Consider the following 72,089-nt stretch of genomic DNA (forward strand, 5'->3'; position numbering starts at 1 on the left):
TATCTCACAGGAGAAACGCTTCGAACACACCGACTGAGTTATGCATCACTGCTGCATAACATTTTGCGCAGCTAGGCAACTATACTGATGCTGGTATCTTTTGCAGATGGTCGCATGCGGTTGGACACATGGAGAGACTCATTTTCGCAGTATCCTCAAAACCGTGTCTTTTTGACACAACTGCTGACAGCTTACAGGGACATAAACACTAAAAATGCTGCTTGGAGACAAGTGTCCACGATAGTAGGATTGCCAGGTCAGTTTCGTAGTGAGCTTGTGCTAGATGTGGCTAGCTAACCTTGCTTGCTAACCTAGCCAATGAGGTGTGTGTGTGTGTGTGTGTGTGTGTGTGTGTGTGTGAAAGAAATAGTCATATAAATTATGCTAGTTCCTACCCCTGATAACTTTACCAAATAATCATGTTTGGAAGAGTGTGAGTGTGTATGTCAGATAAATAGAAATGGTAGATACTACTGTACCCCTGATAATTTGGTCAGATAACCGTGTGTGTGTGTACAGTAGGTGACATGTCTATGATAGCTATCTAATAACTATAGTTATGCTAGGTAATGGTTTGGCTTATCATGTTCATGTCTATGTAGAAGAAGACTGTAGGAGGAAGTGGAGAGGACTCAGGGACAGGTATCAGAGAGACAGAAGGGCAGAGAAAGAGAAGAAGAGGTCTGGGTCAGCAGCTTCAGGCCAGCAGCCTTGGCGCTTCTGCCACATTCTTTCTTTTCTGGATCCATTTATTGTGCTTATGGCAACGAGTGGCAATTTTACAGCCAGACCCTCTACTACGTCATCCACAAGTGTTGTCGCCACCGGTGCGTCAAGACCCTCGACGTCATCTACAAGTGCGACCATCGCCTCCACCGGTGCAGCAAGACCCTCTACAACGTCTACGTCATCCACGAGTATGACCACCACCGGTGCAGCCATGGAAGACAGGGCGGCAGCGATAAAGACGATAAAATGGAGGAAGCACCTCTGGATCTCGGACCACCTGAGATTATTATGAACCCCACAGAAGTGACCACTGAGGACTTCGTTGAATAGGATGTGGCCGTGGAGACAAACGAGGAGAGAAACACAGAGAGAGAAACGTCGTCACACCAGGTGTCATCGGAGGTCCCAGCCCCCAGAGCCACTCAACTCATTTCAGCAGAGGCTCCTCCAAGCCGTCGAGAGGGATGCAGCCCAACCTGATGCTCACAGGAAGGAGGATGAAGAGACCCTCTTTGCCATGAGCCTGGTGCCAACCCTGAAGAAGCTGCCTCAGCAAAGAAAAGCAGCAGTCAAGGTTAAAATGTATCAGCTGCTTTTCGAAGCCGAGTTCAATGGTACGTTTTTTTTTCTTCTCCACATCACAGGTAGTGACATAAGTGTTGCGACAGTGAAGTAAAGTAGGTAATTCTTTACAGTATACTCATGTAGGCTAATTGGTATTTCAGATCAAAGTATTAATGAGGCAAATGTACAGCTGTTGTTTCTAGGTTAGAAAATATCCCAAAACAACAGTTTACTGTCTAAATATTTTCCTGTCATATTCATCTTTATCTCTGAAATACAAATTCCATGAGTAAACAGCGAGTAATACCAACTTTACCGCACTGTTCCCAGGTAAGAAGTTTTAGGTTGTAGTTATTATAGGAATTATAGGACTACTTCTCTCTATACGATTTGTATTTCATATACCTTTGACTATTGGATATTCTTATAGGCACTTTAGTATTGCCAGTGTAACAGTATAGCTTCCGTCCCTCTCCTCGCTCCTACCTGGGCTTGAACCAGGAACACATCAACAACAGCCACCCTCGAAGTAGTGTTACCCATGCAGAGCAAGGGGAACAACCACTCCAAAGTCTCAGAGCGAGTGACGTTTGAAACGCTATTAGCGCGCACCCGCTAACTAGCTAGCCATTTCACATCGGTTACACCAGCCTAATCTCGGGAGTTGACAGGCTTGAAGTCATAAACAGCGCAATGCATTGCGAAAGCTGCTGGCAAAACGCAGTAAAGTGCTGTTTGAATGAATGCTTACGAGCCTGCTGGTGCCTACCACCGCTCAGTCAGACTGCTCTATCAAATCATAGACGTAATTATAATATAATAAACACACAGAAATACAAGCCTTAGGTCATTAATATGGTCGAATCCGGAAACTATCATCTCGAAAACAAAACTTTTTTTTCTTTCAGTGAAATACGGAACCGGTCCGTATTTTATCTAACGGGTGTCATCCCTAAGTCTAAATATTCCTGTTACATTGCACAACCTTCAATGGTATGTCATAATTACGTAAACGTCTGGCAAATTAGTTCGCAACGAGCCAGGCAATGAACGCAAGAGCAGTGACACAATTTCATGTTAGCAGGCAATAGTAACTAAATATGCAGATTTAAAAATATATACTTATGTATTAATTTTAAACAAAGGCATTGATGTTTATGGTTAGGTACATTGGTGCAACAACAGTGCTTTTTTCGCAAATGCGCTTGTTAAGTCACCCGTTTGTCGAAGTAGGCTGTGATTCGATGAGAAATTAACAGGCACCGCATCAATTATATGCAACGCAGGACACGTTAGATAAACTAGTAATATCATCAACCATGTGTAGTTAACTAGTGATTATGTTAAGATTGATAGTTTTTTATAAGATAAGTTTAATGGTAGCTAGCAACTTACCTTGGCTTCTTGCTGCCCTCGCGTAACAGGTAGTCAGCCTGCCATGCAGGCTCCTCGTGGAGTGCAATGTAAGGCAGGTGGTTAGAGCGTTGGACTAGTAACCAAAAGGTTGCACAAACGAATCCCCCCTGAACAAGGCAGTTAACCCCCGTTCCTAGGCCGTCATTGAAAATAAGAATGTGTTTTTAATCTGACTTGCCTAGTTAAATAAAGGTGTAAAAAAAAAAATGCAGGTGGTGGAATCTCCAGGGTGCCATCCTGAAGTGCCTGGCCAAAGGCAGAGTCCCGGAGGGTCCTGCCATCACTTCCCTTGCCGTAAGCACCAACATCGACAACAGGGGAACAGTAAATGGCATCTACTACAGCCAAGAGTACAACTGAATATGTACCCTTGTAGTTGTAGAATTGCGAACATGAGCACGGTGGAGCCTGAATTACTACATGTTTCCCGTCAATGGAGCCAAGACAGTTGGGGAAATTCCACCTCTCCAGCAACTCAGCAGCAATGGCCCTCCAGTCTTCCTCCTTGGCGACAGGCATGTATTCACCAACCAGACAGTCCCAAATGGCTTGTGCCACAGAGGGGACCATGCCTGCCACCGTGGACCGTCCAACTCGGAAGCTGAATCGGATGGTCCTGTAGGAGTCCACTGTCGCCAAGAATCTGAAATATAATTCCAAATAATGATCAATATTGTGTGTAACTTGAATTCCATCCACATATTCTATCTACCTCATTACTGTTTATTATGCTCTACTAATTATATTGTAATACTCATCAACCATCATTAACAATACCTTGAAACAGTACAATTCAGTCTATGACTATATCATTAAACTGTAGCCCAGGCCAACTCTACTCTTAGAAAGAATGGTACTATCTACTTAAAAGGGTTCTCCGGCTTTCACCATAGGAGATCCCTTTTTGGTTCCAAGTAGAACCCTATTGGGTTCCATGTATAACATTTTCCCCAAAGGGTTATACCTGGAACCAAAAATGGTTATCCTATGGGGAAAGCAGAAGGACACTTTTGGAACCTTTTTCTCTAAGAGTGTATGTGAGTCCAATAAGAATATAATGAATGACTGTAACTGTCTTGAACAACAATGGGTCCTGGAGAAGACTAGCGTACCTTCATCAGAGCAGAAGGCACCCGAATTTTCTTTTCATTTGGTAACATTGCATAATTAAAAAAGGATTATAAACCAACTTTGGGAAAAGTTATAGTCCTAATGAACATTCTGTAGAAGTACATCTGATGTCAAATAGGGACTATTACCACTAGAGAGCCCTTTAGCTAGCTAGGTTGCACATAAAAACAATGTATCAAATATCAATCAATTATGGTATCAAAGGCTTTAAAAATGTACTAGAATGTAGTTTACCGGAGACAAATCGCCAGGCGTTCAACTGGGCTGATGGACTCCCGGTAGTTGGTACCAGCCGGGTGATCCTGGCTCCAACCATCTGGAGCAGGTGATCGAACTGGCTTCGGTCCAGACGAAAGTAACTTCGGAATTCCTCTCCAAACAGTCGAAGCTCTCGAATGAGACGGTGGAACTCCCCTGCCTGCTTTCGGGACTTTAACCATCTCTTGACCCACACAGACCTGCGCTTTCGGTGGGGCTGGTCCCGGCCCAACAGCGCGATCAAGACCACCTTCCTCAACGTTGGTCTCATTGTTGAAAGAGCCGACTCTGCTATCTTAACTATTTATTATGCATTTCGCTCCAAAGCTGCATTTTGGAGGGAAATTATATTATATGCTCTCACAATTTGTGGATATCATCGAATAAATAATATACTTGGCAAATAAATGAATAAAACATTTAAAGAAATTCTCCAGTCAAACTGTTTTTATTATGTAATCCCACATATTTTTTTACTGGATATGTGTGTAACAAAAATTCAACGTTCACATTTTGCTACTACCTGTCAAGTCTACGCATACAATTTGATGCATACGTTCGATAAATCGAACGATGAATCGAATGTATGCGCCACACAGAATGCAATTGCAGCGTTCCATTGGAAATGAATGTACTTCTGGTGTATCGAAACGCAATGACACAGTCGGTGTGTTCGAAGCGAAAGATTCCTGAGCATGGAAACAGAGCCCCTTTGTCTCTACGTGTAGGCCATCTATCTGACGCTGTCTGGTCCAAATGAGTATGGTAGCATTGAATGCAAGGAAAGCCAGCGAGCATTTTGCCTCACTTGATTCAAAAAAAAGTATAAAAAGATATGCATTGATCTGAAACTGGCGAACCAAAAAAAAGTGTCAAGGGAAGCCAGCTTGGATTTTGAACCCATTGAGGGCATAAATAATTGCCAGAAAAAACTTGAATTGTTGCATCTCATTGTATATTGTTTTTGGTTTTTTTGGTGGCTAAAATTGGCCCTTTCCTAAATTAGCCATGGATGGAGATAGGGATTTTGACTTTTTACTTAATTCTCAGTACTGGACAATGATTATAACGGCGATTCTGATCCAATGATTAATTCGTACATTGTTGTGCCCCTGGCCTGAGGACGGAAATTCAATATGTAGCTAGATGTAGAAGGTTAATGTTAACTAGCTAACGTTGCCCGTGAATGAAAGTTAGGCTAGTGAGTAAGCATTTTAGCCATGTAGCTTTGGACAACAAAAAATAAAAGCATGTACTGTATGACAGTGACAGACCGTTTCGTCAACATGAAAGAGAGGAGGATGGCATTGGCGTTTCTCTACAAGTAGGGTGAGTCAAACATGTTTTTCTACTTACAGGAACACGCAAGCACACACCAGTGGCGACCTGTCATTCAGGGCAGGTGGGACAGAGCCCCACATTTTTGGCAAAAAAATGGTTTGCATGTTATTTTGGTATTAATACGTGTCACATATCAGTTTGCAAACAATGTAAAAAATATATATATATTGAGTTAATATAGCTGCATACAAACATGGTCTCTTTTTTGTTTTCTTGAGTAAGGCAGCTCCAAAATGCAGGTGTTTCAGCCTAGCTCAGTGCTTTCTTTGGTGGTGGTAGTGGTGGGGCAAGCCAACAGAAAATAAGGAACGTTGCTCTGTGATTGGCTCAGTTTTCTGTCACTGATGGGAACTTTACGTCACCACCAAGTCTAAGGGTAGACCGCGAAGATTCTTGCCTCTTTGGTGCTGCCATAGAGTTACATTAGAAGTGCCCATCAAAGAAGGCTCAAGGTCATTGGCCACAGATAAAATGACGTCAAATCACGTTATATGTACAGTAGCTTTGATTGGACTGACATACTTTCAAAATCTTAGCTAGTAGTCATCGTCATGAATCAAGTCAACAATCTACTGGCAAATCCTTGTTAATGCTTGTTATATGAAGAGAAAAAACAAAAGACAAATTATAGATAAAACGTATCGGTGCTCATCGGCCATTGGACATAAACATTACACAAGTTGGAAATCGCAAATTCAGCAATGAGTGGTTTGGAAGCATTGCAAACCAAACATTAGCCTGCTATTCAGTTGAGTGGCTGTGGCTGTGTGGTCCCAAGTCTAAAATTAAGGGTCTCTTTTCCTAGTTTAAAATTATAAACATTCAACATTGGCCATGCTGTCAGTGAAGCATAATTTGTGCCATGCTCAAAAACAACTGTTTTTAAAGACAACTGGGAACTCTGGAAAAATGAGCTACGACTGGGAAAATACATTTTGAACTTTCATCTACCTCGAAATTGTAAATCAGAAGCTCGGGTCTCTTCCTAGAGCTACGACCTGAAGATCACTGATGTCATCATGATTAGTTCCCACACTAAGACGTTTCTGTAATTTCAACAGTAAAATACTGTAGGATGCACCCAGCGACCCACACAGTATGTTATGTGTTAGGCTATTAGTTGGTTGTGTTGTACTTACCAGTACCCAGTGTTCGCGGGGTCCGACATGCCAATCAACCTGCTATCTGCCAATCACGGGAATGCCTGGAATGTTCTGATGCCGGGCATCCTGGTGGTTGGCGGAGTGGTGTGGAGGGGGTTTGGGCAGGGGGATGGAGCACTGCAGGGGGATGGAGCACTGCAGTTGGCTTTGTGCCTCACGGATGATGCTCTGGCCTGTTTGATATTGAGCCCAGAGACGGAAAAGCCTGCATGGGTGGCTGAAATGACTGAACTCATTCGTGCTGTGTCGCTACAGGCGACACAAAACACATGCCCTGGTCCCAGGGTCCACCTGCGCCGGGATTGCCCCATGTCCCCCAGAGCTCAGGGAAACGGCTCGGGGTCCGCATAGACCGGGTAGTGCGGACCCCCCTGGCTTTCGCTTTCTTTCCCAGCCACCATTATCTTCAGGAGGAGCCCACCAGCACAGACGGGGAAGCAAGGCTCCACTTCCCCCAGAAGCAGACGAGGGCAAGCTGATGGAGCCTGTTGTTGTGGTGGGCCGGACCTGTGTTGGCGTTTTTTGTCATGTTACTGTGGAGGGGGTGCCCTGCTCTGCCCTGGTGGATACTGGGTCCACAGTAACCCTGGTGAGGCCAGATATTATGCCAGGTTGGACTCCGTGTGAGCCCACAACAGTGCAGCTCTGCACAGTCACAGGTGAGCTGGCACCCATGAAAGGGAAGGGAATAATGACTCTGACTGTAGGGGGCAGGTCTGTGCGTCATCCTGTGTGGGTGGCAGCTGTGCAGGACCCTTGTATCCTGGGGTTGGACTTCCTTAGGGGCACACTGAGCTTCCAGGGAGGGCCGGCAGTCACCATGGCCCCCCCTAATGTCACATTCACTCAACCCAACAAACCCTTTACTCCAACAGTTAAAGCAGCAGAGACTCATGGCTGCCCCCCCTCCCCCACATCTGTGTGTGACTTTTCCCCAGCCCCCCTGTCACCTACGGCTGTGTGTTACATTCCACCAGCTACCCCCACGACACAGCCCTCCGTGAGCCCGGGCCGCACCCCCCCAGCCCAGCTACCCCAGATGGGAGAAGAGAGGACACTGTCTGCAGTGAGGGAGATATGGGGGCGGAACTATGTTGGTCCCCGAGCAGCAGGAACGGTTGTGGCAGTTGCTGTTTGAATTCAGAGATAGCTTTGTGAGGAAGAGGTGGGTCAGACTCATCTGGTGCAGCATGAGAACGACACAGGTGATGCTCGACCCATCAAGATGTGTCCCCGCCATATCCCACTGGCACGCCAGGAGGCAGCAGACAAGGCTGTGTTGGAGATGCAACGGGCAGACTTCATCGAGCCCTCAGACAGCCCCTTGGCGGTGCCAGTCGTCATGGTTCCTAAGAAGGAGGGCAAGCTGAGGTTCTGTGCGGACTACAGGCGGCTGAATGAGGTAACCAGGAAGGACTCATACCCCATACCACGTATCGATGAGTCGCTGGACCTGGTTAGGGGGTCCTCCTGGTTCTCCTCACTAGACCTCCGCAGTGGCTACTGGCAGGTCCCCCTCTCCCCAGAGGCCAGAGCCAAAACTGCATTCTCCACTAACCGAGGGCACTGGCAGTTCAAGGTCCTGTACTTCGGCCTGTGCAACACTCCAGCTACTCTTGAGCGTTTGATGGACAGGATGCTGGATGGCATCCCCTGACAGCAGTGTCTGGTATACCTCCATGACCTCCTGACCCATGGCAGCTCCTTCCAGTCAGCTCTGGTGGCGCTACGGCGTGTGCTGGAGCGGGTGGTTGCCGCAGGTCTGAAGCTCCAACCCGAGAAGTGCCACTTCATGAGAAGAGAGGTGTCCTTCTTGGGCCACCGAGTGGGGAAGGAGGGTATCAGCACCATGGAGGACAAGGTGGGGGGGCTGTCCGAGACTGGCCCACCCCCACCGACCAGTGTCAGCTGAAGTGCTTCCTGGGCCTGGCCTCGTACTACAGGAGGTTTGTACGGGGCTTCTCAAGCGTCGCTGCTCCCCTGAACCGTCTGCTGCCGAAGGACAAGGACTTCACTTGGACAGTGGGGTGTGAGGAGGCCTTCAACACCCTCAAAAGTGCACTGATCAAGGTCCCCGTGCTCGCCCCCCCCTGACCTCACCTTGCCCTTTATCCTGGACACCGACTTGAGCAATGTGGGCATGGGTGGGGTGCAGGCCCAGGTGGGGCCAGAGGGGGGGAGAGTGGTGGCGTACTTCAGCAAAACATTTGACAAACATGAGCATGGCTACCGTGTCACCCGGCAGGAGCTCTTGGCTGTTGTGGCTTCCATCAAACACTTCAAGTACTACCTGGGTTTGCCTGCCCTTTACTGTAAGGACTGACCACTCTGCTCTCCAGTGGCTCATGTCTTTCAGAGGGGCAGGTTGGAGGAGCTTCAGCCGTATGACTTCACAGTGGTGCACAGGGCAGGGGCACGCCACTCCAACGCTGATGCCATGTCCCGTCGGCCCTGTACTGCAGATGGCTGCCGCCACTGTGAGTGGAGAGAGGGACGTGAGAGAGAGAGAGAGAGAGAGAGAGAGAGAGAGAGAGAGAGAGAGAGAGAGAGAGAGAGAGAGAGAGAGAGAGAGAGAGAGAGAGAGAGAGAGAGAGAGAGAGAGAGAGAGAGAGAGAGAGAGAGAGAGAGAGAGAGAGAGAGAGAGAGAGAGAGAGAGAGAGAGAGAGAGAGAGAGAGAGAGAGAGAGAGAGAGAGAGAGGGACGTGAGAGAGAGAGAGAGAGAGAGAGAGGGACGTGAGAGAGAGAGGGACGTGAGAGAGAGAGAGAGAGCGCTGTGTGCAGAGGAGGGGGTCTGTGCCACAGTGTGTCGTGCAAGCGGGCCTGTCTGCTGTGAGCTGCAGACTGTCGACGTGGCTGAATGGGGGCAGCAGCAGGGACGGGACACAGACCTACAGCCAGTGCTACAGTGGGTAGAGGCGCAGGTGAGGCCACCGTGGGAAGAGGTGACAGCGCTCTCACTCGCGACCAAAGGGTTGTGGTCAAAGTTTGAGAGACTGCGGTTGGCTGATGGCGTGCTACAGCGGGCATGGAAGGAGTCAGCTACGGGAGAGGAGAGGTGGCAGGTGGTGGTCCCAAAAGCATTGCGGGAGGCTGTGCTCCAGAGTACTCATTGGGGGGTGGGGACTGGACACTTTGGGGTCACAAAAACCCTCCACCGCCTCCGTCAGGGCTTTTACTGGGGGCAGCACAAGAGGGATGTGGAGGACTTTTGCTGCCGCTGTGACAACTGCACAGTGAGAAAGGGCCCCCCAGGCCGCGCTCATGCTCAGCTCCAACAGTTCCCAGTGGGGGCTCCCATGGAGAGGGTGGGAGTGGATGTAGTTGGGCCGTTCCCCACCACAGACAGTGGAAACCACTGGGTGCTCACGGCCATGGACTATTTCACAAAATGGCCCGAGGCCTATGCTCTGCCTGACCAGGAGGCAGAGACCATCGTCGACGCCCTGACAGCGGGGATGTTCAGCATGTTTGGAGCTGCGGAGTCCATCCACAGCGACCAAGGCAGAAACTTTGAGTCCCATGTGTTCGCCATCATGTGTGAGAGGCTGGGTATGCACAAGACCCGCACTACTCCTCTCCATCCTCAAAGTGATGGCCTTGTGGAGCGCTTCAACAAAACGCTTGGACAGCAGCTGGCCATCGTCTCTGCCAAACACCAGAGTGACTGGAACAAGCACCTGCCTATGGTCCTCATGGCATGCCGCTCCACTGTCCAAGACTCCACCTCCTGCACGCCTGCCCTCCTCATGCTGGGGAGAGAGATCCGCACCCCTGCGCAGATGGTGTGTGGTCGGCCCCTGGATAGCCCTCATGTTACCCCGGGGCCGGAGTATGCCCGGAGACTCCAGGACCACCTAGAGACAGCCCACACCTCCACCAGAGAGCAGGTGTGAGGCAGAAGAGGAACTATGACGTGCACACCCGGGGAAGGCACTTTGTGGCTGGGGAGCTGGTCTGGGTCTACAGCCCCCTAAGGAAAAAAGTCAGATGCCCCAAGTTGGACAGTCACTGGGTGGGACCCTGCAGCATCCTGGAGAGGTTGTTTGCCGGGTGCAGCTTCCTCCCAGGGGGAGAAAGGTGGCACTGCACCGGGACAGGTTAGCCCCATACAGAGGGGCCTCTTCCGCCCAAACCCCAGGGACCCCCACAATTCCCCTCTCTGACAATGACATTCTCCAGGCACCCACCCTCAGGTGCTGCAGACAAGGCTCCAGACAGCCCACTCCCCCTGCCTAGGTCCCAGAGGGGCAGCCTCCTGCCACGGATGGAGCCCCGTTTCACATCTGGACACTCTGCGACCTTCACGGCCACGCAGGCAAAAGAGACCTCAGGGTCGCTTCAGAGACTTTGTTTGTTCCCTCGAGGATGAGGGACTTTGTGGTGGGGGGGGGGGGGCTGTGTAGCGACCCACACAGACAGCTGTGTGTTATGTGTTAGGCTATTAGTTGGTTGTACTTACCAGTACCCAGTGTTCGTGGGGTTCGAAATGCCAATCAACCTGCTATCTGCCAATCACGGGAATGCCTGGAATGTTCTGATGCCGGGCATCCTGGTGGTTGGCGGAATGGCATGGAGGGGGGTTGGGCAGGGGGATGAAGCATTGGAAGTTAAGACCAGGTTTAGCCATTGTTCTCTCTCTTATGTCTGGACTTCACAAGAGGTCACGGTTGTGGGCTACGGCCAAATAGTAGCCTGTGTGAAGTTGGGTTAATAAACTGTAAATTCGTAAACTCAACCCTCTGTCTGGACAATTGTTCCTTTATGATCTAGTCAGGTCATTACAGTATAATACCACGAATGTGTTTTACAGCCTTCATGCTGTAGATTGCACTGCATTATGGGTAAAATGCGGGAAAATACTGTTATCTAATTCGAAAGCCTCCAGTAAAAATTACTCTAACATTGCTTTACAGTAATATTTGTATTTATTTTTATTTCACCTTTATTTAACCAGGTAGGCAAGCTGAGAACAAGTTCTCATTTACAATTGTGACCTGACCAAGATAAAGCAAAGCAGTTCGACACATACAACAACACAGAGTTACACATGGAGTAAAACAAACATACACTCAATAATACAGTAGAAAAATAAGTCTATATACAATGTGAGCAAATGAGGTGACATAAGGGAGGTAAAGGCAAAAAAGGCCATGGTGGCAAAGTAAATACAATATAGCAAGTAAAACACTGGAATGGTAGATTTGCAGTGGAAGAAAGTGCAAAGTAGAAATAGAAATAATGGGGTGCAAAGGAGCAAAATAAATAAATACAGTAGGGGAAGAGGTTGTATGGGCTAAATTATAGATGGGCTATGTACAGGTGCAGTGATCTGTGAGCTGCTCTGACGGCTGGTTCTTAAAGCTAGTGAGGGAGATAAGTGTTTCCAGTTTCAGAGATTTGTGTAGTTCGTTCCAGTCATTGGCAGCAGAGAACTGGAAGGAGAGACAGCCAAAGGAGGAATTGGCTTTGGGGGTGACCAGAGAGATATATCTGCTGGAGCGCGTGCTACAGGTGGGTGCTGCTATGGTGACCAGTGAGCGGAGATAAGGGGGGACTTTACCTAGCAGGGTCTTGTAGATGACCTGGAGCCAGTGGGTTTGGCGACGAGTTTGCTAGCTAGCTAACGTTAGCTCAAGTTGACAAAAGCCATTTCGGTCTGCTCTAAATTGCTCGTAAATATCTAGCTGTGCGACCTAGAAAAACATCACCCAGAGAATATTGTGATTATAAACTGTATCGCAGCCTCTGAGTGCCATATAGAATACACTGAACGCAGATTCGTGACCGTTATGTTTCCACCATTACTACAGAGAAAAGGGCTTGTTTCTAGCAGTTCAAAAGATGACCCATATTGTTGGGATTGACGGACCACATTTTACACATAAACCGCGTTGTGGGCCGTACTCGAGAGCCGCTAAAGCTGATGCAAATGACCAGTGCACCATATTGTATAGAGGTGCCTGCCGACCTAAAGTGCAGTGCCACTGGTCAGCTGTAGCCTAACACAGTGTCGGCGATGGAAACTAGTAAATGGTGAATTTTCCCCTCCTAGGATTATACAGTATTTCAAGTAATTTTGGTAGCCATCTAGATGTCACCGTGATATATTCTACTCAATGGGGAGAGCATAAATGGCGAAAACACTGGGTGTCACAACCTTTAGCTGTCACAACCCTGTGTGATTCGGTTCACTTGACTCATCTGCGCGACATAAATCATATTTTTGTGGGCCAGGATTGTCAATATTGCCTCTCCGACTAACCATTTGTTTAATTAAATGTTTTTTCCATAATGTAACATTATTATCTAAACCTATTCACTTTACCAGTAATTTGCAATAATTTGGTGGTACAGCTAGAAAGGAAAATGTGAGTCTGGTAAAATAATCTGTGATATTGTGTAGGCTATAGCAATGTTGTATTAGTTTGCAAGGGTTTTGAAGTATCTAGCTGTCGTATTTGTATTTGTTCAATGCCTCAATTGATTTAATAAACTATATTGGATACAGTGGTGTAAAGTACTTAAGTAAAAATACAACTTAAGTAGTTTTTTGTGGTATCTGTACTTTACTATTTATATTTTGACAACTTTGACTTCTACTTCACTACATTCCAAATGAAAATGTACTTTTTTACTCCATACATTTGCCCTGACACCCAAAAGTACATGTTACATTTTCAATGCATAGCAGGACAGGAAAATGGTCAAAATCACATACTTATCAAGAGAACATCTCTGCTCATCCCTACTGCCTCTGATCTGGCACATTCATTAAACACGCATGCTTAATTTGTAAATGATGTGCCCCTGGCTATCTGTAAAAATATATATATAAAAATTGTGTTGTTTGGTTTGCTTAATATAAGCAATTTGAAATGATTTATACTTTTACTTTTGATACTTAAGTACATTTTAGCAATTACATTTACTTTTGAGACTTAAGTATATTTAAAACAAAATACTTTTAGACTTTTACTCAAGTAGTATTTTACTGGGTGACTTTAACTTGAGTTAAGGTATCTTTACTTTTACTCAAGTATGAAAATTGGATACCTTTTCCACCACTGATTGGATATATGCTGTATGTTCAATCAACTCAAGATGATGAATCCTGAAGATGGAACAAAGTACATGACAATGTTGTCCAGAGGAAGCCAGCTTTTTGTTCTCAATCCCTACCTTGCCCCATTCTTCCAAGAGCTCACTGAGTTTGAATGAAGACCTCGAGTGAGGTAAGTACACATACACACGACTCCAGCTTGATATGTCCCACAGTGTAACAGCCCTGGTGCTCTCTGTCTCTGTCTATTCTTTCTTTTTCTATGCTTGTCCTAGAGGTGAGAAGAGATAACAAATCAGAATTGAGGAGGTTTGTTAAAGAGCCCCATCAGGAACAACTTATGCTGCGCTGACTTCTCTCTCCTGGATGATCTCTGGCCCAAACTGTCCTGTTGTGTGTTTCACCTCCTCTGGACCCACTTAACCCAAACAGAGTTGCCCCTGATCATAGAGCGTGCTGCATCACAGCCTGGTATGGCAACTCCACCACCGCAGACAGCAAGGCGCTTCAGAGGGTGATGCACGCAGCTGAACGCACCATTGGGTCCAGGGTCCACACTGCCTGCCATCCGGGACACCTACAATACCAGGTGGTCCCAACACCCCCTTCAATGGCTGTTTAGCCCCAATGGACATTAATTTATTCATCACTGCTACAGTTATTATGTATATAGTACTATTTCTATTTTTCATAGTTTTATTTCACTTAGTTATGCATGTTGGAGTTCTGAATTGGAAGATCTAGGATTGTACCCAATCCCAATTTTAACTCTGTCTCCCTCTCTCTCTTTGTCTCTCTCTCCCCCCCACAGACCATAGGCACACAATATAGTTTTTACATTAGTGTTGTAATAATTCTCTTATTTGGTTACATAGAAGTAACAAGAAGTTAACACATATGTCAATTCTGTTAATTCATTTTTTAATGTTACCAATTTGAATAAATGTATTTTATGTACAAATGTATTTTTATTTCATTTAGATTTCAGGTAGAATTTCACTGTAAATTTACAGCATTATCCTGGCACCAGAGTTGCCAGCTTAATACTGTAATTTTGCTTTACAATACTATTTTCCTTACTTAAAACATTACAGCAAGGATGCTGTAGTATGTCTTTACAGTAAGGAAAATAGTACTGTAAAACATATTACAGCATCTCTTCTGTAAAGCAAAATTATAGTATTAAGCTGCACTGTGGTGCCATGTAATGCTGTAAATGTACAGGGAAAAGTTTTGAAAGCACTTTGATGACAAAATTTGCCCACGAAGGACCGCCATGCCACCTTCCTGTTCAAGTGAGCACAGCACATCAAATTGAGTCCAAAAATGTATTGTATGCATACATTATGTAATATGCCAGGGAGATATGTATACTGTAACAAAGATAGTAATACTAAGTGTATGTTGTGTAGTAAGCTGTTAGTGGCCCATGTGCCTCGTGCTAATAATTTGGTCTATTTTCCCCTCTTAATTTCACCTACTGTTCTGACTTGGTGGTGCATATGTAGCCTACAACCTTTTTTTGAGAAATGTAATCATTGAATATTGGAAGAGCTTTCATTGTCTGCTTATGTCCATCCTAGCTCACACATTGTCTTAATCAAAATTACGGGTTGCCTCTTATCCGCTTATCGTCCCCTTATGCCATTGTTTGTACATCTCAATTGTCAGTAGAAACCACATTTGTTTAAGCAAGTCAGCCATATCAGCTATGTTTTTTTTTAAAGGCTGTAAATGAGGCTGAATGAACTGTTTCGCTGCCAGACAAGGCTCCGCTGATAGCCAGGTGTAGCAGTGGTATAGTGCAATTAATGTATTGTTTAGTGTTGCGTAGTGGCTTTGCTAGCATGCATCCCACATATATATATATTTTTTTCCCCACCAAGATTTACATGCTAAAATCGCCGCTGACACACACACGCATAAATCAGAACCGTGGACAGCCACGTCATATTTAGCTTGCGTTGATTGGACTAAATAGTTTTTGGTATATTTTAGCTGTCACTGTATTAGACTAAGCAGAAGTGATTTGTTGAAGTTGAAATGGTCCTGGAAATAGTGGAGGCAGATCCTGTTTTCTTTGCGACTTGCGGTATCTCCCTGTGGTTCTAAATCAATAGTTGTATAGTGGTCCGAAAATGTCAAACAATAACTTGCTTGAACGTGCTGTAGGTCATGTAACTATCTGTTACTGTACCTGCAATATGCTTTGTGGACTTCACTATCTGGTTTTGTGATAAAACAAAGATGTTTTTAATTTATTCTGCCACTGTGTCTTCTTATTGTCTCGGCCTTTAGGTCTATATATCATTGTCGCAAGGCATATTTATTAATAGGTAATAGAGCAAACAACGCAATTATCACAACACAGGTTGTAATATTTACATTTACATTTACATTTAAGTCATTTAGCAGACGCTCTTATCCAGAGCGACTTACAAATTGGCTTTTATTTTATTTTTTGAGGGGAGGGGGGGCTTGGCTTTCCCAGTGATTTTATCCACGCACTTCTACTGCTTTGAAGTAGCCTACCTTATCCATTTGATCTCTGATTTATTGAATGAGGAAATCATTTTATAAAGACAAGTATTTAGCTGTAATGTTGAAAAATCCAAGCCTGCACACCAAGGAGCTCTCCAGATGGAGGGTTGACAACACGCATAGCCGCGGGAATTAGGGTTGACCCCCTGAAAAATCTGGAGAGAAAAAATATATAGTACCAGTCAAAAGTTTGGACACTTAAATCATTCAATGGTTTTTCTTTTTACTATTTTCTACATTGTAGAATTTTGAACGTTTATTCAAGTGCAGTCGCAAAAACCATCAAACGCTATGATGAAACTGGCTGTCATGAGGACCGGCACAGGAAAGGAAGACCCAGAGTTACCTCTGCAGCAGAGGATAAATTCATTAGTTACCAGCACCTCAGATTGCAGCCCAAATAAATGTTTCACAGAGTTCAAGTAACAGACACATCTCAACATCAACTGTTCAGAGACAGTGTGAATGGTCGAATTGCTGTAAAGAAAACACTACTCAAGGACACCAATAACAAGGGACTTGCTTGGGCCAAGAAGCACAAGCAATGGACATTAGACCGGTGGTAATTTGTCCTTTGGTCTGGAGTCCAAATTTGAGATTTTTGGTTACAACCGCCATGTCTCTGTGTGGTGTGGGTGAACGGATGATCTCCGCATTTGTATTTCCCACCGTGAAGCATGGAGGAGGAGGTGTTATGGTGTGGGGGTGCTTTGCTGGTGACACTGTCTGTGATTTATTTAGGGTTCAAGGCACACTTAACCAGCGATATGCCATCCCATCTGGTTTGCGCTTAGTGGGACTATAATTTGTTTTTCAACAGGACAATGACCCAACACACCTCCAGGCTGTGTAAGGGCTATTTTACCAAGAAGGAGAGTGATGGAGTGCTGCATCAGATGACCTGGCCTCCACAATCCCCCGACCTCAACCCAATTGAGATGGTTTGGGATGAGTCGGACTGCAGAGTGAAGGAAAAGCAGCCAACAAGTGCTCAGCATATGTGGGAACTCCTTCAAGACTGTTGGAAAAGCAGTCCAGGTGAAGCTGGTTGAGAGAATGCCAAGCGTGTGCAAAGCTGTCATCAAGGCAAAGGGTGGCTATTTAAAGAATCTCAAATAAAAAATATATTTTGATTTATTTAACACTTTTTTGGTTACTACATGAATGTGCAAAGCTGTCATCAAGGAAAAGGGTGGCTACTTTCAAGAATCTGTTTAACACTTGGTTACTTTGGTTACTACATGATTCCATACCTGTTATTTCATAATTGATGTCTTCACTATTATTCTACAATGTAGAAAATAGTAAAAATAAAGAAAAACCCTTGAATGAGTAGGTGTTCTAAAACGTTTGACCGGTAGTGTAGATGTCTTCAGTCCAGGCAAGTTTTCTTTCTGCAAATTGCACCACCCCTAAACTACTTTCCGTGGCTATGACAACATGTGACTTAGAGTGCAGTTCTTTGCAGGGACTAAGTGCCTTGATCAAAGGGTCAACGGCAGGAGGTGGTAGGTCTACATGTGATCAGACCCAGCAGCTTTCCAGTGTCAATAATGCTTACTTTTTCATGTAGGCTATGATAATAGTAATGACAATTTTGTTAAAAGTCATGGAAAATATGTATGAATCATTTACAGTGAATAATCAGAGGTAGCGTAATGTCATTTGTGAATTTCGGTGAACATAGTCTATTGAACCGACTTGGAAAAAGACAGCTCCTGCGCTTCTTTCATCTAAAGTCAAGCACTGGTAATCAACCTTAAATAAGTTCGTTTTTGTTTTCAAGCTAAGGTAATGTCCTTTGCGTTTTCTCACCCCACCAAAACAAAGGATATTTCAAGAAAGGGTGAAAACCCACATAAGCCATGAACAGTAATTCAAAGGGAGTTTAAACGCATGGCAAGAAGCGTTTCTTATTTTTTCATGTTATTTCTGGAGCAGACACTGAATTAGGCAAATCAATAACTGGATTGAGCCTACAATTTCCCTTGTTCCCTTAACGTTGCAGCCCTTATTATGCATACAAAGATTTACCGTATTTCCCTTTATTTATTTGGAGTCCATTTATTTGGAGTCCATAGGATATTTTTGTGCGCAAATAAGATTGTGCCCATCATTTTGGAGTTCGTGTTAATTAAACATGAAACGAATGAATATTGTTAATGAGTGTAATAATACAGGATACTTGAACTATTTTAAGATGGGCAATTGTTGAGTGTGCTTTTTGTAAATTGTCATCGAATAAAAATGTCAATATGAAAATGTAATAAAATATTTGAAAGAGAAGCATGATAAAATTAGAATATAATGTATTACTTTTTTTCTGTTTAAAAGCCTGGATGAACGAGGTGAGATTTGATTGGCATGTATTCCCTCCCGTGGCAGAAATTAAACCTCACAATTATCCAACACACGTCACTAGTTGCGACCATTAATGGGAATCCTATGAGTCCTATCTGATAGCTGGAACATGCGATTTTCCATGTCCAAATGACAGACATTTTTGTAAATAATAGGTCACAATGTTCACATTTTATTCTCTTGAAATGACTTCATAATTATTATTTTTTATATATTCGCGATTTACTTTCGAACGACGAGTCCATGTCATCTTTGGAGTACATGAAAAAGGAATGCTTCGCATCTGGGACCCTGTCCTCGGCTTCTCTGAAAGGAACATTTACCAAAATTCAGAAAAGCAGACGTAAACGAAGAGTCGCACCAAAGACACAGGAAGAGACAGACAGCGGCTGCAATATTTGCAGGTGTGTATGTCAAGTGTGTGTATTGTTTTATACATGTTAATAGCCTACAAACCGAACACCTTAGTTTACTTTTGTAGTCTTATCCTATAAAGTGCTACGTTATTTTAGCCTTTTCGCAGAAAGATAGCCTATTTGATAGAGTAGGTGGACCAATTTATTAGCCTACACTCTTTGAAAGAAAGGTTCTGGATAGAACCAAAAAGGAAATTGATTCCATATAGAACCCTATATGGAGCCCAAAGGTTCTATGTGGAACCCATTTTGGTTCAGTGAAGAATCCATGGGGTTCTGATCAAATAACCCTACAAATGTCATATACACTGAGTATACCAAATATTAGCAACGCCTTCCTAATACTGATTTGCACTGGGTGTCATTTGGGTGGTGGACCATTCTTGATACATCTGGAATATTATTGAGTGTGAAAAACCCAGCAGCATTGCAGTTCTTGACACAAACCGCGGTGCCAGGCATCTACTAATGTACCCCATTCAAATCTTTTGTTTTGCCCATTCACACTCTGAATGGCACACATATACAATCCATGTCTTAATTGTGTGAAGGTTAAAGAAGGATTTCTGTCTACTCTACTTTATCTACACTGATTGAAGTGGATTTAACAAGTGACATCAATAAGGAATCATAGACTGACCAGGTGAAAGCTATGTCATGTAACGAGCATATGTTCTTAATGTTTTGTATACTCAGTGTATGAAGCAAGCAATAGAACCCTTTTTGGTTCTGTCCAGAAACTTTTTTTCTAAGTGTAATCAAACATTTACATCCTACACATATCTATTAATTCACCAATAAATAGCAACTCAGCCTTGATTCCAAGGTTTTTATATGATAATGGTATAATTTTATATCTATTTTATATCTATTTTTATTATTTGTATTATTTAATCAGATCCTTATTTCTGTATATATATATATATATATATATATATATATATATATATATATATATATATTGCAGTTTCTCTCTCTCTCTGTGTCTCGGCAGTAACCGCACTGTTCGTCGCATCTTGACTGCTTGTCTGCTCTCGTTTCTGGCTTTGCTCGGCTCAGTCTCCGTCGACCTCAGCTCCAACTTGGACCTGCTGCGCGCCACAGAGGCCGCTGTCACTGAGCTGACTTCATGCAGGACTACTGCTATTCTCCAACTCATAGGGGACCTCCAAAACAGGAGAAGTCTATGCAGAAAGTACAGGAGTAACGAGACACACCAAGAAAAGTGTACAAGTCCACTGACTAGCATTTTACCAGTGATTATTAGACTTTGCACTGATATGGAGGGCCACAGAAACAGTCAGGGTCACCCATGCAGCGAGGAGTTGGTGGAGTTCTGCCAGAAACTTAGGGAAGATTTGACAGAATTTCTGAACACAACATGGGGAGTTGAGGACAACAATGACATGTCCGTGTTCTCCTTGACCATTGTCAGACTCCTGGACATTTGGGGGGACATGGAACAGGACATTAGTCAGGTCAAGCAGTTTTCAGACTGGAAAGATGTCCTCTCACTGAGACTGATGGTCACATTCCTGGAACTCAACCACCAGTTCAGGGAACTCCCTTCCGTAGGAACCCAAGCTGACTTTCACAAGAAGTGGATCCACGCACTCAGCCGTCTAACCTTTGCCCAGCTCTTGTCAGAAACGCTAGAGGACTGCTGGGTGGAGAACGTTCACCTTAAGCTCAACCTGACCAACAGCCTCAAAGTCGACCCATACATCTTTGACTCCACCCCCTGGCAGATCCCAGCAGTTGGCACGGTGGGAACAGTGGGCATCCTCACAGGTTCTCAGACTGGCATCCAGGCTCTGAGGGATACCCAGGCGTGCCTGCTGACTGGGGCGTTGCCAGCTCTGAAGCTCCGATCCAGGGCCATGTTCTCAGGGCTCAGCATGCGGATCTCCCTGTTGACATTGGCCTGCCTGATCTATCCGCTGGTGCTGGTGTCCTTCAAGCAGATGACAGAGTGGATCCAGAACTATGCATGCAACCTGCAGGAGAGGACCGAGGACCTGAAGCGCCAGAGACAGCTGGCCGAGGACCTCCTGCACCAGATGCTGCCCAAGACCGTAGCCAAGCAGCTGAGACAGCAGAAGCACGTGGAGGCGGAGAGCTATGAGAAGGTGGGTTTGATTGATCTGAGCAGATTTGGGATTTCAGTTCCATCATGTCGATCAATTCCATTTCTTGCTGCGTCTTCATTTCCATATCCCATGGTCATCACTATCTGGTTATGCTGGAGAGTTAGGAATTCAAAATTAGCCACAACCCTTCAGTGAATCCCTCTCAACATTATAAAGAACCATTTGGAAGAGAAAAGGGTTATTTGTGTAGAGCAAATAACCTCTCAAGAATCCTGTTTTCTTTATAGCATATTCTAACCACAACTTTAAAGTTAAAGGAACTCTTTAAAATGTCTATAACCAACTTAAATATCAGCAAGATTATACACTTTCTCTGTGACATTGGCACAAGGTGTATTTTCATGCCGCCCCCCTCTTCCTCATCACTTTTAGCATTGAAACAAATTAGTGTGAGGGCCTTGTAAAGGACCGTATTGGTGCAGTACTTTGGCAAGATCACCAAACCAACGCGCTGAATGATCCCTGCATTTGGTTTCTTTGTTCTTATTGTTCCTGTAATTACCTATAATTACGGTGTTCCATATTCATTAGGAGATAAAACGGGTTACGCAGGTGCAAATTGCATCCAGCTCATTGAGGTGCTTGAAGCAGCTGGGCCAAAAGCACTCTGCTCAGGGCTATTAGCTACCAAAGGGGATGTGGTCCGTTTTTACACAGGCTTCTTTGAGTTCCAGCAATGGAACATTCTGAAAATGGAACACAATATTAGCACAAGAGTATAATCTGCATACATTTGTGTATCAACATCATGACACACATGGGGAAGGTCATACTGTCTTAGGTCATATAAGCTAAACAGTGAAGGCCATAAGACAGATTCCTGGGGAACCCTCACTGTGCTTAACAAAGACACTATAAGCATACAATATGACTGTGCAGTACTCTTAGAAATGACACGCCATTGGTTTGCTCATGTTTACCGTGGATCACTGTCTCTTTTGTAAAATACTGTAGATTGAAATCACAATGGCGTCAACTAATGGAGTCATGCAGCTATTATTTTAGAGGGGACACAAAGTACGTGTTGATGGAGGGGGGGTTATCGGAAGTCCTAGAATTTCAAAATATTTTAAACACCTGAAACAGATTTTCTTGAAATCTAGAGTCATAATCATAATGCCTAATTCTATGTAAAAAATGTGTATTTTTTTTACATAAGTTATCTAAGCATACCTCTTTAACAGTTCAATTAATTATGCACAAAATGTGCGCCGAATACAACAGGTGTAGTAGACCTGACAGTGAAATTCTTACTTACAAGCCCTTAACCAACAGTGCATTTTTTAAAGTAAAAAAGAAGTATTAGGTAACAATAGATAAGTAAAGAAATATATATTTTAGTTTTTAAATGTAAAAAATAACAGTAGCAAGGCTATATACAGGTGGTACCGCTACAGAGTCAATGTGCGGGTGCACCAGTTAGTCGGGCTATTTGAGGTAATATGTAAATGTAGGATTAGTTAAAGTGACTATGTATAGATGATAAACAGAGAGTATTAGCAGCGTAAAAGAGGGGTTGGCGGGGGGCTGGAGGGGTTTGGGCGGGACACAATGTATGGTCCGGTTAGCCATTTGATTAGCTGTTTTGGTCCTAGACTTGACGCCCCGGTACTGCTTGCCATGCGGTAGCAGAGACAACAGTCTATGACTGGGGTGGCTGGAGTCTTTGACAATTTTTAGGGCCTTCCTCTGACACCGCCTGGTATAGAAGTCCTTGATGGCAGGCAGCTTAGCCCCAGTGATGTACTGGGCCGTACACACTACCCTCTGTAGTGCCTTGCAGTCGGAGGCTGAGCAGTTGCCGTACCAGGCAGTGATGCAACCAGTCAGGATGCTCTCGATTTTGCAGCTGTAGAACCTTTTAAGGAGCTGAGGACCCATGCCAAATCTTTTTAGTTTCCTGAGTGGGAATAGGCTTTTTCGTGCTGTCTTCACGACTGTCTTGGTGTGTTTGGACCATTCTAGTTTGTTGGTGATGTGGACACCGAGGAACTTGAAGCTCTCAACCTGCTCCACTACAGCCCCATTGATGAGAATGGGGGCATGGTCCTCCTTTTTCTGTAGTCCACAATTATCTCCTTTGTCTTGATTACGTTGAGGGATAGGTTGTTATTCTGGCACCACCTGGCCAGGTCTCTGACCTCCTCCCTACATTAATTCCATAAGAACTTTTACACCTTATGAGTTTAGTACAACTGCCGCACTGGTATATAGTATTCTAACAAAATAATTAAAGCAATTTCAGTCATTTCTAAAGTATAACAACCTTGCCAGCAAGCATGCCAGCTAAGATACACTACATGACCAAAAGTATGTGGACACCTGCTCGTCGAACATGTCATTCCAAAATCATGGGCATTAAAATGGAGTTGGTCCCACATTTGCTGCTATAGCAGCCTCCACTCTTCTGGGAAGGCTTTCCACTAGATGTTGGAACATTGCTGCAGAGACTTGTTTCCATTCAGCCACAAGAGCATTCGTGAGGTCGGGCACTGGATGTTGGGCGATTAGGCCTGGCTCGCAGTCAGCGTTCCAATTCATCCCAAAGGTGTTCGATGGGGTTGAACTCAGGGCTCTGTGCAGGCCAGTCAAGTTCTTTCACACCAATCTCAACAAACCATTTCTGCATGGACCTTGCTTTGTGCACAGGGGCATTGTCATTCTGAAACAGGAAAGGGCCTTCCCCAAACTGTTGCCACAAAGTTGGAAGCACAGAATCGTCTAGAATGTTATTGTATGCTGTAGCATTAAGACTTCCCTTCACTGGAACTAAGGGGCCTAAACCATAAAAACAGCCCAAATCATTATTCCTCCTCCACCAAACGTTAGAGTTGGCACTATGCATTGGGGCAGGTAAAGTTTTCCTGGCATCCGCCAAACCCGGGTTCGTCCATCAGACTGCCAGATGGCGAAGCGTGATTCATCACACCACTGCTCCAGAGTCCAATGGTGGCGAGCTTCACACCACTCCAGCCGACGCCTGGCATTGCGCATGGTGATCTTAGGCTTGTGTGCGGCTGCTCAGCCATGGAAACCAATTTCATGAAAGTCCCGACGAACAGTTCTTGTGCTGACATTGCTTCCAGAGGCAGTTTGGAACTCAGTAGTGAGCGTTGCAAACAAGGATAGACAATTTTTATGCACTTCAGCACACAGAAGTCCCGTTCTGTGAGCTTGTGTGGCCTGCCACTTCGTGGCTGAGCCATTGTTGATTCTAGACGTTTCCACTTCACAATAACAGAACTTACAGTTGACCGGGACAGCTCTAGCAGGGCAGAAATTTGATGAACTGACTTCTTGGAAAGGTGGCTTCCTATGACGGTGCAACGTTGAAAGTCACTGAGCTCTTCAGTAAGGTAATTCTTCTGCCAATGTGTGTCTATGGAGATTACATGGCTGTGTGCTCAATTTCATACACCTGTCAGCAACGGGTGTTACGTTCCCCAGTTTCTGTGTTGTGGTTTGTGTATTATCATGTATGTATTTCAGGAAATGGATTCCTGAAATTCTCTACGAGCAGCTGATTGGTCAATCAACATTGATTGTTTGGAGAGCTGACCCCGCCCCCTCATCAGGACGCAGCTGTCTCCAATTACAAACTTCTTCTGAAGCTATATAAGCCCCAGTTCTGTTGCTCAGAAGGAGAGGTGATTGCTGAGAGACAAGGCTAATGGCTGAGGGTTATAGCATGTTGGTTGTTTCTAAGAATTTTGGTATGTACAGTGTTCGTTGTTGCTGAGGGAGCTGATTGGTTGTGTGTGTCAATAGGATGCAGTGTTTTGATTATTGACTTACATTTGTGTAATTCTGTTTCATTTGTTCCCAGGGGGGAAGGCACCTAGGGAGTGCTTAGGCAAGAGGCCCGCGGGCATACATATACCCGTAGTAGTTTGCTGTCTATGCACACTAGGAAAGACCTGGGCGGACCATCCCCTGTATTTTGGTTAGTGCACCAGGTGGTGCTAGATAGGTAAGTAGTGGGTAGGCAGGTAAGGTAGGAGAGGGGGCTTTGATATTTACTTTCTTTGCTTTGGTTCCGTCCAGCCCCTTTTCCCCAACCTTACCACGTGAAGGAATAAATTCCCTGTTAACGGTATTCTCTGCCTATTCGTCATACTTGTTCACACCTACACTTCCCTACCTTATTCACAACACGGAGAATTAAGTTGTAGCAGGGTGTTGCGTTCCCTCTTTCTAGAGGCGTGCGTAACATAATGGGGGCTCATCCGGGATCCCATTAAACCCACCGGACCCTGCTGCACTGAGCTTTCTGTGATTTGTGAGTATGGGTGACTAGTTTAGTTTGTGGTTAGTTCAGTGTTGAGCGTCATAGCATTAGTGTTGGCTATTTGTTGGCTCTTGTGTTTGGTGTAGTAGTTTACAATGGCTACTTTTGATGTGCAATCCTTTTTGGATAACCCGTCGTGGGCGGTGTTTAATAAGTGTCGTAAAATTGATTTGATGACCTTGGCTGACCATTATTCAGTGTCTATTTCGACTATTTGGTTAAGGCGGAGGTCAAGAAACTAGTGTTAAATGTTTTGTTAGAAGAGCAGGTGCTTGTGTTACCGCTGCCTGAACCTACTACCCCTGTAGGGGATGTTGCTGCTCCTGTAAGCCCGTCGGTCTCTGAGACCGAAGGCGAGGCAAAAGCTCCAGCCACATTGCCCCGTTTTGATCCGCTCTCCCCAATGTCAACTGGTGATGCCAGGAGGGATGTCCGTTCTATACAGTTCCAACTGGAGGCGGAAGAGAGCCCAAATTAGGAGAGAAAATCTCCAGTTGGAAATGTGTAAAATTGAGGCAGAACGAGAACAGCGGCAGTTACAGTTGGAGATTTGTAAAATTGAGGCAGAAAAAGAAAGAGACCAGCGTCAGTTGGATTTCAAAATGCGCCAGATGGAACTGGAGGCAGAGACAGCGAGGCTAGCCTTCGTTCCTACTGTGCCTGTTAGTGAGGCGTCCTCACCAGCTGTAGCTTCCAACATGTTTGACATTAGTAGGCAGATTGCCCTAGTACCTTTGTTTAGAGAGTCAGAGGTTGACTCCTATTTTTGTGTGTTTGAACGTATAGCTGTAGCCTTGAAATGGCCTGAAGTATGGTGCTTATTACTTCAGTGTAAATTAACTGGTAAAGCCCAAGAGGTTTTATCAGCGCTACCTTTGGAAGATAGTTTGAACTATGAAGTGGTCAAAGCTACCGTTCTTCGTGCTTATGAGCTTGTGCCTGAGGCATACCGACAGAGATTTAGGTCTCATAGAAAGTCTCCTAGTAAGACTTATGTGGAGTTTGCTAGAGACAAGGGAAATCTGTTTGATAAATGGCATGCTGCTAGTAAGGTAACTGATTTCAACTCTCTCCGGGAGTTAATTTTGTTGGAAGAGTTTAAAAATTGCTTACCCGAACGCATTGTAGTATACCTAAATGAACAGAAGGTATCCTCCCTGTCAGAAGCGTCTGTGTTGGCAGACGAGTTTGTGCTAACGCACAAGAGCGTGTTTTCGGCTAATACTGAGAGAAGAACTACTGAATTGCCTACTTTTAGTCCTAGTCGGCCAGCAGTATATCCAGCACAGCAGAAAAATGAGCGTTCCTGTTTCTATTGTCATAAAGTGGGACATGATTAATGATTGTTTCCTACTAAAACGCAAACAAGGGATGCCTATTCGTGCTAAGCTGCCAACAGGTGTTGGGCTAATTCGTACGGTTGTGAGGTCTGAAACTAAACAGGTGCCTCCGGGTAAAAGTAGTTTGAAAGTCTCAGTACCCGACCGCAGTTACGAACCGTTCATTTTTGAGGGGTTTGTGTCCATAGCGAATGACAAAGCATCTCAGCGCCCGGTTAAAATCCTTAGAGATACTGGTGCGGCGCAGTCATTTATATTGTCTGATGTGTTGCCCTTATCCGACAATACATACTGTGGTTCCAGTGTGTTAGTTCAGGGTATTGAAATGGGTTTTGTCCCAGTGCCGTTGCACTTTGTGAATGTACACTGAGTTAATCAGTGGAATATTCAGAGTAGGGGTACGTCCTATGTTGCCAGTAAAAGGTGTGACCTTTATAATGGGTAACGATATTGCTGGAGGAAAGGTAGTACCCGTATTAGAAGTGTTGGATAAAAGTGACCACTCTCTCTCCAATGAGTTGGCACAGAGTTATCCCCATGTGTTCCCCGCTTGTGCTGTCACTCGTGCTCAGGCAAGACAAATGGGTGACGTGATAGATTTGTCAAACTGTTTTGTTTAAAGATGATCAAGAGGATGGGTTGTGTACTACCTCTAAGAAGCTGATCACCTCTGACAAACAGCCCAGGGGAAGTGAAATCGCGCCCCAATTACATGACATTCTTTTGACTGTCACCCCCGAGAAGGTGATTGAATGTTAAAAGGGAGACATCAGTCTTCGCAAGTGTTTTGCTTCGGTAATTTCCATTGAGGAAGCTAAAACTAAAGAAACTGCCTACTTTATGGAATCAGGAGTTTTGATGCGTAAATGGGCAGCTCAGGACACTGTTAGTGACTGGAGTGAAGTGTGTCAAGTGGTTGTTCCTACACCGTTCCGACAGCAGGTGCTGTCACTCGCCCATGACCAGGCGTGGTCCGGACACTTAGGGATCACGAACACTTATAACCGAGTCCTTCAACATTTTTTTTGGCCAGGTTTGAAGTCTGACGTTGTCCAATTCTGTAAGACATGCCACGTATGTCAACTCACTGGGAAAGTGAATCAAACAGTTCCACGTGCGCCGCTCTGCCCGATTCCTGTGGTGGGGGAACCGTTTGAAAAAGTGATAATTGATTGTGTAGGTCCGTTGCCGAAAACCAGGTCAGGTAACCAGTTCTTACTAACAATAATGTGCAGTGCTACTCGATACCCAGAGGCTATTCCTCTACGGACAATAACGGCTAAGACTGGTGAAGGCACTAGTGAAGTTCTTCTCTACGTTTGGACTCCCTAAAGTAATCCAAACTGACCAGGGATCCAACTTTATGTCAAAGCTGTTCTCTAGTGTGTTAAAGACGCTGTGTATTTCCCATCAAGTCTCTAGTCCGTATCATCCAGAGAGTCAAGGGGCTCTCGAACGCTGGCATCAGACGCTGAAGGCAATGCTACGCAAGTATTGCATGGATACCAGTACTGATTGGGATGAGGGGGTGCCCTTTGTCCTATTTGCTATTAGGGAAACAATACAAGAGTCCTTAGGGTTCAGCCCTGCTGACCTTGTGTTTGGACACACCCCACGGGGTCCGCTAAAGGTTTTGAAGGAGCATATCTTATCTCCTACACCCAGTAGCGCCCCTAAAAATGTGTTGGATTATGTCAGTAAGATGCGGGAGAGACTGCACGCTGCATGTGCATTAGCCCAAAAGTCTCTCTCCTCTACTCAAAAACGCATGAAGTTGCATTATGACAAAAAGGCTGTTGGCCGTTCTTTTGCACCAGGTGATCAAGTTTTAGTTTTGTTGCCAATCCCTGGCTCATCTCTGTCAGCACGTTTTTCTGGACCATATCTTGTGGAAAAGAAACTCAGTGACACCAATTATGTGATAAAGACCCCAGATCGGAGGCGTTCTTCCCGAATGTGTCATGTTAACATGCTGAAAGCATATTATATGCGTGATTCTCCCAACAGCTCCTCAAGAAAGCCTGTCCAGCCCGCCGTTTCCAGTGTGGCTGCGGTGGTGCTGAAGCCTGGCTGGTATCTAGAGGAGGATAAGGAGGATGGGTTGGAGTTACGCCATACGTTACAGCAGTGTGAACGCTTATGTAATTCAGAGATGCTGAAAACGTTACCATCTCAAATGGAACATTTGGATAAAGACCAAACTAAGGATCTTATCTTATTGATAAACAGTTTTCTCACTGTGTTTCAGCATGTTCCAAGTCGCACGTCCATCTTGGAACATGACGTGGATGTGGGGGACGCTGTTGCTATAAGTCAGCATCCGTACCGGGTTAATGCAAAGAAAAGGGAGGTAATGAAAAGTGAGGTAGCTTATTTATTACAGAATGACATGGCAAAACCCAGTAACAGCTCCTGGAGTTCCCCGTGTATTCTTGTTCCTAAGCCTGACGGTATGTCCCGCTCATGTACGGACTATCGTCGAGTAAATGCCGTTACAAAGTCTGATTCTTTTCCTCTACCTCTCTTAGATGACTGCATTGATAGAATAGGCTCTGCTGCTTACGTTAGTAAGTAAGATTTGCTAAAAGGTTATTGGCAGGTGCCTCTGACCTCTCGAGCTTCTGACATCTCGGCTTTCGTTACGCCAGATAACTTCGTACAATATTCTGTGATGCCCTTTGGAATGTGTAATGCACCTGCTACTTTTCAGCGGTTAGTTAACATTGTGTTTGCCGATGTACCAAATTGTACTGCTTATCTTGACGATGTGGTAATACATTCGTCTACTTGGTCTGATCATCTCGCCACCTTGAAAAGTGTGTTTCAGCGGTTGGCGAATGCTTCTTTAACCCTCAATTTGGCCAAGTGTGAGTTTGGGAAGGCTACAGTGACTTACTTAGGGAAACAAGTGGGACGAGGTCAAGTGCGCCTAGTAACTGGCAAAGTGGAAGCAATTGTTGCTTTTCCTGCTCCCACGACTCGCCGCCAGTTGCGCAGATTCCTGGGGATGGTAGGTTACTATCGTACTTTCTGTAAGAATTTCTCGACGGTAGTAGCTCCCCTTTCATCTCTGCTTAGTCCGAAGGTACCATTTAAGTGGTCCCAGGACTGTAACTATGCTTTTGAGTCCGCTAAAGCGCTACTTTGTAGTGCCCCAGTGCTTGCCGCCCCCAACTTTGACAAACCTTTTAAGTTGGAGGTAGACGCTAGTATAGTGGGGGTGGGTGCGGTTCTCTTGCAGGAAGATGAAGATGGAGTGGATCGACCCGTCAGTTTCTTCTCCCGTAAGTTCAACTCGTGTCAGTCAAGGTACTCCACAATTGAACAGGAAACGCTGGCTTTATTGCTAGCATTACAGTTCTTTGAGGTATATGTGGGTTCCAGTGCCTTGCCTGTAATGGTCTTCACGGACCATAATCCTTTGGTGTTCTTAAAGCAAATGTACAATCAGAACCGCCGCCTTATGCGGTGGGCTCTGATTGTACAAGGATATAATGTACAGATAGCCTATGTGAAGGGCTCAGCAAATGTAGTTGCCGACGCTCTATCACGGGTTTAGTAACTGGGGATGCGTTGATTTTTGTTATTGCAAACTGTATGTTTGCATTTTTGTGGTGGGCGTGTTACGTTCCCCAGTTTCTGTGTTGTGGTTTGTGTATTATCATGTATGTATTTCAGGAAATGGATTCCTGAAATTCTCTACGAGCAGCTGATTGGTCAATCAACATTGATTGTTTGGAGAGCTGACCCCGCCCCCTCATCAGGACGCAGCTGTCTCCAATTACAAACTTCTTCTGAAGCTATATAAGCCCCAGTTCTGTTGCTCAGAAGGAGAGGTGATTGCTGAGAGACAAGGCTAATGGCTGAGGGTTATAGCATGTTGGTTGTTTCTAAGAATTTTGGTATGTACAGTGTTCGTTGTTGCTGAGGGAGCTGATTGGTTGTGTATCAATAGGATGCAGTGTTTTGATTATTGACTTACATTTGTGTAATTCTGTTTCATTTGTTCCCAGGGGGGAAGGCACCTAGGGAGTGCTTAGGCAAGAGGCCCGCGGGCATACATATACCCGTAGTAGTTTGCTGTCTATGCACACTAGGAAAGACCTGGGCGGACCATCCCCTGTATTTTGGTTAGTGCACCAGGTGGTGCTAGATAGGTAAGTAGTGGGTAGGCAGGTAAGGTAGGAGAGGGGGCTTTGATATTTACTTTCTTTGCTTTGGTTCCGTCCAGCCCCTTTTCCCCAACCTTACCACGTGAAGGAATAAATTCCCTGTTAACGGTATTCTCTGCCTATTCGTCATACTTGTTCACACCTACACTTCCCTACCTTATTCACAACACGGAGAATTAAGTTGTAGCAGGGTGTTGCGTTCCCTCTTTCTAGAGGCGTGCGTAACAACGGGTGTGGCTGAAATAGCCGAATCCACTCATTTGAAGGGGTGTCCACATACTTTTGTATATATGGTGTAGTTAGACAAGCTGGTCTAACTTGATAGCCTGAAATGGCTTGGAAGCTAGTTACTTCATAAAATTGCTAGGTGGCTAGTATTACAGAGAAACAACAAAATATTTTAATTTGATTTATTCATCAAGAAGGAATCAATAGTCAACATGCATAGCTTGATCAAATTCATTTACAAGCACACCTCCTGTGAGTCCTGCCCATCTTACTAGGGAGAATAGAGGGGGGGTACTCTTTGCCTGGTCCAGTTAGTGTGCCCCCTCCGCTGACACATATTTTTATAAATAATTATGACAAAACGTTGGCTTAAAATTGTTTAGTAATTAATTTAATTTGAAAAATTAAAAATAAGACATATCTGAGGGGGCATGTGCACATGATCCTCCTATGGGCATAAATAAGAGAAATTAATAGAATTACAATGTACTGACTGTACTAGCGCTCGCAATTTAACATGAGGCCAAGAGACATCTTAAATGTTTTTCTCTACAGGTGACTATTTTCTTTTCTGATATCGTTGGTTTCACCACTATCTCGGCCTCCTGCACCCCTCTGCAAGTCGTGGAGATGCTGAACAACCTGTACATGTGCTTCGACACTCGCATCGACTCCTATGATGTCTACAAGGTAAGACTGAACTGGGGTAGCCTACATGGAGATTGGATTGGACCAAAACTAAATACTTTGTACTACCCATACTACATACTATTTTGAACAAAAACGGAACAAATATCAACATACTAAGCTGAGAAGGCATCATCTAATTCGCAATGGGATTGTTCCCCCTCATTCCTTCATTTTGATACAGCCCTTCCCCTTATCTGATCATTAGCTGTTGTCAAACATATGTGGGTCTGATAAGACCACTCAATAGTGTGCAGCGAATTCATACTAGACAAAAAGCCTAAATAAGTGTGACATCCTGGCATTTAAAGCTGTAAAACTTTCTATTTTTGCATACACAAAGCGCCTACTATTTAAAACACAATTATGTGTAATCGGACACTGCCTATGTCCCAATCTACATACTAGCATATTATTTAGTATGCATGGCCAATAAGTCACTTCATACTAAATGGTGTGTAAGTTTGAGTATTGGGATGTTTCCGACCTATCTGAAATTCACTTATCATGAGTGGACCCATTGTATTTGCTCTCCCAGGTGGAGACGATAGGCGATGCCTACATGGTGGTGAGTGGGCTGCCTGAGAGGAATGGGGACAAGCACGCTGATGAGATCGCCAAGATGTCGCTGGACCTGGTGGCGGCAGTTAGACAGGTGGCAATCCCCCACATGCCAAACAAGAGACTGCAGCTTCGCGCAGGCATACACACAGGTGAGAGAACACACACATTATGCACGCACACACCACACACCTTTCTAACCCATGTTCAAATTACATAATAGTTTTAGGTGCTGGAAAAGTACCTGATAAACTCACCTAACAGGCTGATGCTTAGAGTTTTCAGACATGGGTACGCAAGCAATATTTCATTCAATTCAAACAATTTTCATTTCCTGAGGGAACTTTATGTGTGGTAACATTCACTGAGTGTACAAAATATTAGGAACACCTGCTCTTTCCATGACATAGCCTGGCCAGGTGAATCCAGGTGAAAGCTATGATACCTTATTGATGTCACCTGTTAAATCCACTTCAATCAGTGTAAATGAAGGGGAGGAGACAGGTTAAAGAAGGATTTTTAAGTCTTGAGACATGGATTGTTTATGTGTGCCATTCAGAGGGTGAATGGGCAAGACAAAAGATTTAAGTGCCTTTGAACGGGGTATGGTAGTAGGTGCCAGGCTCACCGGGTTGAGTGTTTCAAGACCTGCAATGCTGTTGGGTTTTTCACGTTCAACAGTTTCCTGTGTGTATCAAGAATGGTCCACCACCCAAAGGACATCCAGCCAACTTGACACAACTGTGGGAAGCACTGGAGTCAACATGGTCCAGCATCCCTGTGGAACGCATTCAACACCTTGTAGAGTCCTTCGTCCGAACAATTGAGGCTGTTCTGAGGGCAATTTTAGGAAGGTGTTCCTAATGTTTTGTACACTCCGTGTATATACTATATATTGCATTACTTATTGCTGTGGTAGGTTGGATTTAAGTCTTTAACCTGATTATCTATCTATAACCTAGGGTTATTATCAAAGTAAATACCAGTGAGTATATTATGGTATAGCAGGCTTGTCTTTCTCTTCATTTGCTCTTCTTGCCCCAGGTCCATGTGTGGCAGGCATTGTCGGCTACAAGATGCCCAGATACTGCCTGTTTGGAGATACTGTCAACACAGCCTCTAGAATGGAGTCCACCAGCCTGCGTAGGTGTACGGCATGCGTGCATACACACACACTCTCCTCTCTTTTCGTATAAACATTCCACTTTTCTGTGTGTGTGTGTCAGCTCAGAGGATCCACGCCAGCTCAGCCGTATACCTGGCTCTGATGAAGGACGGTGCCTACGAGCTCCAGCTAAGAGGAGAGATCGAGGTGAAGGTAAGGCTCTTCTATTGACACTGGGGAATAATAGCATACCCCTGAAGTTCTCTTTGAGGGAAATATAGTTATATTTTTAGTCCTGGACTAGGCTTCATCTTGCCTGGCTACCCAGACTCCTTGATCTGTCCAAACACTACGCCACGCCCACGGTTAATTCTCCGCAATGGGTCTGGCTCTGAGCACTTCACAGAGTATGAATACATTTGGTTCAGAAACCGATGGCTTGGGCCAGAGCCAGAACACGCATGGGTAAAGCAGAAGTTTGAAAATTCGTCATTGGCTTTGATTGGTTAGAGACGATCCAATTGATGAAGACTTTTTGTGCAACATCCCTCGTGCCCCTGGTCACCACAAAAGAGGATGATAGCAGTTTCAGACTAAGGTATGTAGCAAACGACAGAGCAGCGGAATAATTTAGTATGAGTCGTCAGTAGGGCTTTTACGGTGACCGTATTACCGCCACACCAGCGGTCACGAGTCATGGCAGCAGTCAAATTTCAAGTGTTCATTTAGTCACGGTAATTAGGCTTCTCCAAGCTCTGATGCTGCTGATGGTCATTAGTAGCCTATCAAACTTGTTAACTGCCTGACACTCAGCATTATATTGTCTCTCTAATCACTCTGACATCAATGCAAATGTAATCAAAAATCGAATCAAACACTTCATGTGAGCATGAGCTCGTGTTGCGCAACATTTCTATATGCTATGCAATTGCGTGAGAGAACTGAGATATGGCCTCTATTAAAAAGAGGGGGGTCCCATCAGCTTTCTATAGACTAGGCCGTCTATCCTATTTATTTCTCATCTTTCCTAATATTAAGCACATGGCTTCTCTTTACAACAGGAGTATAGCCTGCCTGGCTAGCATGAAAATGAACCCACCGGAAAAGCGTTCTCCATTCGCTATTTAAGTGCATGTATTTTTTTCCCGCTGCCTCTGTTTCGAGACAGGTGCATGATAACGGTCCATTCTAAATCAAAAACAAATTTCACACATATATTATTTGGTATATATTAAGACAAGATTAAATCAAGAATAGTGTAATGAGTGACAATATTAGCCTATCACTTGTGAATGATATACAGTACCAGTCAAAAGTTTGGACACCTATTCAATGGTTTTTCTTTATTTTTACTATTTTCTACATTGTAGAATAATAGTGAAGACATCAACTATGAAATAACACATATGGAATCATGTAGTAACCAAAGTAACCAAGTGTTAAACAGATTCTTCAAAGTAGCCACCCTTTTCCTTGATGACAGCTTTGCACAAGGTGTTCCTTGTTAAAAGTGAATTTGTGGAATACATTTTTATTTGTTTATCACTTTTTTGGTAACTACATGATTCTATATGTGTTATTTTATAGATTTGATGTCTTCACTGTAGGTGTGTCCAGACTTTGACTGGTACTGTGTATATATATATATATATATATATATATATATATTTTTTTTTACACATTTAACCTCTTTTTTGGGGGTAGGCACAAAACTACCTTCATACTTCCATTTGTTTTTTAAACCGGTACTGGTTACCTTCAGATGAGTCCCATGACACTTGTGAGAGTTTTGAAGTGTCTGTCCTATAAAGTGCATTCAGAAAGTATTCAGACCCCTTGACTTTTTCATTATTTTTTTTTTTTTTACATTACATCTTTATTCTAAATTTGATTAAATTGTTTTTTCCTCTCATCCACCTACACACAATACCCCATAATGATGAAGCAAAAACTGGTTTTTAGGCATTTTTGCAAATGTATTAAAAATAAAAACTGAAATGAAAATTACGTAAGTATTCAGATCCTTTATTCAGTACTTTGTTGTAGCACCTTTGGCAGCAATTATAGCCTCGAGTCTTCTTGGTTTTGACACTACAGGCTTGGCACACTTGTATTTGGGTAATTTCTCCCATTCTTCTCTGCAGAACCGCTCAAGCTCTGTCAGGTTGTATGGGGAGTGTCGCTGCACAGCTATTTTAAGGTCTCTCAAGAGATGTTCAATCGGGTTCAAGTCCGGGCTCTGGCTGGGCCACTCAAGGACATTCAGAGACTTGTACCGAAGCCACTCTTGCATTGTCTTGGCTGTGTGCTTAGGGTCGTTGTCCTGTTAGAAGGTGAAACTTCGCCCCAGTCTGAGGTCCTGAATGCTCTGGAGCAGGTTATCAAGGATCTCTCTGTACTTTTTGTACTACCTTTCATCTTTCCCTCGATCCTGACTAGTCTTCCAGTCCCTGTCGCTGAAAAACATCCCCACAGCATGATGCTGCTACCACCATGCTTCACCGTAGGGATGGTGCCAGGTTTCCTCCAGATGTGACGCTTGGCATTCAGGCCAAAGGGTTCAATCTCGGTTTCATCTGACCAGAGAATCTCGTTTGTCATGGTCTGATAGTCCTTTAGGTGCCCTTTGGCAAACATCAAGCGGTGTGCCTTTTACTGAGGAGTGGCTTCTGTCTGGCCACTCTACCATAAAGGCCTGATTGGTGGAGTGCTGCAGAGGGTTGTCCTTCTATCTCCACAGAGGAACTCTGGAGCTCTGTCAGTGTCCATCGGGTTCTTGGTCACCTCCCTGACCAAGGCCTTTCTCCCCCGATTGCTCAGTTTGGCCGGGTGATCAATTCTAGGAAGAGTCTTGGTGGTTCCAAACTTCTTTAATTTAAGAATGAGGGAGGCCACTGTGTTCTAGGGGACCTTCGATGGTGCAGACATTTTTTAGTACCCTTCCCCAGATCTGTGCCTCGACACAATCCTGTCTCGGAGCTCTACGGACAGTTCCTTTCCAAATCATGTCCAATCAATTGAATTTACCACAGGTGGACTCCAAGTTGTAGAAACATCTCAAGGATGATCAATGCAAACAGGATGCACCTGAGCTCAATTTTGAGTCTCATATCAAAGGGTCTGAATACTTATGTAAATAAGGTATTTCTGTTTTTTTATTTGTAATAAATTTGCAAAGTTTTAAAAAACCTGCTTTTGCTTAGTTATTATGGGCTATTGTGCGTAGATTGATGAGGAAAAACATTTACGTAATCCATTTAGAATAAGGATGTAACGTAACAATGTTGAAAAAGTCAGGGGGTCTGAATACTTTCTGAATGCACTGTATCTTGGAGATATAAGAAAGCTCATAAAATATTTTTGTTTTTTTGGACCCATATTTAACATCTTATTTTTGTTGGCACAATACTACCTCCATACTTCTATTAATTTGTATAGGTTCCATTCAGACGACTCCCATGACTTGACACCATCAAGTTCGTGACAGTGTCCCCTTTCCACAGTGTGGTCATATTAGTTTGTAGCCCAAACGGTTCGGACGCTACAGACAAAAGTTGGCACATCAGCGTTACCAACTTCAGACGAGTCAGAAAGCAAAACAGGGAACATCATCGTCTTCGTGGTAGTCACATTTTTCCATAGAGTGTTCTTATGTTTGTAGGCCAAACGTTCAGACGCTAGAGACGTTGTCGTGAGAGGAAAAAACGGATTTCTCTAGCTTGAACTGAAGGATTTTGCTGGATTTTTTTTTTTTTACGTTACATAGATTGACACACGGGTGCGTCAAATAGACTCTTAAAGATTTTTTTATATGTGGCATACCGTTAAGCAGAACCAGTCATAACATTTTCATCTGACTGTCAAACAAATCCCTTCGTAGGCTACCTGCACACGTTCATCCACTAAAATAATTCCACCAGCCATTTGAGGAATGGAAAAAGACATATGCTAGAAAAACACCAGAAAGTGTAATGACGTTTGGCGATTGAGACACTTGTAACCTGGCTTGAGTATAGGTTGATGTTTCCACTGCTGTCTGCGCGCAGAGACGAGCCCACACGTATACCACCTTTTTTCAAGTCCATTAGCTAACGTTTTATGCAGTCGACATGCGTAATGATAAATTCCAGTGTAGAAGCCTTCGGGTTCATTGAAATCTTTGGCCTTATTGCAATTGGCTAATCTTTAATCGGTACGGTGTACCGTCATTATTTATTTTGCCAGTACTCCATCCCGGACAGTACCGGCTTACTTTCACCACTGCACCTTAGCTAATCAAAAGGGAGGTGGAATGACTCCAATGTAGCATTGGAGTCATGAAAGGGCTAACCTTACCTATGACCTGACCCATCACCTTATGTATTACTTCCCCCCCAGTTGCAAGAAGTGACATCCCATCAGGAAACTGCTGAGAATGCCTTATGGCAGTAGTTCTTTATCCTCTCCTGGGGACCCCAAAGGGTGCACATTTTGGCTTTTGCCCTAGCACTACACAGCTGATTCAAATAATCAACTAATCATGGAACGTGCACCCCTTCGGGTCCCCATGACCGAATTAGGGAAACGCTGCCCTAGCACTACCTGATTCTACTAATCAAATGTTTGAGTTGATTAGTGGAATCAGGTGTGTAGTGTTAGGGCAAAAACAAAAATGTGTGTCCCCAGGACAGGGATTAAGAAACACTGGCCTTATTGTATTGAGAGAAAGATTGTGTTTAGCCAGTACACAAAACAATGGCAGAGGTGCATGAAGATGGCTTCCTCCATGCACTTTCCACAAATTCCTTGTTTACAAAGTTTCCATATTGTACATTGCCCTACATAATACTTTTTTGTATCTGTATTCATACCCCTCGACTTATTCAACATTTTGTTGTGTTACTGCCTGAATTCAACATTTATTAAATTGATATTTTTTCTCACCCATCTACACACACTACCCCATAATGACAAAGTGAAAATGTTTTTAGACATTTTAGCAAATTTATTGAAAATACAGAAATATCTAATATACATAAGTATTCACACCTGAGTCAATACATGTTAGAATCACCTTTGGCAGCGATTACAGCTGTGAGTCTTTCTGGCTAAGTCTCTAAGAGCTTAGCACACATAGATATTATTGTTCTGCTGAAAGGTGAATTTGTCTCCCAGTGTAAGTTGGAAGCAGACTGAACCAGGTTTTCCTCTAGGATTTTGCTTGTGCTTAGCTCAATTCTGTTTCTTTTAGACAACATTTATTTTTTCTAGTCCTTGCCGATGACAACCATACCCATAACATGATGCAGCCACCACCATTCTTGAAAATATTAAGAGTGGTGCTCAGTGATGTATTGCTGCAAACAACTTTTTTATTCAGGACATAAAGTTAATTTCTTTGCAGTTTTACTTTAGTGCCTTATTGCAAACAATATGCATATTCTGTACAGGCTTCCTTATTTTCACTCTGTCATTTAGGTTAGTATTGTGGAGTAACTACAATGTTGTTGATCCATTCTCAGCTTTGTCCTGTCACAGCCAATAAACTCTAACTGTTTTAAAGTCACCATTGGCCTCATGTTGAAATCTTTGAGCGGTTTCCTTCCTCTCCGGCAACTTAGATAGGAAGGACACCTATATCTTTGTAGTGACTAGGTGAATTGATACACCATCAAAAGTGTAATTAATAACTTCACCATGCTCAAAGGGATATTTTTTTATTTTGACCCATCTACCAATAGGTGCCCTTCTTTGCGAGGCATTGGAAAACCTCCTTGGTCTTTGTGATTGAAATTCACTGCTCGACTTATGATGATGTGTGGGGTACAGAGATGAGGTAGTCATTCAAAAATCATGTTAAACACTTTTTGCAAAGAGTGAGTCCATGCAACTTATTATGTGACTTGTTCAGCACATTCTGACTCTTGAACAAATTAAAACTTGCCATAACAAAGGGCTTGAATACTTGACTCAAGACATTTCAGACATTATGGGGTATTGTGTGTAGGCCAGTGACACACAATTTCTATTTAATCAATTTTCAATTCAGGCCATAATAAAACAAAATGTGGAAAAAGTCAAGGGGTGTGAATACTTTCTGAAGGCACTGCACATGATCCCAATTCTAGCTCTAAGACGCCAGCAATTTGAAAAACCGAGAAAGTAGATTGTGCTGATTTATTGTTCCATAGTTTATTGTTCCTGTAGTTTAAAAACGATGTGGATACTGCTAAAACAATGACTTCATATCTAGACTCTGACATATTTATGCACGCTCGCTAAGATGTCTCAATACAAATGGCTGCTCTTATCAGTGGGTGTGCTTGCCCCCCACCCGCGCCGAGTCGTCGACCGGGTGAAGCCCAAAGCGATTTTCCACCGACGGGATGGACCAGGCCCCACTGGACGCCCGGTCGGCATGGAAGCGAGTGCACCCACAATCACCAGGACCAGCATACATGCGTCTACAACAATTGATTCATTAGGTTATGATCTGATATTTAGGTTATGTTCTATGGTTTACATGTGTTCTGATAGTGTCCCAGTGAACATCTAGTCCATTGTCATAGTCCTGGAGGGCCAATCAGCTTCTATAGGGCGGAAACGTTCCTTTACCAATAGCAACATCCCTCAGTTTGTTGTCTAAAGCATTTTTAGATCGCACATCAATAACCCTTGAGGAAATACACAGCATTAAGCTGTAAACAATGTAGAAATGCTATACTATTCAGGCCAAACTCTGATATCAGCTGTTGGAATGGTATAATATTTCCGTCCCTTACAAACTGCCCCACCTGACTGATGTTTTGGCGTTGCCAGGTAATATTAGCCAGTATCTTTCCACCTGTGGCAAACAAGAAGTTGTTCCATATTGGACATGAAGGGAAGGAAGCTCCATTGATAAACTTTTACGATGTATCCTTGCCACTTCACAATAGCATTCCAGTAGTGGATGATCTATCTCAATCTGGTCTCAGATTATTTCGTATTGTTCTGTATGTAAATCATGCCACTCCGTTTAGTATGATATCCTGTTTATGATAGGGGGCAGTATTTTCACGGCCAGATGAAAAAAAACGTACCCGATTTAATCTGGTTACTACTCTTGCCCAGAAACTAGAATATGCATATGGATAGAAAACACTCTGAAGTTTCTAAAACTGTTTGAATGGTGTCTGAGTACAACAGAACTCATATGGCAGGCAAAAACCTGAGAAAATTCCAAGCAGGAAGTGGCCTGTCTGAGAATTTGTAGTTCTTCTTTGATTCTGTATCGAAACTACAGTATATGTGGGGTTAAATTGCACTTTTTAAGGCTTCCATTGGCTGTCTAAAGCTGTCAAAGTGGATTGAGCCGTCTCCTGTCTCTGGGCAGAGTATAGTAGCTCAGTTTCTCAGTGGTCTGCCTGGGGACAAAGAGATTGGATATGCGTGTTCTCGCGTGCACACTGTTTTTTCTTTTCCTCTTTGAATGAATACACTATTGTCCAGTTGGAATATTATCGCTATTTTACGAGAAAAATACCATACATTTATTTTAAACAGCGTTTGACATGCTTCTCAGTACGGTAATGGAACATTGACTTTTTTTGTCTCAATGCGCTCACGCGTTACCCTTTGGATAGTGACCTGAACGCACGAACAAAATGGAAGTATTTGGACATAACTATGGATTATTTGGAACAAAAACAACATTTCTTGTGGAAGTAGCAGTCCTGGGAGTGCATTCTGACAAAGATCAGCAAAGGTAATACAATATTTCTAATACTAATTCTGAGTTTAGTTTGCCCGAACTTGGCGGGTGTCAAAATAGCTAGCCTTGATGGCTGAGCTATGTACTCAGAATATTGCAAAATGTGCTTTCACCAAAAAGCTATTTTAAAATCTGACATAGCGATTGCATAAAGGAGTTCTGTATCTATAATTCTTAAAATAATTGTTATGTATTTTGTCAACGTTTATGATGAGTAATTTTGTAAATTCACCGGAATATTTTGGTGGGAATGCATGTTCTGAACATCCCACGCCAATGTAAAAAGCTGTTTTTGGATATAAATATGAACTTGATTGAACAAAACATACATGTATTGTATAACATAATGTCCTAGGAGTGTCATCTGATGAAGATCAAAGGTTAGTGCTTCATTTAGCTGTGTTTTGGGTTTTTGTGACATATGCTTGCTTGGAAAATGGCTGTGTGATTATTTTGTCTATGTACTCTCCTAACAAAATATAATGTTTTGCTTTCACTGTAAAGCCTTTTTGAAATCGGACAATGTGGTTAGATTAACGAGAGTCTTATCTTTAAAATGGTGTAAAAAAGTCGTATGTTTGAAAAAATGAAATTATTGCATTTGAGGTTTTTGTATTTCGCGCCAAGCTGTTCCATTAGATATTGGCTAGGCGTTCCGCTAGCGGAACGTCTGTCCTCGACAGGATATATGTTACGTTTTGTATGGTATGTACACATTTGTGATGTCCATCACCCATTTCGTATGATATGTTATAAATTACAATTTGTAAACTCAGCAAAAAAAAAACGTCCTCTCTCACTGTCAACTGCGTTTATTTTCAGCAAACTTAACATGTGTAAATATTTGTATGAACACAAGATTCAACAACAGACATAAACTGAACAAGTTCCACAGGCATGTGACTAACAGAAATGGAATAATGTGTCCCTGAACAAAGGGGGGGTCAAAATCAAAAGTAACAGTCAGTATCTGGTGTGGCCACCAGCTGCATTAAGTACTGCAGTGCATCTCCTCATGGACTGCACCAGATTTGCCAGTTCCTGCTGTGAGATGGTACCCCACTCTTCCACCAAGGCACCTGCAAGTTCCCGGAAATTTCTGGGGGGAATGGCCCTAGCCCTCACCCTCCGATCCAACAGGTCCCATACGTGCTCAATGGGATTGAGATCCGGGCTCTTTGCTGGCTATGGCAGAACACTGACATTCCTGTCTTGCAGGAAATCACGCACAGAACGAGCAGTATGGCTGGTGGCATTGTCATACTGGAGGGTCATGTCAGGATGAGCCTGCAGGAAGGGTACCACATGAGGGAGGAGGATGTCTTCCCTGTAACGCACAGCGTTGAGATTGCCTGCAATGACAACAAGCTCAGTCCGATGATGCTGTGACACACCGCCCCAGACCATGACGGACCCTGCACCTCCAAATCGATCCCGCTCCAGAGTACAGGCCTCGGTGTAACGCTCATTCCTTCGACGATAAACATGAATCCAACCATCACCCCTGATGAGACAAAAGCGAGACTAATCAGTGAAGAGCACTTTTTGCCAGTCCTGTCTGGTCCAGCGACGGTGGGTTTGTGCCCATTGGCGACATTGTTGCCGGTGATGTCTGGTGAGGACCTGCCTTACAACAGGCCTACAAGCCCTCAATCCAGCCTCTCTCAGCCTATTGCAGACAGTCTGAGCACTGATGGAGGGATTGTGCGTTCCTGGTGTAACTCGGGCAGTTGTTGTTGCCATCCTGTTCCTGTCCCGCAGGTGTGATGTTCGGATGTACCGATCCTGTGCAGGTGTTGTTGCACGTGGTCTGCCACTGCGAGGACGATCAGCTGTTCGTCCTGTCTCCCTGTAGCGCTGTCTTAGGTGTCTCACAGTATGGACATTGCAATTTATTGCCCTGGCCACATCTGCAGTCCTCATGCCTCCTTGCCGCATGCCTAAGGCATGTTCACGCAGATGAGCAGGGACCCTGGGCATCTTTCTTTTGGTGTTTTTCAGAGTCAGTAGAAAGGCCTCTTTTAGTTTTCATAACTGTGACCTTAATTGCCTACCGTCTGTAAGCTGTTAGTGTCTTAACAACCGTTCCACAGGTGCATGTTCATTAATTGTTTATGGTTCATTGAACAAGCATGGGAAACAGTGTTTAAACCCTTTACAATGAAGATCTGTGAAGTTATTTGGATTTTTACTAATTATCTTTGAAAGACAGGGTCCTGAAAAAGGGACCTTTCTTTTTTTGCAGAGTTCATTATATGTTATGTATTTGCAAAATGTACAATATGTTACCAATTCTAGCTAATCCATTTTAGAATAAGGCTGTAACGTAACAGAATGTGGAAAAGGGAAGGGGTCTGAATACCTTCCGAATGCACTGTACATACTATATACATTTTACGGACGCAGTATATTTTACATTAATCTTTTTGTTTTGATTTGATTGTATTCCAACGCCCTTCAGCTACCCTCAACCCCTCCCATCTATCTCTGAAAACCATCCAGTTTTGATTTCTAATTGCTATATATTTTTGAACTGTGCTGTAATGGTTCAGAAAGTTTGAATTCTCAGTTTCTACAGATTGCAAATTAAAGATAAACATGTTTATTAAGAGTATTATTATATTATTGATCAATTGACAATTGCTTTTCAAGTCACCCAGCAGTGCTATTTGCAGACTTAGCTCCAAGTAAATGTTGCAATTCTTCAGCCATTCCTGAACCTGCAACCAATAAAAAGCTATAGTACCAAAACAAGTGATCTAATGCTTCTAATGTCAGCCTTCCAAATTTATATTCATTATATAAATAGTCCCATCTAATTTAGTTTGGCTTGCTGTTCCAAATAAAGTGGAATATGTTTTGCCTATATCATTTTTAAAATGTTGTAAGCAGGGCCATAAGTAAATGTGATAAGTATGATAATTGTGATAATATTATTGTCATAGTTATAATACTTATCATAGTTCGATGGTAATCCAGAGAGTTTATAAAAATAATCTAGATCTTCTATGAGGCTGTGCAGGGATCCAAATTGCGGATTTAAAAGAACATGAGTCATCAGCATACAATGACACCTTTGTTTTTAATAAGCCCTGGATTTCTAGCCCCTTGGTATTGTTGTTGGATCAAATTTTAATAGCTAACTTTGATGGCCATAATAAATATATATGCCGATAGTGGACAACCTTGTTTCACTCCTCTTGACAGTTTAATAAGATATGATTTTGAACTTATGACCACTCAGATTGATACATACCACTTACACTGAGTGTAGAAAACATTAGGAACACCTGCTCTTTCCATGACAGGCTGACCAGGTGAAAGCTATGATCCCTTATTGATGTCACCTGTTAAATCCACTTCAATCATTGTATGCCTTGAGAAAATTGAGACATGGATTGTGTATGTGCGCCATTCAGAGGGTGAAGGGGCAAGACAAAATATTTAAGTGCCTTTGAACAGGGTATGGTAGTAGGTGCCAAGTGCACCACAGGCTGTGTGTCAAGAACTGTGATCCAGGCTGTTTCACATCCGGCCGTGATTGGGAGTCCCATAGGGCGGCGCACAATTGGCCCAGCGTCGTCCGGGTTTGGCTGGGATAGGCCGTCATTGTAAATAAAAATTTGTTCTTAACTGACTTGCCTAGTTATATAAAGGTTAAATCTAAAAGTAAAAATGCTGCTGGGTTTCTTACGCTCAACAATTTTCAGTGTGTATCAAGAATAGTCCACCACCCAAAGGACATCCAGCCAACTTGACAACTGTGGGAAGCATTGGAGTCAACATGGGCCAGCATCGCTGTGGAATACTTTCAACACCTTGTAGAATCCATGCTCTGACAAATTGAGGCTGAGAGCAAAATGGGGTGCAACTCAATATTAGGAAGGTGTTCCTAATGTTTTGTACACTCAGTGTATATCCTCCTTTGCTCACTCATTCCACGGCAGGCTGAGGGTTTTTGCTCCTCCCTTGTCCTTGATTGATGAATTAAGGTCACTGATTAGTAAGGACCTCCCCTCACCTGGTTGTCTAGGTATTAATTGAAAGGAAAAAAAAAAAAAAAAAAACAGCAGACATTAGGCCCTCCCTGGAATAAGTTTGACACCCCTGCTCTAATGGGTCAATGAGTAACACTGAGGGCTTTGAGTCACTTTTAACTTGTTAATTGGATCGACTCCACATAATTAAACACTTCACCAGCACTCAATGAAAATGATTCTATTTACAGTTCATTACACACCACTTCTCTCTTCAATGTTGATGTGATGACAGTTGACTTCTTCATTATCCTGTCGGATTGTAAATTAGTTGTTCAACAGTCATTATCTGAGCTACTCCACTTTTCTGGAGTAATATTAAAGGCTATGAATAGCCAAAAGTTGTACTTAAAGCTGTTGTTGCATTCAGCTGATTTCAAGATTTAGTATACATTACTGCGCATCTTAAAATAAAGCGAGCATACTAAATCATCTAAAGTATTTTATCCGCCTCTCTCCCAGGGTAAGGGGAAAATGAACACATATTGGCTGATCGGACACAAGAACTACAGTGTTCAGAACGACAGTCTTGTGTGCCACTGGAACCCCAATCTAGCCAGAAAGAAGAAGACATTGGTGGGGAGCGACATTTCTATGGCGAACGTGAGTGCATTACACCCTAGGCAAACGGCGTTTGTACATTAATGTATTACACCTGTTGATTATCAGCCCAAAATTGGAACTAGCTCTCAACTTTTTCCTCCCCTCTTTCTTTCTTTCTCCTACCCTCTCTCTCTCTGCCACTCTCCCTTCCATCCTTCTACCCCTTCCCTCTCTTGTTCTCAGTCCTGTGTGACAGTGCAGAGCCTCAGTGAAAATGCTACCACTCCCGTGCCTCAGGGATCCAAGGCCCAGCAGGGGGCCCTGTGTGTGTCCGTGTCAGCCCAGGTGGAGCACTGTGCCAGCAGCTTCGGCACCCTGGGCTCCATGATCGGGGGCCTCCAGGGACTAGCGAGCCCCAAGGAGGGGAAAGCCTGCGGGGGGACGGGAGGAGACAAACCGGACCTGCTGCCTGGATCTGGAACCATCCCTCATATGTGATGGAGGGCTGGGATGGTAGGATGGATTGGGACAAGAAACTTCTCAAACTAAATTGCTATGTTTTTTTCCTCTGGCTGTTTGAGTGGAGATTCAGGGGATTTTAATGATGATGTAAATACAGTATATTTAGGCATGTGTGAAAGAACCGCAATGAATAAAAGAAAAACAGTTACTCTGATATCTGGTGTGTGTGTGTGTGTTTTATATACAGAGTAAACGTTTTTGTATCAACCTTGGACAGATTGTGTTGTCATTGTCCATCTTTTTATTAAGATCAAAACGTCTGTGGATGAATAAAAGCTCCTTTAAAATTAGCAGCGAATCTTTTTAATGTTCAGTCTTCAAAGGCACAACCGCAATAGCCGAATTAGTTGAAGTGGGTGCAATTATATGCAGATTTGTGGGCGGGGTCATTCTGGTTAGGCAGGCCCTGATTGGTGCAGCGTTCCAAAGGGTAAAGTCCCCCGGACATCAAATGAAGATATAGGGAGTGTTCCTTTGCTCAGGCGTTGCTGACGCCTGCCAGATCTTACAATGCCTGGATAGGTATTTTACATATCAGCTAACCACATATGTTATAGCAAGTCGATGACGTGGAATGCAACCATTGGTTAACGTATGGAATACCTGGGATAGGATATAGTAATCCTTCTAATCCCCCCCCCCCCAAAAAAAAGATATAGATGTACTATTGTAAAGTGGTTGTTCCACTGGATATCTTAAGGTGAATGCACCAATTTGTAAGTCGCTCTGGATAAGAGCGTCTGCTAAATGACGTAAATGTAAATGTATGCAACGTCTGAGCAGGGTAACGCAACCAATTATAGACTGCTCAAAGGAGAAGACGGACACGCTCTTCTTGCAGGGTACATCTCAATAGTCTAAATTGGCTTATTCTCTTTGATCCACACTATAGTTTGTCAACAAGAAACTTGTGGAGTGGTTGAAAAACTAGTTTTAATGACTCAAACCTAAGTGTATGTAAACTTCCGGCGTCCACTGTATGTATAACCATGGTAGCAATTGAAAGGGAACAGTTTGGAGAAAATTATTAGACTAAACACAAGACCGAAACCAAACATTACACTGTTGATTTTAAGTGCATTTTACATTTAGTGTACTTTTCGCTGCATTTGTGAAAATGAAATCTGAAAATACTCTGGATACATTCAGTAACACGATAACAATATTTGAATGAGAGGACTAACTGGTGTGGCCACAGCTCTCCAAAGTGTGCATAGTTCCTAAGTCATTTAAAATTGATTTTTATGACTCAAAGAAGAGAGTCTTCATCTGTAAGGTGCTTTTTTGAGCTCTCCTACCTGCGCTGTTGAGGATAACACTTGTAGTTGTTTAGGATGGAACAAAACCCTGCATACCCGCCATCACACAATTACTGTTGTTTAAGCAATCCAAAAACGGTCCATTATAAATCAATCTGTGTCAGGTGGGAAACATTTGAAAGCTTGTTATTTTGCCAACATTATAGCTACGTTATAATATACATTACTATATTAGAGTTTTAGGCTTTCACAATTCAATTCAAAGAAACTGAATTTTGGCACGCTAGAAAGGAGTCATGAATGGATTCAGGTGCGTGTGCTGCGGAGAATTTTCTTCACAACGGACAAACGTAGGCTCATTATTTTCAGAACAACCCAGTGTATGACGCCAAGTCATCTTGTAACAATACATTAAACACAGTGATCATAAACATTGACACTGTATATGACATGAGTTTTATGCTATGGATATGCGAAGTGCACATTTGGACTCACGGGTGTTTGTCTTGCTTGTATGGCATCAAAGCCGTATTTATTATAATCCTCAACATCTTATCTTTCAAAATACATAGAGCCCTCTTCATTTACAACATTTTCCTCACTCAGATAACAAATAATGTGCAAAAGTTGCCCGATTAGAGGGAGGGATGGGAGCAACTTCTTGTCACACAAGGTGCTCAAGTTCAGAACGCCTGTCAGTCAAAACCCATACAGTGCTGTGAAGGGCAGAGCTAGAGCTCTGACGTCATGTGTAGCATGTAAATGTACAGCCACTGCATTCCATTTTAGGCATTTATCAGTGCCCAAATCCAGTGGTAGAAAAAGTCCACAATTGTCATACTTGTCAAAGTAAAGATACCTTAAAAGAAAATTACTCAAGTGAAAGTCATCCATTAAAATACTACTTGAGTAAAGTCTAAAAGTATTTGGTTTTAAATAAACTTAAGGTTCCGCCCCTTTTTTTCAATTTTCGCCGAAAACGACATACCCAAATCTAACTGCCTGTAGCTCAGGACCTGAAGCAAGGATAAGCATATTCTTGGTACCATTTGAAAGGAAACACTTTGAAGTTTGTGGAAATGTGAAATGAATGTAGGAGAATGTAACACATTAGATCTGGTAAAAGATAATACATTTTAAAAAACATGCACTTCTTTGTATTTTTTTGTACCATCATCTTTGAAATGCAAGAGAAAGGCAATAATGTATTATTCCAGCCCATGCGCAATTTAGATTTTTGCCACTAGATGGCAGCAGTGTATGTGCAAAGTTTTACACTGATACAATGAACCATTGCGTTTCTGTTCAAACTGTTGTATCAAGACTGCCCAAATGTGCCTGATTGGTGGAATAATACATTTTCAAATTCATAACTGTGCACTCTCCTCAAACAATAGCATTGTATTCTTTCACTGTAATAGCTACTGTAAATTGGACAGTGCTAGACAATTTAAGCTTTCTGCCAATATCAGATATGTCTATGTCCTGGGACATTTTCTTGTTACTTACAACCTCATGCTAATCACATTAGCCTATGTTAGCTCAACCGTCCCGCAGGGGACCCACCGATCCTGTAGAGGTTTTTTAAGTATCAAAAGTAAAAGTATAAATAATTTCAAACCCCTTATATTTTTATTGATGGATAGCCAGGGGCACACTCCATCACTTTACAAATGAAGCAGATCAGAGGCAGTAGAGATGACCAGGGATGTTCTCTTGATAAGTGAGTGAAATTGACCATTTTCCTGTCCTGCTAAGCATTCAAAATGTAATTTTGGGTGTCAGGGAAAATGTATTTAGTAAAAAGTATATTATTTTCTATAGGACTATAATGAAGTAGAAGTAAAAGTTGTCAAAAATAGAAATAGTAAAGTAAAGTACATATACCCCAAACTGCCCAAATCTGCCATTTTCAACCTGTATATGGGTGCGAGTGTAAAGGGCTGCCCCCACAACATGCTCTCCATCCAGGGGCACTGCACAGCAGCTTAACCCCATGCTTGTCTCAACTGTATGTGATGTGTGCTGTCCAGAGACCGTGCTATCAGGGGTTGTTCGCTGTAACATGGAAAATAAAGTTGTATTGTATGTATTGTATTGTTAAATGGCCAAAATTACACTCTGCCTCTCAGAAATCACGGCAAAGCGAATACTCCAGCTTAAACCTAAGCTCTACAGCAGTGCCTCAGGTAGTGGCCAAGGGTGGATTTGGAGTTCAGAAATGGTGTTGGTGATACAATGGATGTATAATGGATGGTACTGTGTATGTATCATGTAGCTTGTCAAGTGTAAGGTGTTCTGTCAATATGCCACAAGGGGGCACAATTTGATCAAACGTCAGCCCCTTGCTGATGTACAAGTTTACTGTGCACTGTTTCACTAATCCAGGGCTGCAGGGGGCATAGCCGCAGAAATCTTTTGGGGGGTTGGGGGTGCTGCGATTTGCAGAATAAAAAAAAAAGTAAAAAACATCTATATTGGTCTGCTAATACAGGACTAGTAAAGGCCCAGTGCTTACCAGCATTTGTAACTTGAGTCTGATTGTTATCTGTACAAAACAGTTAATCTAATAATACTTGTGGAATATAAAAATACTTGCTTGATATATGTTTTCCAGTTTCTTGAAATACTTTGCAAATGCAACTTATTTCTATGTGAAAAGTGAAGTGGTCTATTCATTCCTTTTTAGTAGACACTGATCCAGAGCAACTTACAGTAGTGATGGCATACATTGTTTTTCGCGTGGAAATCAAACCCACGACCACATCAGCTATCTTAGAGATATATAACTTTGCTCTGTGCTTCTCAGAGCATGCACTTGGTAGCCTACCAGAACCCCTTGTATATAGCCTTACTACTGTTATTTCATTGTTGCTCCTTAACTATTTGTTATATATTTTTTTCTTCTTTAAACTGCATTGTTGGTTGAGGGCTTGTAAGGTCTACACCTGTTGTATTCAGCGCATGTGACAAATACGATTTGATAATTTGCATGAACCACGCTAAATAGCCTATAGGTACACTTGATATTGCGAGCACTGCGGAGAAGCAGAGATAAGGGGCGGCATCAGGCACACATCGATATAGCCTAATAAGCAACTAATTCTACAAATGTTATCAATTACAAATTAAATGACATGACCCTCCCCTGGACTAGATTTAAAAAATACTAAACGCTCTCCTTGACCAGTGCCTAATTTCAAGGATGAAATTTGAGCGGGATCCTGACTGAACAATAACCACGGGAAATTGGGGTGCTGAGGGTTCTGCAGCAACCCCTTAAAAATCTGCAGAATAAAATGTAAAAAAAATATATGTATGTATACACACTGCTCAAAGAAATAAAGGAAACACTTAAACAACACATCCTAGATCTGAATGAAATAAATCATCTTATTAAATACTTTTTTCTTTACATACTTGAATGTGCTGACAACAAAATCACACAAAAATAATCAATGGAAATCCAATTTATCAACCCATGGAGGTCTGGATTTGGAATCACACTCAAAATTCAAGTGGAAAACCACACTACAGGCTGATCCAACTTTGATGTAATGTCCTTAAAACAAGTCAAAATGAGGCTCAGTAGTGTGTGTGGCCTCCACGTGCCTGTATGACCTCCCTACAACGCCTGGGCATGCTCCTGATGAGGTGGTGGATGGTCTCCTGAGGGATCTCCTCCCAGACCTGGACTAAAGCATCTGCCAACTCCTGGACAGTCTGTGGTGCAACGTGGCGTTGGTGGATGGAGTGAGACATGCTGTCCCAGATGTGCTCAATTGGATTCAGGTCTGGGGAACGGGCGGGCCAGTCCATAGCATCAATGCCTTCCTCTTGCAGGAACTGCTGACACACTCCAGCCACATGAGGTCTAGCATTGTCTTGCATTAGGAGGAACCCAGGGCCAACCGCACCAGCATAAGGTCTCACAAGGGGTCTGAGGATCTCATCTCGGTACCTAATGGCAGTCAGGCTACCTCTGGCGAGCACATGGAGGGCTGTGCGGCCCCCCAAAGAAATGCCACCCCACACCATGACTGACCCACCGCCAAACCGGTCATGCTGGAGGATGTTGCAGGCAGCAGAACGTTCTCCACGGCATCTCCAGACTCTGTCACGTCTGTCACGTGCTCAGTGTGAACCTGCTTTCATCTGTGAAGAGCACAGGGCGCCAGTGGCGAATTCGCCAATCTTGGTGTTCTCTGGCAAATGCCAAACGTCCTGCACGGTGTTGGGCTGTAAGCACAACCCCCACCTGTGGACGTCGGGCCCTCATACCACCCTCATGGAGTCTGTTTCTGACCGTTTGTGCAGACACATGCACATTTGTGTCCTGCTGGAGGTCATTTTGCAGGGCTCTGGCAGTGCTCCTCCTGCTCCTCCTTGCACAAAGGCGGAGGTAGCGGTCCTGCTGCTGGGTTTTTGCCCTCCTACGGCCTCCTCCACGTCTCCTGATGTACTGGCCTGTCTCCTGGTAGCGCCTCCATGCTCTGGACACTACGCTGACAGACACAGCAAACCTTCTTGCCTCAGCTCGCATTGATGTGCCATCCTGGATGAGCTGCACTACCTGAGCCACTTGTGTGGGTTGTAGACTCTGTCTCATGCTACCACTAGAGTGAAAGCACCGCCAGCATTCAAAAGTGACCAAAACATCAGCCAGGAAGCATAGGAACTGAGAAGTGGTCTGTGGTCTCCACCTGCAGAACCACTCCTTTATTGGGGGTGTCTTGCTTATTGCCTATAATTTCCACCTGTTGTCTATTCCATTTGCACAACAGCGTGTGAAATTTATTGTCAATCAGTGTTGCTTCCTAAGTGGACAGTTTGATTTCACAGAAGTGTGATTGACTTGGAGTTACATTGTGTTGTTTAAGTGTTCCCTTTATTTTTTTTAGCAGTATATATACACACACACAGTTTGGACACATTACTCATTCCAGAGTTTTTCTTTATTTTCAATATTTTCTTTACAGCAATTCGACCATGAAGGCTTGATTCACGCAGTCTCCTCTGAACAGTTGATATTGAGATGTGTCTGTTATTTGAACTCCGTGAAGCATTTATTTGAGCTGCAATTTATGAAGTTGGTAACTCTAATGAAGTTATCCTCTGCAGCAGAGGTAACTCTGGGTCTTCCTTTCCTGTGGCGGTCCTCATGAGAGACAGTTTCATCAAAGCACTTTGCGACTGTACTTGGAGAAACTTTCAAAGTTCTTGACATTTTCTGGTTTGACTGACCTTCATGTCTTGAAGTTTTGGTGGACTGTACATTTTATTTGCTTATTTGAGCTGTTATTGCCATAATATGGACTTGGTCTTTTACCAAATAGGGATATCTTCTGGATACCAACTATACCTTGTCACAACACAACTGATTGGGTCAAATGCATTAAGAAGGAAAATTGCAAAAAAGCACAGGCGTTGTTAACTTAAAATAAAATGGATCCGAATATATAACGTGATCTATGGCAGTGCCTTAGTCCGCGATGTTAGAAACAAAGTAAAATAACCGGGAAAGACGTAACTCAGATGCATATGTGGATATCATTGTTTTGTTTCTTTGACATTCAGAGGCTGTTACAACCTATAGCTGAGGAGACAAAACATTGACTTTGCTTGGGAAGTAATCTAATTCTGTCACTATCAATTGAATAAGCTATTCACTTTCTATACAATAGAAGATGTTTAAACCCAAACAGGTTTTAGGGAAACACTTGTGACCTTCTCCCGTTGAGTTAAGCACGGAAGAAGAGTAGCCAGCAGTTAAAGCTTAGGCCTAAATATTTCTGCGTCGGTTGGTCTCCTCTGCTTGGGGTGGAGAGCAAGGTAGGTCTAACTTTTGATTCCAAATGATGTCTCAGATTGAATTATTTGCAAGCAGGGACAGTTTCGTTGCAAACAAGACACACTGATTTGGCATTGGAGAAATATGACAACATGATAATGAACACATAGGCCTATTAGCCTGTAATTTCGGTAATTTGTGTGGTATTAAAAAATATTCTGCTAATATGTAAAATGATGTAGAATTGCATGAAATGTTTATAGAAGGCAATTTTTTCTCGGTCCTGTAAATATGATGATAGATCCATGCAATGCTTTTACTATAAAGGAGATCTGTCCATCCCTACTCTTGTCCACAGTGGTCTGCGAACCCACGACCTTCTGGCCCGCAGCCCTGTGCGCTATCAAAATTCTGGCCTTAGCAGCCCTGAAGCGAAACCTTTCAGAGATAACAAAATAACAAAATAAAAGTAGGAATGGGAGAGTATTATTTTGGGTTCAACATGGAAATACACTTTTGTTTACATGTGCATATTAACACCTCCTCATGTTCAAACAATCCTGACTACAGTTTTGCATACAGAAGTCTAAAACTCGAAGCTACATCAAGTTGTCCGGAACTATAATGTACATTATAGACATCTTTATTAAAAAATGACTACAGTGAAAACGGACTGGTTATATCATTCATTGGATACTCCTTGCATGTTTGAGCTCGAAGTCCAAGATGCCATGTGTGGGTTGAGAATATGTTGTAGGGTGAGTCATTTATTGGAGCTAGCTGGCTTCAGGGAGAATTACCTGGGTGGTATTCATTTGAGCACACAGTAGCAAAACATTTAAAACTGGTGTACAACCGAAAACATAAACAAGTGTCAAGTATTGGACAAGTTCAGATAGTGCCTCACTGTTCAGGACCGTTTGCTTCTATTTCAATGAATATGACCCTGCTATCTTTGTCAGGTCTACCAGAGACTTCTGGGACTGGGGCATCATATGACTGGTGCTGCAGTAAACACTTGAAAGTGTTCGCCACGTCCATGGAGTGACACCCAGAGAGAGAGAAAGAGAGATAGATAGAGAGATGGGAGTCGTGTGACTTTGACTGTGCCCGGAATGGCAAGAGACCACCTATTGACAATTACACACATAGCACACACACTGAGGCACAGTAGCACCAATCCAGTCTAGGCCAGCCATAAGTGACACAGTTACTGTTGGGTTAACAAAGATGGGGACATAGGATACATAAGTCCCCATTTGAAATGAGAGGTAATATTTACAAGAAGCTCTTGTCCTATGGCCCAACAGTGAATTGCCAGCTATTGGGGCCATTTTGAATGCCAAGCTTGTAATTTACTTCAATTACTGCTAGCGGCAGTCAGAGACTTGACCTCTGACCTCTGTAATTGAGCGGTGTGTATGAACAACACCACGCCTGACAATAGCTGACTGAACCTGCCAAATGCAACATAGGGATCCTGTCGGAGATTAGTGTTAGTATCATACAACATGTTAATCCAAAATTGTTGACTAAAAAGAGATTTTGGGAATACTTTTTTTGTGAATAATTTATAGTATAACATTTTGGGAAACTGTTTTTGTGAAACATTTTGGATTAATATGTTAAACATTTGGACACAGTCACAGATATTCAAATAAAATACATGTATCTTCTATCTGGGAGAGCTGTTTGACTGCAGTTAGTGACGAGTGAATGACACAGTTCTGAATCAGCAGTGACGTGATGTGATAGAGGAAGGGGACGATTGTTTGTGCTTCCACCGCTTAGCTGCTTCAGTGGACAAAAATGTTGATAAATAATATGGACAACTTATCACCTGCTCTGAAGTAGTGGAGATGACTTAAATGCCACATTTTTGGAACAGTTTGTTCTTTATCACAGACAGCAGCTGCGTTCTTCATGCAAACAAATAAGTGATTAGGAGGGGTGTCAACCAGCCTGTTGATGAAGAGAAAAATGATCCAATGAATGCTCTTCTAATCGTTAACCTATTATTATTTATTATGCTACTACTTCATACCACAATAACATGTCCCAACGATCAACTTCAATAATGAAGCCATTTGATAGAAAAGGTCAAGATAGGCCTTTACCTTCCCATCTCTGGTCACCCCCACCCCCCTCTTATACCCCCTCAATCCACCTCCACAAACACACACATTCTCTCTCTCACACATCACACACACACTCCCATGGAGAGCCTGGATGTCATGCCACACTCACTTGTCGTGAGGTGTGGAAGCAGGTGGGATCATTTGTGGAAATGACTCGTGTGCATTCCTCCCCTGATAATAACGCTGTCACAATGGGACAATGGGATGACGGAACAGCAATGAATAGGTGCTGCCTTCTCTCTGCTCTCTCTATTACTACCTCTATACCACAGGCAGCCAGAGGCAACTTAAATGGGGAGGACGGGCTCATAGTAATGGCTGGCACTGAATAAATGGAATGGTATCGAACACATCAAACACATGGTTTCCGCCCTCGCCCCAGCATCCTCCAGTGCTCTCATTGTCGTTCTGTCTCTCACTCTCTTTGTCTCTCTCTCACTCTCTTTGTCTCTCTCTCACTCTCTTTGCCTCTCTCTCACTCTCTTTGCCTCTCTCTCACTCTCTTTGCCTCTCGCTCTCTCTTTGCCTCTCGCTCTCTCTTTGCCTCTCGCTCTCTCTTTGCCTCTCGCTCTCTCTTTGCCTCTCTTTCTCAACCCCAGGCACTGGCTCGGAGAGAACTCGCTGCCATCTAGTCATATGCACACCCCTGTGAAATATTACTCTATGACTCTTATGTTACATTATACACTGCTCAAAAAAATAAAGGGAACACTTAAACAACACAATGTAACTCCAAGTCAATCACACTTCTGTGAAATCAAACTGTCCACTTAGGAAGCAACACTGATTGACAATACATTTCACATGCTGTTGTGCAAATGGAATAGACAACAGGTGGAAATTATAGGCAATAAGCAAGACACCCCCAATAAAGGAGTGGTTCAGCAGGTGGTGACCACAGACCACCTCTCAGTTCCTATGCTTCCTGGCTGATGTTTTGGTCACTTTTGAATGCTGGCGGTGCTTTCACTCTAGTGGTAGCATGAGACGGAGTCTACAACCCACACAAGTGGCTCAGGTAGTGCAGCTCATCCAGGATGGCACATCAATGCGGGCTGTGGCAAGAAGGTTTGCTGTGTCTGTCAGCGTAGTGTCCAGAGCAGGGAGGCGCTACCAGGAGACAGGCCAGTACATCAGGAGACGTGGAGGAGGCCGTAGGAGGGCAACAACCCAGCAGCAGGACCGCTACCTTCGCCTTTGTGCAAGGAGGAGCACTGCCAGAGCCCTGCAAAATGACCTCCAGCAGGCCACAAATGTGCATGTGTCTGCTCAAACGGTCAGAAACAGACTCCATGAGGGTGGTATGAGGGCCAGACGTCCACAGGTGGGGGTTGTGCTTACAGCCCAACACCGTGCAGGACGTTTGGCATTTGCCAGAGAACACCAAGATTGGCAAATTCGCCACTGGCGCCCTGTGCTCTTCACAGATGAAAGCAGGTTCACACTGAGCACGTGACAGACGTGACAGAGTCTGGATACGTCGTGGAGAACGTTCTGCTGCCTGCAACATCCTCCAGCATGACCGGTTTGGCGGTGGGTCAGTCATGGTGTGGGGTGGCATTTCTTTGGGGGGCCGCGCAGCCCTCCATGTGCTCGCCAGAGGTAGCCTGACTGCCATTAGGTACCGAGATGAGATCCTCAGACCCCTTGTGAGACCATATGCTGGTGCGGTTGGCCCTGGGTTCCTCCTAATGCAAGACAATGCTAGACCTCATGTGGCTGGACTGTGTCAGTAGTTCCTGCAAGAGGAAGGCATTGATGCTATGGACTGGCCCGCCCGTTCCCCAGACCTGAATTGAGCACATCTGGGACATCATGTCTCACTCCATCCACCAACGCCATGTTGCACCACAGACTGTCCAGGAGTTGGCGGATGCTTTAGTCCAGGTCTGGGAGGAGATCCCTCAGGAGACCATCCGCCACCTCATCAGGAGCATGCCCAGGCGTTGTAGGGAGGTCATACAGGCACGTGGAGGCCTCACACACTACTGAGCCTCATTTTGACTTGTTTTAAGGACATTACATCAAAGTTGGATCAGCCTGTAGTGTGGTTTTCCACTTTAATTTTGAGTGTGACTCCAAATCCAGACCTCCATGGGTTGATACATTGGATTTCCATTGATTATTTTTGTGTGATTTTGTTGTCAGCACATTCAACTATGTAAAGAAAAAAGTATTTAATAAGATTATTTATTTCATTCAGATCTAGGATGTGTTGTTTAAGTGTTCCCTTTATTTTTTTGAGCAGTGTATAATATTGTTTCATGTACGTTCTCGAAAACAGGTCCAATCAGAAAGGAGAGTCTTGTTTTCTTAAACCAGAATCAGATACTTTTGAAAAGGTATTACATGTTCAAGGGATGTCAGTGTAATTTCTCAGTGCTCCGTGCCCTGCATACATATCTCAGTGGTTCTCTACTTTTCAAAATGTAGCTGTTCTTCTAAAAGTCAAAAACGTGTCAGAAGTGTTGTATTATTTTCACTTCCCAGACCTCTGTTTCAGTCACCAGTGCCATTGCCAGGGTCTAAGTTTTAGTGAGGTCAGTTAAGAAAGTTGAAGATCATTTACTGCATTTCTATACAATTTAAAAACTCAAAAAGGCTATTTGTAGAACAGTAAAAATAAACAAAAATGACTCCTGCCATTAGTTACTGTAGCTTCAATCACCTCAGATGATCTACAAACACAGCCTATTAGCTATACAATTAGCCGCTACACATTAACTCACATTAACTCAGCACTGGGTTTAAACACTTTAATCAAATACGTACAGAGGGACCTGTTGGCAGAAAAAGTATTTTATTAATAAAAGGTAAACAAATGTTTGCTTTACAGCTAATTTCCTGCAATGTGACACATTTTGCCATGGGGTGGGGAGACATGTTTGCAGTTTTAAAAGCACATTTCCTGCAATTCTACACATTTTGCCATGACTTGTGCTATGTTAACTTCAAATCAAATTGTATTGGTCATATACACATGGTTAGCAGATGTTAATGTGAGCGTAGCGAAATGCTTGTGCTTCTAGTTCCGACAGTACAGTAATATCTAACAAGTAATCTAACAATTCCACAACAACTACCTTATACACACACAAATGTAAAGGGATGGAATAGGAATTGGTACATATAAATATATGGATGAGCGATGGCCGAGCGGCATAGGCAAGATGCAATAGATGGTATAAAATACAGTATATACATTTGAGAAGAGTAATGTAAGATGTAAACATTATTAAAGTGGCATTATTTAAAGTGACTAGTGATCCATTTATTAACGTGGCCAATGATTTGAGTCTGTATGTAAGCAGCAGCCTCTCTGTGTTAGTGATGGCTGTTTAACAGTCTGATGGTCTTGAGATAGAAGCTCTTTTTCAGTCTCTCGGTCCCAGCTTTGATGCACCTGTACTGACCTCGCCTTCTGGATGGTAGCGAGGTGAACAGGCAGTGGCTCGGGTGGTTATTGTCGTTGATGGTCTTTTTGGCCTTCCTGTGATGTAGGTGTCCTGGAGGGAAGGTAGTTTGCCCCCAGTAATGTGTTGTGCAGACCGCACCACCCTCTGGAGAGCCTTGCGGTTGCAGTTGCGTACCAGGCGGTGATACAGCCCGACAGGTTGCTCTCAATTGTGCATCTGTAAAAGTTTGTGAGGGTTTTAGGTGACAAGCCAAATTTCTTCAGCCTCCTAAGGTTGAAGAGGCGCTGTTGTGCCTTCTTCACCACACTGTCTGTGTGGGTGGACCATTTCAGTTTGTCCGTGATGTGTACGCCGAGTAACTTAAAACTTTCCACCTTCACTACTATCCCGTTGATGTGGATAGGGGGTGCTCCCTCTGCTGCTTTCTGAAGTCCACGATCATCTCCTTTGTTTTGTTGACGTTGAGTGAGAGGTTATTTTCCTGACACCATACTCCGAGTGCCCTCACCTGCTCCCTGTAGGCTGTCTCGGCGTTGTTGGTAATCAAGCACACTACTGTTGTCTCATCTGCAAACTTGATGATTGAGTGCGTGGCCACGCAGTCATGGGTGAACATGGAGTATAGGAGGGGGCTGAGCATGCAGTGTTGAGGATCAGTGAAGTTGAGATGTTGTATCCTTCCTTCACCACCTGGGGGCGGCCCGTCAGAAAGTCAAGGACCCAATTGCACAGGGCGAGGTTGAGACCCAGGGCCTTAAGCTTAATGATGAGCTTGGATGGTACTATGGTGTTGAATGCTGAGCTGTAGTCAATGAACAGCATTCTTACATAGGTATTCCTCTTGTCCAGATAGGATAGGGCAGTGTGCAGTGTGATGGCGATTGCATTGTTTGTGGACATGTTGTGGCGGTATGCAAACTGAAGTGGGTCTAGGGTGGCAGGTATGGTGCAGGTGATATGATCCTTGACTAGTCTCTCAAAGCACTTCATGATGACAGAAGTGAGTACTACGGGGCGATAGTCATTTAGTTCAGTTATCTTTGCCTTATTTGGTACAGGAACAATGGTGGCCATCTTGAAGCATGTGGGGTCAGCAGACTGGGATCAGGAGCGATTGAATATGTCTGTTAACACACCAGCCAGCTGGTCTGTGCATGCTCTGAGGATGTGGCTAGGGATGCCGTCTGGGCCAGCAGCCTTTGAGGGTTAACACGTTTAGATGTCTTACTCACGTTGGCCACGGAGAAGGAGAGGGGGGCCCGCAGTCCTTAGTAGCGGTCCACGTCGGTGGAACTGTATTATCCTCAAAGCGGGCAAAGAAGGTGTTTAGTTTGTCTGGAAGCAAGATGTCGGTGTCCGTGGTGTGGCTGGTTTTCTTTTTGTAGTCCATAATTGCCTGTAGACCCTGCCACATACATCTCGTGTCTGAGCCGCTGAATTGCGGCATTTCACTTGTTTGATTGCCTTGCGGAGGAAATAACTACACTGTTTATATTCAGTCATATTCCCCGACATCTTTCCATGGTTGAATAGGGTGGTTCGCGCTTTCAGTTTTGCGCGAATGCCGCCATCTATCCACGGTTTCTGGTTAGGGTGGGTTTTAATAGTCACAGTGAGTACAACATCTCCAATGCACTCCCTTATAAACTCCCTCACCGAGTCAGCGTATAAATCAATGTTATTCTCTGAGGCTTCCCGGAACATTTCCCTGTCTGCGTGATTAAAACAATCTTGAAGCGGGGATTCCGATTGATCAGACCAGCGTTGAATGGTTCTAGTCACGGGTACATCCTGTTTGAGATTCTGCCTATAGGACAGTAGGAGCAAGATGGAGTCATGGTCAGATTTGCCGAAGGGAGGGCGGGAGAGGGCCTTTTATGCATTGCAAAAGTTAGAGTCGCAGTGGTCCAGTGTATTGCCCGCACGGGTGCTACAGTCAATGTGCTGGTAGAATTTAGGTACCCTCAAATTAGCTTTGTTAAAATCCCCAGCTATAATAAATGCAGCCTTAGGATATATGGTTTCCAGTTTACATAGAGTCCAGTGAAGTTCCTTGAGGGCCGTTGAGGTATCTGCCTCGGGGGGATATACATGGCAGTGACTATAATCGAACATAATTCTCTTGGGAGATAATGTGGTCGGCATTTGATTGTTAAGAGTTCCTGTATGTTGTTATGGTTACACAATGAGTCGTTAATCATGAAGCATACACCCCCGCCCTTCTTCTTACCAGAGAGATGTTTGTTTCATGCGCGACGCATGAAGAAACCCGGTGGCTGTACCGACTCCGACAACATATCCGGAGAGAACCATGTTTCAGTGAAACAGAGAATGTTACAATCTCTGATGTCTCTCTGGAAGGCAACACTTACCCTAATTTCGTCCACCTTGTTGATTAGAGACTGGACATTGGCGAGTAATATGCTCAGAAGCGGTGGGTGGTGGTGCATGCCTTCGAAGTCTGACCAGGAGGCCACTCCGTCTACCTCTCCTGCAGCAACGTTGTTTTATGATGTTGATAATATGATATCTGAGTGAGGGGCCCACTGGAGATCAGGGCCCCTGGGCATGTGCCTGGTCGGTATTTCGGCCATGATTACTACAAGTTTAGATAGCTAGCTAGACTAACTAATTTTCCAATCTAAAATGTTCTACTGACATGGGCTAATTGATTGACTGTCAGTGAGTGAAATATAGCAGGAGGAAAACTACTGATGCACAACCAAGTTTTTAAATGTCACATTGTGTATTCTCCTATTCTAACTCTCAACAGTAAGATCCCGACTGAGTTCCCAATTGTATTATTATAATATTTTTACATTTGAAAAGATTGCAGAGGTCCAGACCTCTGTGTCCTCGTATGTAGCGACGGCCCTGCCCTGCCAGTCACTAGGCTCCATGTGTGACGTTCTGGCACAAAGGGGCTAGAAGCATTCCACCCCAAAAATGGAAGTGGTGCGGTGCAGATAGGGCGAGCCGAAACACCACCCTGCCTCTGCCTCAGGATGCCAACACAGGAACTGGTCTCATAGACTTGATGTAACATAGTAAACGAAAATTCGGGACACTCAAATTACTATATGTTACGTTTGGTATGGTTACATAATACAAAAGTTTACTTAAGGCAAAAACAAAAAGGAGGGAGGTTGGTCGGGGTAGATGGGTGGGCCTATAACGCAAACGTCTAGCAACCCAAAGGTTGTGTGTTCGACCTTAACCTTAACCCTAACCTCTAGCCTAGCTAACGTTAGCCACCTAGCTAATGTTAGCGTTAGCCATCTAGCCACCTAGCTAACGTTGTATTGTAAATGAGTACATATTGTTCAAATTGGAATTCATAACATATCAGATGAATTGTAATTCGTGACATATCATATAAATTGTAATTCGGAACATATTGGAATGAAACAGCAGGGAGCAGGTCTCGAACCCTCGACCTTCTAGCCCGAGGTCCGGCGCGCTATCGACTGTGCCGCAAAAGCATGCTCGAGCGGCAGTCGATTTCCGCGCTTATAAACCCAGGGTCGTCACAATATCAAACACAAATGAATACATACCATACCAAACATAACATATTATACTAATTTGAGTGTCACAAATTTGTGTTTACTATATTAGTAATGAAACAGAAAACGATTTGAAAAACAAAAACAAAAATGAGCACTCTCATGGACACTTTACAGGTCGTACCTTCTCCATTTCAAAGTGTATTCCAATTGAAACGCTCATTTTCCTTTTACGTTTCAACGTTTTCTGTTTTAATTCCTACAGAACACGATCCATGTTACTATACTACTTCCATGGATCATACAGTCTGTTATTCAGCAACAATATTATGTTAATGACTATTCATAGCAATTCATGAATACACTTGTTCATCTATTCATTGAATCCTGGATGACTAATCAACACATCACCCAAAGCCTTCCTGATATCATGCTTCAAACCTTCCGAATATTAACTTTTAAAAGATTTGGACTTTGAATGGCACAGTTGGGGTTGTCGCAGGTGGGTTTCATACAAAGCCACCAGCCAAGACATAATAGCTCATGCCAACAGCAAAAGCCAGGATTCAAAGCTAATTACTCATGGGTTTGAAACCCTGTGGACTGGGCTTTGATACCAGACCCCAATGCGTTACCACAGGAACACACAAACTGTCTGTCACAACTGTCCCTGAATCCCCTCTCCAATGAGAAAGCCCTCCCCTGAAAAGTCTGAAAGTACCACTGGGGTGTGAGTAGACACGGCGGGGGCGCTTGTTGCCTGGGGTAACGTCATTGATATCATTCAAAGAGCTATGGGGGGGTCAAGTTTGGGAGGAAGGGACACTAAAGAGATTTTAATTATGTTGTAAAGCTAGCTCTTTTTGGATTTGTGTACTGGTCTTAAGTCACCGACTGTAAAAGTGAAATGTATATTTTATGTTGTTGTTTTTGTTGGGTGGTTGAGCCACACTCTGAAAGATGTGTTTACCATCAAAGAGTGGGCCTGCCAATATTTCAAGGTACATTCCAGGACAAGGTATTTTTGATATTGTTCAAATATCAACTGGTTAGTATTTATTTATTTGTTGAAATTCTCAATGAATTGTTGGAAATCAGATTGGTAATGACATTTTCTCAGCAAAATAATACTACTCAAAATCTTGTAACAGGAATTCTCGGAAGACTAGGAAATTCTAATCTACGCATCCAAATATACAGTAGCATATATTTCACATTACGAGAACTTCTTTGCAATTTTAAAATCTCCACTTGGCTTGTTTAAGCGACATACGATAAAAATAGCATGAACTAACACTGAAGGAGGTCTCTGACATGTTAAAATAGCCTTATCTCTGTAAAAGGTGGCTCTAGAGAGGTCACACTCAGCACACGCTTATGTAGGGCCTTCCGTAGCTCGAAGGGAGTGCAGCAGGCCTTAGATTCCTCATGGAACCATGGGCTGTGATGTAATCGTTTGGGACTGGGAGTGCAGGCTAGGGTGGCTATAGGGGCGGGGCTAATGAGAACATAGGCCTATATGTTCGAACTCTAATGAACACATCATCCATGTGGCGTGTGACTGAAGCCAACCATGCATGGTCCATTGCAGACCTGGGTTGAAATCATACTTTAGTTGGGCTTGACTGGGCTTGCCTGTTGCAATTGAACCAATAGAAAAGTCCCAAAAGTGCAAGCAGGCAGGCTAAAGCAAGAATCTGAAAGATTTCAAACAGTATGTGAAACCAGTTTGGATATGTCCTAACTCTAACATCCATCATGCCTGTGGTGTGTGCCTGAAGCCAACCTTGGTATATTGACGCAATTATGACAAATTGAAAAGTAATTAGATGACATGACATGAGGTAACATGATATGAGATGAGATTTACAATGGTTGCTCATGAGAATCAGTAAGAAAATGTTACAAATGATTATATTTTTATTATGTTACGTTATGTTGCACAATGTTGATATTCTTAGGACCCAGAGTTATTCCTTGTCAAGTCACATGGCCTTAAGTCTTGAGTATTAATCACTCTATTCATATTCAAATCTAGAGGATATGTTTGCATTTTCTCATCTTTTGATATATGTCCAACAAATGCCTGTCATTTGAGTCTTGTCGTGTCTCCTTCCCTGCAAATGCCATTCCATTGTGAGGTCAGTGCGCACACCTCTCTCTCCCTGGCCTTTCAGAGGCTAGCCACACACATGCACGCATGTGCACACATGCACACGTACATGTCACAAGGTGGATAAGTGACAGGTTCTAGGTCTGGGATTGAGCAGGCAGGGTGAATCAGAGGCAGAACACAAAAGACCGTTTTCAACATTTATTTTGTAAGACATGGCTTTCAATCAGTCTCAGCACATTCTTAGTTCGGGCGCATTGTAAATTTGGTTTCACAATTCAGTTAGAATGTTTATTTTGGCAATTCATTTTCTCAATACCTTTACTTTAAAAACCATGCTACTTAAAACCAGACACATACAAACAAAACAATACAACAAGGGGCACAGGAAGCGACACAACTAATCTAGTTGGGACATGCCCCAATGTTGAAGTCTCCATTAACAGGAGACGAGCATTTTTGGGCACTGGTTTCCAAGTTACCCTTATGACAGAGGCATGGTGGATCCTTGTTGCTGAACGCTAATGGCTGAAAAGTTTGGCGAGAGCAACAATTCCTCAACCTTGTGAATATTGAACAAAACAGTTGAGACATATTTACCGGTCCCTGTTTCATTGTGCCTCAGGTCCATTCAGAAGAGACTGGACAGAGCAGGAGTAAAATGCGGAACAGAGCGGATTGGGCAGAGTCCGGTTTTCCCCCACCCCCTAAAACAGGAAAACTATTTCTTCTATTTCCATTTTTCATTTTTGTGGAATCGATTCCACCTTAATACCTTTAGTGGGTGGCCCACATAATTTTAGATACATTTCCAATCTACATTTTTTTTTTTATAAATGTTCATCCTTGTTGAAATCTTTCCTCCTTGTATTTCATGGTTACTGTGGTTTTTAACTGGTCACTAGCACTCAATCATTTTACAGTTGAGTCCTGGTGCTCCACACCACCACCAGGTGGCGTAGTCAGGTTTTTATGACGCACACGCACACGCACACACTTCACCAAAACCCCTCAACAGGCAAGCTAATGATTCCCCACTGGCGAATCAATCATCACACATCTGCGCCATGAGCAATACCCACAGTTTATAGCCAAAAATAACACGGATAATGTCTTCAATGTCCTGCTGATGACGCACTGTTAAAAAGTCATCCAGATTACCTTAAATGTCTTTGAAAAGTCAGGTTTCGCCAGGTATTTTTAGCATTGACATTAATGATTGGTTAAAGGGGATATGGAAGTGGGGGTGGCTAGGGATTCGACCAAGGCCTTTCTCAAAAAGACAGTGGTTGCGTCCTAAATGGCACCCTATTCCTAATCCCTATGGGCCCTGGTCAAACGTAGTGCACTATATGGGGAATAGGGTGCCATTTGGGATGCAGCCAGTGAATCAGGGATAGTGAGTGTTCTTCTTGCTACGCTTTAGCAATGTCTCTATGATAAGGTAATCAGTGTGTGTCGGAGGACAGTGCTGACAGTCTGGGTTAGTTGAGAACATCCGCGGTTCGGTGGCTGTCCCACGTCCCCCTCGCCCTGTCCCTAATCAGGTGACAAATTCTCAACTCTTTCTCGTTCTGTCACACAGATATGATGTAGATAGATATAATTCAAGTGTTGGAGCGGGTGGATGGTTAGTGTCATTGTAATAGTCATCATCAATGATTCCTTATCAATGTTCACTATCATCTCTCATAGCTATAGTGCCTTCAGAAAGTATTCACACCCCTTGACTTGAGATTTTTTTTGTGTGTTACAGGCTGAATTTAAAATGGATTACATTTGTCACTGGCCTACACACAATACCCCATAATGTCAAAATGGAATTGTTTTTAGATTTGTTTTACAAATTCATTAAAAATTAAAATCTGAAATGTCTTCAGTTAATAAGTACTCAACCTCATTGTTATGGCAAAACTAACTCATTTCAGGAGAAAGAAATGCTTAACAAGTCACATAATAAGTTGCATGGACTCACTCTGTGTGCGATAATAGTATTTAACATTATTTTTTAATGACTACCTCATCTCTGTACCCCACACACACAATTATTTGTAAGGTCCCTCAGTCAAGCAATGAATTCCAAACACAGATTAAACTAAAAAGACCAGGGAGGTTTTCCAATGCCTCACAAAACAGGGCTGGGTAAAAAAAAAAGCAGACATTAAATATCCCTTTGATCATGGTGAAGTTGTTAATTACACTTTGGATGGTGTATTAATACACCCAGTCACTAAAAAGATACAGGTGTCCTTCCTAACTCAGCTGCCGGAAAGGAAGGAAACCGCGCAGGGATTTCACAATAAGTCCAATGGTGACTTTGAAACAGTTGCAGAGTTTAATGATTGTGACAGGAGAAAACTGAGGATGGATCAACAACATTGTAGTTACTCTACAATACTAACCTAATTGACAGAGTGAAAAGAAGGAAGCCTGCACAGAATAAAAATATTCAAAAACATGCGTCCTGTTTGCAATAAGGCACAACTGCAAAAAATGTGGCAAAGTAATTAACTTTATGTCCTGAATACAAAGCGTTATGTTTGGGGCAATCCAACACAACACATCACTGAGTACGACTCTTCATATTTTTAAGCATGGTGGAGGCTGTATCATATTATGGGTATACTTGTCATCGGCAAGGACTAGGGAGTTTTTTAGGATAAAAAGAAACAGAACAGAGCTAAGCACAAGCAAAATCCTAGAGGAAAACCTGGTTCAGTCTGCTTTCCAAAAGACACTGGGAGACAAAGTCACCTTTCAGCAGGACAATAACATAAAGGCCAAATATACACTGGAGTTGCTTACCAAGATGACATTGAATGTTCCTGAGTGGCCTAGTTACAGTTTTGACTTAGAGAAGATCTATGGCAAGATTGAAAATGGCTATTTAGCAATGATCAACAACCAACCTGACAGAGCTTGAAGAATTTTTGAAATAATAATGTGCAAATATTGTACTATCCAGGTGTGCAAAGCTCTTAGGAATTTACCCAGAAAGACTCACAGCTGTAATCGCTGCCAAAGGTAACATGTATTAACTCACGGTGTTGAATACTTATCTAATCAAGATACAGTTGTAGTTCGAAGTTTACATACACTTAGTTTGGAGTTATTAAAACTAGTTTTCAACCACTCCACAAATTTCTTGTTAACAAACTATAGTTTTGGCAAGTCGGTTAGGACATCTACTTTGTGCATGACACAAGTCATTTTATCAACAATTGTTTACAGACAGATAATTTCACTTATAATTCACTGTATCACAATTCCACTGGGTCAGAAGTTTACATACACTAAGTTGACTGTGCCTTTAAACAGCTTGGAAAATTCCAGAAAATTATGTCATGGCTTTAGAAGCTTCTGATAGGCTAATTGACATCATTTGAGTCAATTGGAGGTGTACCTGTGGATGTATTTCAAGGCCTACCTTCAAACTCAGTGCCTCTTTGCTTGACATCATGGGAAAATGAAAAGAAATCAGCCAAGACCTCAGAAAAAATAGTGTATGTAAACTTCTGACTCAATTACACCAGCTCTGTCAGGAGGAATGGGCCAAAATTCACCCAACTTATTGTGGGAAGCTTGTTGGAAGGCTACCCGAAACAATTTAAAGGCAATGCTACCAAATACTAATTGAGTGTATGTAAACTTCTGACCCACTGGGAATGTGATGAAATAAATAAAAGCTGAAATAAGTAATTATCTCCACTATTATTCTGACATTTCACATCCTTAAAATAAACTCGTGATCCTAACTGACCTAAGACAGGGAATTTTTACTAGGATTAAATGTCAGGAATTGTGAAAAACTGAGTTTAAATGTATTTGGCTGAGGTGTATGTAAACTTCCTACTTAAACTGTATATTAGTGTTTCATTTTTCATACATTTTTTTACAGATGTTAGAATTTTTCTGCCACTTTGACAGAGTATTTTGTGTAGATCATTGAAAAAAAAAGACAAATCAATTTTAATCTCACTTTGTAACACAACTAATTGTGGAAAAAGTTAAGGGATTTAAATACTTTCTGACAGAACTGTAATATATTAACATGACTGTGATTTACACTGTAAAATACAACCTGTAACATATTGACGTTTTTGTGTAAGCGCTTACGACGACAAATGAGTCTGTCTACTGTAGGTGACATTTATAAATTTTTTGAAGTTGGTGGGTGGGTGGGTGTGTGTGTGCGTTTGCATGCATGTGTGCGTGTGTTTGAGTGCATATTAATGCCTGCCTGCGTGTGTGTGCATGTAGGTGTCTAGAGGCTTGTTCCAAACAACCCTACACACACCCAAGAGGACACTCACACACTACCCCAGTGAGAAAAGAGACCAAGGGCAAATGATGAGCGATTAGCCCAATTACTTCCTCCTCCCACTGCCTTGGATGTGGGGCACACAGGTTGGAGATGGAGGGGGACTAATTGACATTTCACCAGCCACAAGGAGCTATCATCCCAAATGTACTTAAGTCTCAGGGCATCTGGCTGTAAAGTACTTTTCAGGGGTTTGAAATGGTTTTAAACTTTTCTTAAAACCATTTATCATATTAGACTATCGAATGTAGCACCTGGCAGGCCAAACAGTCGCCTTATCAAATATTGCAACAAATGAAAATGGCTGAAATCTCTCTCTGTCCCAGGGCAAGTTTGCCCTCAGAACAGAGTTGATTCAGTAAAACATTAGGTGTAATCATTTGCAATAAACATTAATATGTATGTGATAATAATAATATTATGAATCAACATGAACGTTAATCTCAGTGTTTCATAAAAATTGAAAAACAAAGATGTGTCGACTTTCAAATGGTAATACCATGGGAATCATTTCAGGAAATAATCCAGATTTATCTAATCATGTGTTTCATTTTCCTTTCAAAATTACTACAGCTTTTGAACATACAGTTCTGAACCTGAAGAAAACTAAAATCATGCCCAACGGGTCAATGGGGCGGCAGGGAGCCTAGTGGTTAGAGCGTTGGGCCAGTAACCGAAAGGATGCTGGATTGAATCCCCGAGCTGACAAGGTTGTTCTGCCCCTGAACAAGGCAGTTAACCCACTGTTAGGCCTGGTAGGCAATCATTGTAATTAAGAATTTGTTCTTAACTGACTCGCCTCATCAATTAAAGGTTAAATAAAAAACAATATTTTGTTCACTGGAAACAAATAGAGGATGTGAGAAAGGGAACAGCTTGAAAGCCAGGGGCCTGTCAGACATACAGTAGGCATAACCTTGGGAGCAAAAGCTGCATTAGGATGTAATAACATCACTTTGGAGTCCCCAGGCGCGAACTCCAAACAGGAAGGGTGTGCTGATAGTGCGTGGGGATCCTCAACACGCTTGGCCAAAGCCATGAGCAGGGCAGTCTTGTAGGAAAGGACCTTCAGGTCCACAAACTGCAATGATTCAAACGGAGGTTCACACAGAGTGTCCAGGACCAAAGCCATGTTGGTGCCATAGGCATAGAGCCAACGCACGGCTTTCAGGAACCGCACCATCAGAGGATGAGCTTCGATCCCTACATGACGCGTCGAGATGGCTGACATATAACCCTTCCATGTGGAAAAAGAAAGGATCTGCTAAAAAAGCTCTTGTAAAATAACCACCAAATAGCTCTGAAAAATGAGAAACTCCTTCAACCTGACACAAACCCTCAAACGTGCACCACTTACAGTTGAAGTCGGAAGATCACATACACCTTAGGCAAATACATTTAAACTCCGTTTTTCACAATTCCTGACATTTAATACTAATAAAAATTCCCTGTCTTAGGTCAGTTAGGATCACCACTTTATTTTAAGACTGTGAAATGTCAGAATAATAGTAGAGAGAATGATTTATTTCAGCTTTTATTTCTTTCATCACATTCCCAGTGGGTCAGAAGTTTACATACACTCAATTAGTATTTGGTAGTATTGCCTTTAAATTGATGAACTTAGGTCGAAGGTTTCAGGTAGCCTTCCACAAGCTTCCCACAATAAGTTGGGTGAATTTTGGCCCATTCCTCCCGACAGAGCTGGTGTAACTGAGTCAGGTTTGTAGGCCTCCTTGTTCGCACATGCTTTTTCAGTTCTGCCCACAAACTTTCTATAGGATTGAGGTAAGGGCTTTGTGATGGCCACTCCAATACCTTGACTTTGTTGTCCTTAAGCCATTTTGCCACAACTTTGGAAGTATGCTTGGGGTCATTGCCCATTTGGAAGACCCATTTGCAAACAAGCTCTAACTTCCTGACTGATGTCTTGAGATGTTGCTTCAATATATCCACATAATTTTCAAACCTCATGATGCCATCTATTTTGTGAAGTGCACCAGTCCCTCCTGTAGCAAAGCACCCCCACAACATGATGCTGCCACCCCCGTGCTTCACGGTTGGGATGGTGTTCTTTGGCCTGCAAGCCTCCCCCTTTTTCCTCCAAACATAATGATGGTCATTATGGCCAAACAGTTCTATTTTTGTTTCATCAGACCAGAGGACATTTCTCCAAAAAGTACGATCTTTGTCCTCATGTGCAGTTGCAAACCGTAGTCTGGCTTTTTTATGGTGGTTTTGGAGCAGTGGCTTCTTCCTTGCTGAGCGGCCTTTCAGGTTATGTCGATATAGGACTCGTGTTACTGTGGTTATAGATACTTTTGTACCTGTTTCCTCCAGCATCTTCACAAGGTCCTTTGCTGTTGTTCTGGGATTGATTTGCACTTTTCGCCCCCAAAGTACGTTCATCTCTAGGAGACAGAATGGGTCTGGGATACAGGCGAATATATTGATACATGTCACCTTGTTCTAGATTTTATTTTATTTCATTTTATTAAGATCTCTTTTAGTCCTCATTTGGACAAATCTTCCAAGAGTCCTTAAACATTAAAATACAATTTATAATACAATCAGATTTTCAGATATAACACACTGTTACAAACAACAGACATAATAGACTGACATATTGACCAGATAAATACTCTAACAGTCTGAAAAGATAGATTGATTCCTTCATATATGGGGCAGTAGGTAGCCTAGTGGTTAGAGCGTTGGACTAGTAACCGAAAGGTTGCAAGATCGAATCCCCGAGCTGACAAGATATAAATCTGTTGTTCTGCCCCTGAACAAGGCAGTTAGCCCACTGTTCCTAGGACGTCATTGAAAATAAGAATTTGTTCTTAACTGACTTGCCTAGTTAAATAAAGGTAAAATAAAATACCATAGTCTGGCACAACCTTCCAATTTAAATAGTTTGAAAGTATTGTTTGAATTTAATTATCGAAAGGTTTCTGGTTTGCTCAGATAAATTATTTTAAAAAAGAATTGCTCGTCGTGTCTTTGGCTATGCCGGATTAAGTGATATGACATGCTATTCTATAAAATTATTTCTCTGTAATTAATATTACCTGATTAAGCTAATCAATTAACTAGAAAGTCGGGGCACCACGAAAGAATGTTTGTAGAGCTGTTATCTTCCAAATAAACTCTTAAAGACCTAGTAATCTTTTACATCAATAGCAGTCGATATTTAATCATCACCT

At 43.1% G+C, this 72,089-nt stretch overlaps 1 protein-coding gene across 1 annotated transcript; it reads left to right on the forward strand.

Annotated features, from left to right (window-relative positions):
- The first annotated feature begins 20,260 nt into the window (after positions 1–20,260).
- LOC115168843 (receptor-type guanylate cyclase gcy-28) lies at positions 20,261–46,501 on the forward strand. The gene is made up of 7 exons (XM_029724382.1): positions 20,261–21,109; positions 31,714–31,848; positions 32,384–32,558; positions 33,451–33,549; positions 33,633–33,724; positions 45,743–45,883; positions 46,067–46,501. The coding sequence occupies exons 1-7, from the start codon at positions 20,261–20,263 to the stop codon at positions 46,319–46,321; spliced, it is 1,746 nt and encodes a 581-aa protein (XP_029580242.1). The 3' UTR covers positions 46,322–46,501.
- Positions 46,502–72,089: the final 25,588 nt, after the last annotated feature.

This window comes from Salmo trutta, chromosome 30 (assembly GCF_901001165.1).
Source record: "Salmo trutta chromosome 30, fSalTru1.1, whole genome shotgun sequence".
In the NCBI taxonomy this organism is placed as follows: domain Eukaryota; kingdom Metazoa; phylum Chordata; class Actinopteri; order Salmoniformes; family Salmonidae; genus Salmo; species Salmo trutta.

Excerpts from the sequence above, each read along its gene's own strand:
- LOC115168843 (XM_029724382.1), top strand. The coding sequence starts at position 20,261 with ATGGAGGGCCACAGAAACAGTCAGGGTCACCCATGCAGCGAGGAGTTG. Across the intron at positions 31,849-32,383 it reads ACTCCTATGATGTCTACAAG|GTGGAGACGATAGGCGATGC; the intron begins GTAAGACTGAAC and ends TTGCTCTCCCAG. Across the intron at positions 45,884-46,066 it reads GCGACATTTCTATGGCGAAC|TCCTGTGTGACAGTGCAGAG; the intron begins GTGAGTGCATTA and ends TCTTGTTCTCAG.